The sequence below is a fragment of the Typha angustifolia genome, chromosome 11 (genome assembly GCF_048772165.1).
Source record: "Typha angustifolia cultivar Huaian chromosome 11, ASM4877216v1, whole genome shotgun sequence".
Lineage (NCBI taxonomy): Eukaryota > Viridiplantae > Streptophyta > Magnoliopsida > Poales > Typhaceae > Typha > Typha angustifolia.
This window is the reverse complement of record NC_133249.1, coordinates 6655044-6726948: the sequence shown is the minus strand read 5'-3', so window position 1 is coordinate 6726948 and position 71905 is coordinate 6655044. Positions and strand designations below refer to the sequence as shown.

Here is a 71905-nt window from a genome sequence, read left to right as displayed (position 1 = left end):
CCATGGAGATGCGAACGATACTTCTAAGCTCATTAGAATCCGCACAATGAGTATTAATTTAAGGAAGGCATGAATATGATGTTGCTTTTATTAGAATATAAAATATAAAAATTATAGTTTTCTAATGACTTAAATTTTTAGAAAAATTAGTGAGTTAATATGATATCATAACTAGAGGTCGTGAGTTGAAATCCTATCATGCTCATCTTCGCTTGAAAGCATTAAACTCCACCCATTTACTTTAAATCAATTTCTTGTGCTCATCAAAATATTTCAGCTCAAAAATAAAAAGAGTGTTCGATATTAAAATATAATAAATTATCGTTTTCTAATGACTTAAATTTTTAAAGTAATTGGTGAGTTAACGACTCTATTTCATCTCTCATTTGTTGATCTCTTATGTGATTGAAACGTATGCCTTTCTTTTCCTTTGCAGGAGAAAACAAGCTAATTCTTCGGAATGATAGAAGAAAGCTTCCTCGCAGCATTCCAGGACCTCCTAGTCCTTCTGGGCACAGCAATAGTATACCTATCCATGACTAAGCCAAGATGAAAAAGGATGAACGATGGAAGTCATATAGATTTACACATAGTTTTAAACATAATGTTATTAGTTTTAGACCTCGGCTTATTAGCTTTATTTTTATTTTTATTTTTTTCCCCTGTATTAATGTAGCAAAATGCTGCAGCATTGTACTATTTATGGTACTATAGCAGTGAATAATGACAATAAATTATTATATATTTTGGGATAATTTTCTTTTAACCCGCTAAACTATAACTCATTTCTCCAATAACCCTCTAAAATTTCTTTGTGGTACACACTAGCCTTCTAAACTATTAGAAATATCTCACTTCAGCCCTCTAACACCGTTAACATAATTAATGAATTGACCACATTGTCCCTCTACTTATAATGGTGGGATAGTTATGTGGCAAAGCTAAAATTAAATATTTTAATTTTTTTTCGGAATTCCGATATTGCCCTAATACCCGTTCTCCCAAAATTCTTCATTTCTCTCTCCTGAAAGAGTTCGATGGCCTCCCTCCTCGACGTGATCGACAAGGATCTCCTCAACCTCCATGCTTAGGTGTTTAATGGAGATAGATTCATAATCAGATCCCCTCAACGACACCTTAGCCTGTTGGCGATGGTGTTGCTTCGACATCCCTTGGTCTTCTTCCTGTCAGCGTCCAAATGCACCGTCATCGGACGCTGAGTGGTGGGAGCGAATGCTGGTGAGTAAGAGGTCTGGCAACAAGTGGCGATCGCCATGGTGGAGCAGGGGGCTAAGGGCAGTCAAAGGTCATTTGCTGGCCCTAGGCACCATAGTGGCACAGGAGTGGTCAATGGACCTTGGTGGCATGAGAACAATCAGTGGACCTTAAGGGATGTGATGCACCGTCGTTGGCCTCTTCATCTTGCCTTCTCTAGAGTTATTTACAAGAGCTATCCCTTCTCCTTCCTCCCTGAGGGGGATGCCAAGGGTGGTGTTATGATCGACCGCCGATGTGAAGTGCATGTCAGCTCCAAGAACCCCGCCAATAAGAGCTGGTCAGGTTTGGCTCGATTGGCCTCTGGTAGAGCCTAGTAGTGTCGGCCGCCACCCTCACCACCCATAGGAACGATGCCCATTGTTCTCCAACCCGCACACAATCTCTCTAATCTGCTCCTTCGTGAACACACCCAAGCTCCCAAAGTAGAGGAACACGACATTGAAGGGGAGCAGTGAGAATGGACGAGGTCACTACCGGTGTTAGCAATGAGGCGGAGGAGTTGAGGAAGGGTGTCGAGGTGGAGGGAGATAACTTGGGTTGAGTGAGTTGAGTAGAGTTGAGTTGGTTAGTTAGTTTTATCTTATTGTTTTAAAATTTAAATAAATCAAATAATCTATATGTGGATCTAATCTGCTAGAATTTTTATTTCTATAAAAAGGAGTGGTCATGTGTTAATTATATCATAATCGTTAGATTGTGTTTATTTTTTTATGAGTATATCGTAATCGTAGAAATATTTCGATCTTTCAAACCTTAGCCACCTTCCTTCACAATGAGCCACACTACTAGTCCGCCACCCTTTGACCATCGCCGTAATATTGGATATTTATTAATTTGTCTCTTTCTAATCTATATTTACTATTTTTTTTATGTTTTTATCTCGATCTTTGATTTACGTGAAACTAAAACTATTATACCTATAATTTGTATTACTAAAAAAAATTTATAATTTTTTTACGTCGAGATCTGTCCAAGTCCAATTTTAATTTATAACAATTTATCTATGATAGTAGTAACTGCAATAAAACTAAACTCTCATATGTGTACCTACTACCTCCCCACGTTAACTACTCTCTTTCCAGCCTTATGCTCAATTTCCCTATTAGACAGCTCACTCAGGATGACTTCAATTAGATTCAAAGGAAAATAGGACATCACTAGTGGAAACTTGTACGTGATTTCGCATGCAAGTCTAAAAGAAAAGAAAAATGAGACGCTTTGTGTGTCTTGAATCAACAGTTCTTATTAAACAATCGTTGCCTTTATTTTATCAATTTTCCGGTTGTCGCTAGTTCTTGTCAAACGATGCATGGACTGCATGAAAAGAAGACCAGTCACCGTTTATTATATATGGTCATTTATGACTTTGATCAAGTCTCAATCCTGGCAATAGTTTGATGAAAGGCACCTCATAGGTGTACTTGAAATAGTCAACAACCTGACTTTGATGAAAGGCACCTCATAGGTGTACTTGAAATAGTCAACAACCTGACTTTGATAAAGGCACCTCATAGGTGAACTTGAAATAGTCAAGAGCTTAACAAAAGGACATTCAAACCAAACATCTTAGAGTTTCAATCACTTTGAATTTAGCTCAAGAATTAATGGTGATCTTAGTGTGTCAGATGGACAGAGATGTTTCCTCTAGTATATATACACACAATAAGTTACAAAGACAAAAAGAACATAACAAGTTGTAAAATGGGGAAGAGAAGCAGTTTACTTGTGGTATTCCTTTTGATCCTCCTTGCTTGCAGTTGCACCGAAAAAGTTGAGTCAAGAGCTTTGCAGCGATCAGTTGTTCATGGTATGATCTCGATCCTCTTCTACCTTCTCCTCCTTGCTTCCCTTTCGTTTTCGTATCTATAAAGTTTCTAGCTTTCTTTTCGGTTAATTACATGTAGACTACCCTCTTTTTACGTAAATCCTCTCAGTTACTTTTTGATACATGTAGACCCTCTAAATGCCTCGTCCACTGATTGTTTGTCTGGTTTTTCCTATCAAGAAAAATCTCATATGGCTGTAACCTAATCAAATTTAGAAGATGTGACAGATTATTTTCTTCATATATTAGAGAGGTCAAAAAAAGAAGAATAGAGAAATCGAGAATAGAATGTTTAATTGATATCTTCCTCTAGCACTATTATTGATGGAAACTTTCAAATAGTTGAGGTGGTCGATCAAAGTGCGATAAAAAAGAAGATGTATATGAAAACATATGATAGTTTGGGAAGAAGAAGATAGAAGATGTATATGAAGATGTACATCAGAGTTAAAATTAGTGTACTGCAATTCGAGAGTAATACTTTTTTTTTACAGCTAGCGATGTTTAATGTGATGGTAAGATTTCTTCTTTGGGTCTAAGAGATCATGAGTTTAAATCTCAGAAAGTCTTCTAAAAATTGAGAATAAAACTGTTCAGTTTTTCTTTAATTCTAAGGAGATTTAAACTTAAGGAAGAAGTCATAAAGTTCTCATCTTCTTCCATTATAAAAGACAAAAAAACATGAAAAAGAAAAGGTAATAAGATTTCCAAAGAGTTAAAAGAGCAAGGACTTTCTCTTCGAAGATCACACTGCTAAAATCATAAGATGAACACAAGGGTCAAACAAAATTACATCATTTAATAGACAGTTAAGATGTATACTAGTTTTAATAGTCAGATTAGTAGAAATGTTCCTATTTTCCATATATTCCTAGCAGAGTAGAAGGAAACGTTAAGAAAGTCCACGTTGTTGTTCCCTTTTATTCTCATAATCTCCGGTCATTAAGATGTGTGGGTGCAATAAAAGCAAGCTATCGAGAGATTTGAACTCATGACCCTTAGAAAACGAGTTGCTATCCTATTAAATAACCTGCTGATATAAATGAGCTATTAGATAACAGACTAATAGTTTATATCAGATCATTAACATGCAATATTATTGTAGCTGTTGATTCAAGAGAATTGAAGCGATTATCTGGTCGTTGTATACTATTTTTCTCCCACTTATTTGGATGTAAGTTCTTTTATACTGGTCTCCTACAAATTTCCATATAATTGAGTATAGTTAAATCAGTGGTAGCTATGTGCCTTGGAGATGCGAATGATACTTCTAAGCTCATTCGAATAGGCACAATGAGTATTCTTTTAAGGAAGGTATTTATAAGATGTTGCTACTGTTAGAATATAAAATATAAAAATTATTGTTTCTAATAACTTAAAATTTTAGAGTAATTGGTGAGTTAAAATAGTATTAGAGCTAGAGGTCATGAGTTTAAATTCTATCATGTTTATCTTTGCTTGAAAATATTAAACTCTACCCATTTAAATTAGATCTACCTTTTGAGCCCATCAAAATGTTTCGGCTCAAAAATGAGGAGAGCGTTCGACATTAAAATATAAAAAAATATTATTTTCTAACAATTTAAGCTTTTAGAGTAATTGGTAAGTTAACATCTCCATTTCATCTCTCATTTGTTGATCTCTTGTGTGATTGAACCATATGCCTTTCTTTTACTTTGCAGGAGAAAATAAGCTAATTCAGAATAATGGAAGAAAGCTTTTTCGCAGCAGTCCAAATATTCCTAGTCCCTCTGGGAACACTCGTCCTCACTTCAGCCATGGCTAAACTAAGAAAAGAAAGGATGAAAGATGGAAGTCATATAGATTTACACATAGTTTTAGACCTAAGGTTATTAGCTTTATTTTATTTTTATTTTTTCCCCTGTATTAATGTAGCAAAGTGCTATAGAGCATCGAATCTACTTGTCAACCTCCTAGTGTCGTAGGATGTAATCACTAGTGTTAGATTTTATAATTGGCAAATTGGTGATTAAACAAAGTTAGTCATAATGTACTCTCTAGTTTTTATTGTATGAATTGTAGCATAGTGTCCTATGAAGTTTGGAAGATAAATGGAGCTGGTGCGACAAAGATTGAAGTTCGTTTGAAGGTTGTCCGAAGCTTGTTCGAAGTTTCTTCGAAGCTTGTTCGAACAACTTCGAACGAATCTTGCCCGAGAGCTCCAGAAGATAAAGCTGAGTATTTTGTTCAAAATTTGTTCGAACAAACTTCGATTGTCCGAAGTTGTTCGAAGTTTTTTCGAACTTGTTCGAACAAGACTTTCCTGAGAGTTCCAAAAAAATTATATCGATTTGTTTGTCCGAAGTTGTTTGAATAAACTTCAAATGTTCGAAGTTGTTCGAACAAACTTCAAACAAAGATTTGCCCGAGATCTTTATAAGACATTCAAAGCAGCTTTCAATAAGTTTGTTTGAACCTGTTCGAACATGTCGAAAAATGTTCACATTTTTAGTCCAGATTACGGTTTGAGAAGCTTATCTTTTGGGGGGCTATAAAAAGGAAAGTCTTGAAGAAAAAGAACAACTCCTAGAGCCCAAAAAATCTCCTTAGAGATCATTCAAAGAGGGAGTTGGGGAGATCAATATTTCATCTTGTTAGAGTTTCACTATATTGAAAGTTCAATTCAACATGGTCTCAAGGGTTATAAAGGCAAGCTTACAACCTTAAGGGTCATCAAGGTTGAGTACAAAGTACGAAAATCAGTGTATTGAGGGGGAGTCAAGCAAAACATCATCAAGAAAATTGTGAAAAATAACAATCGGATTATAAGTATTTTGTAAGCGTTATTTTTATAGTGCTTAGTTTGATCTCATAGAAGAGATCCGTGGTTTTTTACACTTGGTTGATAATGGGCTTTTTCACGTCAAAATTGTCTTGATTATGCCTTGTATTTCATATTTTAATTGTCTCTTATCATTCTAAGTAAAATAGATCTATTAAGAGGTAATTTAATATTTTCAACTAGGGTGTAATGGAAAGCCTAATCTAAATCAATTGTATTTATTAACAAAACTACATTGTTCTTTGGAAACTCTAAAGGAGGATAATAGAAGATAGTACAAAATTATGGATTCCACAATTTAGGATATTCTAAATAATTACATCTCGTTAAAACAACAAATTTTACTAATTAGCTAGTCTATATTAATGGTAACTGTCATCCTTTTCCATAAATTTAGGATAATAGAAGATAATACAAGATAATGCAATTATACAAAATCATGGATTCCGCCTTTAATAATTAATCTAATTACTTAAGCTAGTCTGTATTAATGGTAACTATCATGTTTATTTTTTGACCATGGGTCTATTGTAATTCTAGTAGTTATTTTTGGATGTTTTTAATCTAAATATTGTGTCTTTTTTCAATAATTATTTTATATAAACATAGTGTCTCCCTTTTATCATGGGTCTATTGCAAACGGGGGCTTAAATAATGAACAATCCTACAATAACTATACCAGGTTTAATGAACGAACTTGTGTTGAGAAGCTGCGCTAATGGAGATAGTGTCCAAGAAGTTGACCGGAGAAGAGAATTTATGCATGGAAAATCTCATAAAACACAGAATTATCCAAGTATCCAGTCAACGTTATTGAACTATTCATGGAATATAGAGTATAAGAAGAAGTTCTCTTTGTTAATCATAGATGATAAAAGATAAGTCACGTACCTTTCATTATAGTCATTTATGACTTTGATCAAGTCTCAATCCTCATTGGTGAACTTGGAATTGACAATAACTTAAAAGGGAAAAATTCAAATCAAACATCTAATAGTTTCAAGCACTTCGAGTTGAAACTCAGCTTGGTTTGTTTTACCGGGTCAGATGTACTGATCATCAAGAGTATATATATATATATATACTTTGCAAAGACTAAAAATATAGCAAGTTCTAAGATGGGAAGGACAAGCAATCTACTCGTAATATTCCTTTTGATCCTCCTTGCTTCCAGTTGCACCGAAAAAGTTGAGTCAAGAGCTTTGCGGCGATCGTCTGTTCATCGTAAGGAATTTTCCTCTTTCCTAGTTTTCCTTTTATCTTCTAGTTGGTTGTAAGCTCCATCCATAGATTGAAAGATAGTCTTTGCCATCGTCTAAATTGTTAAAAAATATTTGAATGAATGGTGTTATAATTCTCAATGACCGTTGCACAATTTCGTATATTACTCTCTATGATTATGAACCTCGTATGTTTAAATATCTAAGCTTGGTTTGTCTGCAGGTTATAACCAGCTTAAATTACAGAGGCATGGAAGAGAACTAAGAACTGGGCCACCTTTGGTGCCTTCTCCTATTGGGCATCCTTCTATTCAAAACCGAGCTCCTGGAGTTGGACAATGATATATCTCGCCTTCAGACCTGGAGGAAATTAATTTGAATTCCACTAAATTCTATCTTTTGTAATTGTCCAAAGATAATAGTATGACCATACACTGTATCATGATTGATCGCTATTTGATTATAATTTATTTTTAAGCTTCTTTGTTAGATAAATGTACTTCTAACTCGGGTAAAGGATGACAAAACTATAAGCTTAGTGTTAAAAATTGGCTCAAATTCAGTTTTCAGAAAAATTCAGCATGTATCAGTATTTCTGTGCCGCGCGTTCGAACGCGCCCTGAGGGCGTTCGAACGCGGGCTCCAGACAGAGAGCAGTTGTGATGCAGGCGTTCGAACGGCCCCAGTCGCGTTCGAACGCGAGCCAACCCGAGAGCAGACTTTCTGCAGGCGTTCGAACGGCCCCAGCTGCGTTCGAACGCGAGCCAACCCGAGAGCAGCTGTTTCTGCAGGCGTTCGAACGGCACCCTCCTACGTTCGAACGCCCCTTGAGTTTTGCTGTATTAACATTGGGTGCGTTCGAACGCGCCCCGAGGGCGTTCGAACGCGACTCTGAAAATCCCCAAATCTGAACCTGACTATAAATACTAAAGTGGGGTTTTAGGACTTAGTAGTTGAAAGAACATTAATGAGGGTTGAGCCACCATTGTATTGAGAGTGATTAGAGTTGCTAAACTCTTTATAAGTGAGGGATTTGCATAGTGAAGAAGATTGCTCCGCCCGTGGACGTAGGCACATCGCCGAACCACGTAAATCTTGTCTCTCTCTCTCTCTCTTGTCTTTGTTGGTGCTTGCATATATTAGGGTGTTAATCCGTGATTAGAACTTACTTAGGGCTTTTCTAACACCATTAACATCCTTATTGGAGTATTTTTCAAGCTTTGCATTGTGTTCTCTTTCACTATTCCCATTTGAGATATTTGGGGTGAAGGTCTTGCTTCCGCTTCCTTCACCCATTTGGTAGATTTGCACAACACTTAGTTCGTCTGCAGGCCATAACCAGCTCAGATCACAGAGGCATGGCAAAGAACTCTGGGAAATACTAGTGATTACAATCAAGTAGATCCTGCAAAAGGACAGTGATATTTCTCCCGTATACTAAGAGGAAATTTATTTATAGATGATTAATTTGTAATATTTACTACATCCGAGTTTGGTAGTGGGTCAATATAATGTAAGAAAAACACTCGCACAAAATGTTGGGGATATCATTTGATAGTTTGTACAAAATTTGAGAAATGCTATACAAGAAACATAATTTAGGTGGTGGATCAACATGTGATAGTTTGGTAAGAAGAAGAAGATGTATAAGAAAAAAAGATGTACATCAGGGTTAAAACTAATGTACTTCAATTTGAGAGTTTTACTTTTTTGTGTGTGTGATTGATCGGAATATACAGCTAACGATGTTTAATGTGATGGTAAGATTTCTTCTTGGGTCTATGAGATCATGAGTTTAAATCTCAAAAAATCTCCTAAAAAATTAATGAGAATAAAACTTTTCAGTTTTTCTTTATTTTATAGAAGACAAAAAACATGAAATAAAAAAGTAATGAGATTTACAAAGAGTTAAAAGAGCAAGGACTTTTTGTTCAAAGATCAGACTGCTAAAATCATACGATGAACACAAGGGTCAAACAAAATTACATCATTTAATAGCCAGTCAAGGTGTATACTAGTTTTAATAGTCAGATTAGTAGAAATGTTCCTGTTTTCCATATATCCCTAGCAGAGTAGAAGGAAACGTTAAGAAAGTCCACGTTGTTGTTCCTTTTTATTCTCATAATCTCCAGTATTAGATAACCAATTGATCCAAAAATTTATGTTATTAGATACTTAACCAACTATTATATATATATATATATATATATATAAGATGTGTGGGTGCAATAAAAGCGAGCTATTGACATATTTGAACTCATGACCTTCAAAAAAACAAGCTATTATCCTATTAAATCACTTATTGATATAAAAACTTAAGCTATTAAGTAATTGACTAATAACACATATGATATCATTAATATGCAATATTATTGTAGCAGTTGATACAAGAGAAGTGAAGCGATCATCTGTTAGTTGTATACTATTTTTCTCCCTCTTGTTTTGTGTCTTTTAAACTGGTCTCCTACAAACTTCCATATGATTGAGTATAGTCTAATCAATAGCGGTTATAAGACTTGGAAATACAAATGATACTTCTAAGCTCATTGGAATAGGCACAATGAGTATTCATTTAAGGAAGGCATTAATAAGTGATGCAATTCGGGTCAAATCGGATCACATCATAGAGATATTGTGCTCGATGGATTGAGTCTAGTTATTTTATTTATATTGCTTATGTAGTTTAATTAGAGTCTAAGTAGGTTAGAGTTTAATTAATTAGCTAAGTTTGTTAACTTCTGTGTAGTTTCAGAAAAATATTCTACAACTTGGAAAAGATTGAAGACGTTTTGATCTACAACTTTCGTATTCAAGGTTTTTTCAGATTAGGACTCTATCTATGACATAATGAAGAAACATTCCGAGAAGGATAAGGAAAGCCGATTTAACTAAGTCATGCTTATGTCATGTTTATCTTTAATATAAATTCGTAAGGCAAGTCTAGTTAAATCATTTAAACCACTAAAGTAAATTTAATTAAGTTATGTAAGCCCCTAAGGCAAGTTCAATTAAATTATGTAAACTTCTAAGGCAAGTTTAATTAAGTCATGTAAACCTCTAAAACAAGTCCTAGTTCAAGTCATATAAGCCTTTAGGGATAAGTCCGAATAGGACTTATTGTTCTCGACCTCTATATAGAGCGGGCCTGAGCTTCTTAGTTTAAGAATCCAAGTATCCAAGCATTAAGAATTAATTGAGTTCACATTGCGTTCAAACCGCGTTCACAGCGCGTTCACAAAGCGTTCACACAGACAATAACATCGCATTCACAAGCGCGTTCAAACGCGAGTACATGCATTCGCACAGACAGAAACACCGCATTCACAAGCGCGTTCGAATGCGGGTACATGCGTTCGCACAAACAGAAACACCGCGTTCACAAGCGCGTTCGAACGCAGGCACATGAATTCACATAGACAGAAAGTGCAGTTTCTGCGCGCGTTCGAATGCAGTCGTGGCTCGTTCGAACGCACTTGGGATTAAGCCAGGCCGTTTGAACGCACTCGGGCCGCATTCGAACGCACCAATGGAGTTTGCAATTTTTGGACTTTCGTGAGTTTGGATAAGACTGGATTTGGCTCTATCTTTGATATCATATATAAGTATTGTGATTTCCTAACTCTAGGGGGGTTGAAGAAGCAATTTTGAAGGAGACTTCTTGAGGCTCCATCGGTTCTTCAACTAACAAGGTCTTACTCTTCTACAAAGCTTAATCTTTCGTCTTAAGGGCTATCTAGACCAAAGATCAATCTCGAGGGCTACTGAGGTTGGATATCAATCACGAGAAGCAATGAATCGTGGGTTCTAGCAAATAAGACTGAGAAGAACAAAGTCGTGAGGATCAACGGTTTGTCTTGTGAGTCAATTATGTAACTGCTATTATTCTAGTGATTGGTTTTGATCCGAGTTTGGATCCGTGATTTTTTTTCGTTTGGGTTTTTCCACGTAAAATCTTAGCGTTCATCTCTGCTTTCATTTTTAATATTTCTTCTGACTTTTAATTAAGCAAATGAGTAATATCATTGCTTAGGGTTTAGATATATACGTGTATTTAGGAGTTTTTTCAAGAGGCTTAAATAATAAACAATCCTACAATAACGATACCAGGTTTAATGAACGAACTTGTGTTGAGAAGCTGCACCAACGGAGATAGTGTCCAAGAAGTTGACCGGAGAAGAGAATTTATGCATGGAAAATCTCATAAAACACAGAATTATCCAAGTATCATGGAATATAGAGTATAAGAAGATCTCTTTGTTAATCATAGATGATAAAAGACCAGTCACGTATCTTTCATTATAATCATTTATGACTTTGATCAAGTCTCAATCCTCATAGGTGAACTTGGAATTGACAAGAAATTAAAAAAGGAAATATTCAAATCAAACATCTAATAATTTCAAGCATTTTGAGTTGAAACTCATCTTGGTTTGTTTACCGGGTCAGATGTACAGATCATCAAGAGTATATATATATATACTTTGCAAAGACTAAAAATATAGCAAGTTTTAAGATGGGAAGGACAAGCAATTTACTCGTAGTATTCCTTTTGATCCTCCTTGCTTCCAGTTGTACCGAAAAAGTTGAGTCAAGAGCTTTGCGGCGATCGTCTGTTCATCGTAACGATCCCTTCCTCTTTCCTACTTTTCCTTTTATCTTCTAGTTGGTTGTAAGCTCCATCCATAGATTGAAAGATAGTCTTTGCCATCGTCTAAATTGTTAAAAAATATTTGAATGAATGGTGTTGTAATTCTCAATGACCGTTGCACAATTTCATATATTACTCTCTATGATTATGAACCTCGTATGTTTAAATATCTAAGCTTGGTTTGTCTGCAGGTTATAACCAGCTTAGATTACAGAAGCATGGAAGAGAACTAAGAACTGGGCCACCATTGGTGCCTTCTCCTATTGGGCATCCTTCTTTTCAAAACCAAGCTCCTGGAATTGGACAATGATATATCTCGCCTTCAGACATGGAGGAAATTAATTTGAATTCCACTAAATTCTATCTTTTGTAATTGTCCAAAGATAATAGTATTACCATACACTGTATCATGATTGATCGCTATTTGATTATAATTTATTTTTAAGCTTCTTTGTTAGATAAATGTACTTCTAACTCGGGTAAAGGATGACAAAACTATAAGCTTAGTTCGTCTGCAGGCCATAACCAGCTCAGATCACAGAGGCATGGCAGAGAACTCTTGGGTGACAGAAATGGTGGAAGTCTGCCTTCTCATCTTGGAAAAATACTAGTGATTACAATCAAGTAGATTCTGGAAAAGCACAGTGATATTTCTCCCATCTATTAAGAGGAAATTTACTTATAGATGATTAATTTGTATTATTTACTGATGAATGTACATCCGAGTTTGGTACTGGGTCAATACAATTTCAAAAGAAAACAAACAGACACAAAATGTTGGGGCTATCATTTGATAGTTTTACAAAATTTGATTAATACTATAAAAGAAACATAATTTAGATGTGTCTTGAGTCAACAGTTCTTATTAAACAACCGTTACCTTTTTATCAAATTTCCGGTTGTTGCTAGTTCTTGTCAGACTATGCATGGACTGCATGAAAAGAAGACCAGTCACTGTTTATTGTGGTCATTTATGACTTTGATCAAGTCTCAATGCACATCATAGGTGAACTTGAAATAGTCAAGAAGCTGACAAAAGGAAATTCAAATCAAACATCTAAGAGTTTCAATCACTTTGAATTTAACTCAGGAATGGTGGTTTTACCGGGTCAGATGGACAGAGATGTTTCCTCTAGTATATATACAATATGTCACAAAGACAAAAAGAACATAAAAGTAGTAAAATGGGGAAGAGAAGCAGTTTAGTTGTAGTATTCCTTTTGATCCTCCTTGCTTGCAGTTGCACTGAAAAAGTTGAGTCAAGACCTTGGCAGCGATCAGTTGTTCATGGTATGATCTCGATCCTCTTCTATCATTCTTGCTTTTGTTCCAGTTTTGTATCTATGAAGTTTTAAGTTTTCTTTTGGGCTAATTACATAAGGAGTACCCTCTAAACTATCATCCAATTTACATAAATCCTCTTAGTTTTTGTTGGTCAAAAAACAAGAGAGAAGTCAAATAATTGAGGTTTCACAGTGCAACAAAGAAAGATGAGATGTTTTTTGGGTTTATAGTAAATCAAAGTTGAAACTAATGTATCACAATTTGAGAGTACTTTTTTTTTTGTAATTGATGAGAACCTTAAAAAATGAGAATAAAAATGTTCACTTTTTCTTTAATTCCAGTCCCTACTCTGGAACACATTATACGGTTAGGAAGAGGTCACAAAGCTCTCGTCCTCTGTCATTATAAAAGACATAAACCATGAAAATAGGATTAAACTAATATGAATTATAAAGAGTTAAAAAAAAGGGACTAAGTTCAGATACTCAAAAGAGCAGGGAATTTTTCTTTAAGGATCAGACTGCTGAAATCATTAAATAAAATCATAAGATTTAGGTAAGGGTCAACGCAATTACATCATTTAATAGCCATACATATCAAACATCATCTTTGCTGATATTACTTCTAACAGCTACTGAGAACAAGTCTGTCAAGGTCTATACTAGTTTTGACATAGTCAGATTTGTAGAAATGTTTCTCTTTTCCACATATACCTGGCAGAGTAGAAGAAAACGTTAAGAATTAGAGTGCAGATTATAAGGAAGTCCACATTATTGTTCCATTTTATTCTCATAATCTCAGTTGATTTAAAAACTTCAGATATTAGGTAATTGACCAACAATATCATATCGTTAACATCCAATATTATTTATTATATAATCTTTTCTCCTCCTTGATTTGTGTAAGTTCTTTTAAACTAGTCTCCTACAAATTTCCTTAGGATTGAGTATAGACTAAGCAGTGGTAGGTGCCTTGGGGATATGAATGATACTTAAGCTCATCGGAATTGGCAAAATGAGTACCAATTTAAGGAAGGCATAGATAGGATGTTGCTATATTTCATGTCTTATTTGTTGATCTCTTAAATGATGGAATAGAATGTTTTCCTTTTTCTTTACAGGAGAAAACAAGCTTATAATTCAGAAGGATGGAAGAAGGCTCCTTCGCACCGGTCCAGGAAATCCTAGTCCCGCTGGGAACCCTCCTAGTGTTGTACATTGATAACTATACTCTAAATCAAGATGAAAAGGAATGAAAGATGGAAATCTAGTAGATTTTATATAGATTTGGACTCAAGGTTATTAGTTTTATTTTTATCCAATTACTGTAGCAAAATACTGCAGCAGCATATTATTTGTGGTACTGTAGCAGTGAATAGTGGTGATGAATGGATATTTTATGATTATAATTTAGGAGTTTTGGATAGTGTAAATAAGGGTTTGATTAGGTTATCTAAAGAGTCTTGTTGGAATAAAAGTTTGTTTGTCGGGGAGTAAATTAAGGTTTTAGTAGAAAAATCTTTTTGAGACTCAAACATGTAATAAACAGATGATAGATATATTATCTGTCATCTTTCTATCTATCTATCTATTTTTATGGTGCTCCAAATGATCTCATGGATTGAAAATTTTCTCTTGTTTGAACTTTCTGCATTATTTTGGTGAAATAGATTACTCCCCGTTGATTATAGTAAACACGATGTGGATCGATCTCAGTAGATAATCATGTTTGCTGTCCGTTAAACTCTTCTATTGTTTTAAAATATGGTAGACAATCTCCAAGCGACACAGGTATGCAATCTCTCCCGAACTTAGAAAAACAAAGAGCTCTTTTGAGAAAAATAGAACTTTAAATCTCTTACACATTAATCTGCCTTAAGTTCTCTATGTTAATCTGACATTTAGCATCTTTTTACAAATGTATTAGAATGTCCTTGATTGATTTTAGAAGAATCCCAAAAGAAAACAATAAGTTTGAAACAGTTTTAGATTTTCAGTTCCTGATTAGATTAGTGACTCTAATGTAACTTTTGTGCCAGGATGTGCACCTAACCTGTTAAAGCTAAACATCATATTTGTTATGTTTTGACCTAATACTAAAATTAAATTGTATATATATGAACTTGCCAATGTGATAATTTTACAAGTGAGGGTATGCCACTAAATTTCTGCATCATGCATTTTTTAGTTTAATTGATTTCGAGTAGATCTTCATGGATGATTGTATTTTTGGCTTTCCCTTGGATTAGATGCAAAGAAAACTCTCCTCCAAAATAATTTTGATGTATGTATTGAGGTTGAAGATGATGACTTGTTTTTTGCTTGTTCCTTCATATTTTAGTCTATCATGCCTAAGTGGAGTTGTTTCCAAAAGACCCAAAGACCTACTGGGGGTGAGGGGATCTTCTTCATCACCTTCTTTGCCAAAGAAATTAATTTATCACCAAGGAAGCCTTAGATTGATACAAACATCATATTTTCAAATCAACAGACGCCCATTGTGGTTGAGAGGCCTCTGATGTTACCAACTTTTGCTTCTCTTGGTATTGCACATATTTTTTACTGATTGAAGGTGGACAGAAGCATGCAGAATTAATGGGATTGCATTTGTTGAGTTAGTGAGAGGGTCTTATGCCAATGCTTCCTTCTGTACGTCAATGATCATCAATGCGTTCCAGATGGAAAGTTTTGTCCTTTTCATACATACTAATATGGCGATGCTCCTAATTTGCCTGAGATTGCCAAGACTATTCTGGGACTAAAGGAAGGAACCTTGGGATAATAACATGGCACTACATGCACGTACTTGTTTCGGTGGCTATGATGCTTAGTCTCATTTGTTTATATAATATCACTCCTACGACTCTCAACATGCATCTGCTCGTTAGGACAAAGTTACTCTGATTCATGCTATAATATCTGAGGATATACTATAAATCTTGTTGCAGTGATGTATGAGAGTACAAGTTCTTATTACTCATTTGGCCCATCAATATGGGTTGAAACTTGAAAGTCATTGGAACACGCTAATCTCTCCATGAAGGATCTCGTCTACAAAATGGATTGAAATTCTATCAAGTCAGTTCCGAACATTAGTGGGTCAAACATTAGGTATCATCGTTAAGCAAATCATACAATGAGCTAGCATAGACTAGTCTTGGACGATCAGTTAGCATTATAAAGCAAATCATCATACAACAGTGAAAGCTGTACGTGCGTACTGATTATAAGTTGTAATATATTTCAGAGTGAGAACTTTAAACAGACATATGATATGTTTGTCAGATTGTGAATACTTGTAAGAAAAACGTAAAACTCTATATAGATTTCTGTAATGAAACTTTGCATGATATATATTAAAACGAATACTGTAGCTATGGTAATAATAACTACAATCTCAATATGAAACTAAACTCTCATATGGGTACTTCCCCACGTTAACTACTCTTCCTCTTTCCAGTGTTATGCTCGATTTCTCTTTCGGACACCTCACCCAAGATATGACTTCAATTAGATTCAAGGAAAATATAACATCATTAGCAAGTTGAAACTTCTCCGTAGTTTCATATGCAATGTTTCTAAAAGAAAAGAAGAAAAATGTGACGCTTTGTGTGTCTTGAGTCAACAGTTCTTATTAAACAATCGTCACCTTTTTATCAATTTTCCGGTTGTTGCTAGTTCTTGCTAGACTATGCATGGCCTGCATGAAAAGAAGACCAATCAACGTTTATTATATATGGTCATTTATGACTTTGATCAAGTCTCAATCCTAGCAGTACTTTGATGAAAGGCACATCATAGATGAACTTGAAATAGTCAAAGAACCTGACAAAAGGAATTTTAAATCAAACATCTCAGAGTTTCAATCACTTTGAATTTAACTCAGGAATGGTGGTTTTACCGGGTCAGATGGACAGAGATGTTTCCTCTAGTATATATACAATATGTTCCAAAGACTAAAAGAACATAACAAGTTGTAAAATGGGGAAGAGAAGCAGTTTAGTTGTAGTATTCCTTTTGATCCTCCTTGCTTGCAGTTGCGCTGAAAAGGTTGAGTCAAGACCTTTGCAGCGATCAGTTCTTCATGGTATGATCCCGATCCTCTTCTATCCTTCTTGCTTTCGTTCCAGTTTTGTATCCATAAAGTTTTTAGTTTTCTTTTGGGCTAATTAAATAAGGAGTACCCTCTAAACTATCATCCAATTTACATACATCCTCTTAGTTTTTGTTGGCAAAAAAACAAGAGAGAAGTCAAATAATTGAGGTTTCACAGTGCAACAAAGAAAGATGAGATGTTTTTTTGGGTTTATAGTAAATCAAAGTTGAAACTAATGTATCACAATTTGAGAGTACTTTTTTTTTTGTGATTGATGAGAACCTTAAAAAATGAGAATAAAACTGTTAACTTTTCCTTTAATTCCAGTCCCTACTCTGGAACAAATTATACGGTTTGGAAGAGGTCACAAAGCTCTCATCCTCTGTCATTATAGAAGACAAAAACCATGAAAAAAGGATTAAAGTAATATGAATTATAAGGAGTTAAAAAAAGGGACTAATTCCAGATACTCAAAAGAGCAGGGAATGTTTCTTCAAGGATCAGACTGCTAAAATCATTAAAATCATAAGATTTAGGACATCATTTAATAGCCATGCCATACATATCAAACTTCATCTTTGCTGATATTACTTCTAACAGCTACCAAGAACAAGTCAGTCAATGTCTGTACTAAGTTTGGCAGTCAGATTTGTAGAAATGTTTCTCTTTTCCATATATACCTTAGCAGAGTAGAAGAAAAAGTTAATCACTTGTGTGACTGAACAGTATGCCTTCCTTTTCTTTTTGTAGGAGAAAACAAGCTAATAATTCAGAAGGATGGAAGAAAGCTCCTTCGCAGCAGTCCGGGAGTTCCTAGTCCCTCTGGGCACCCTCCTCCTGGCAGTATTATACATCCATAACTATAAACCAAGATGAAAAGGGATGAAAGATGGAAATCATATAAATTTTCATATAATTTTAGACCTAAGGTTATTAATGTTATTTTTATTTTTTTTCCTTGTATTAATGTAGCAAAATGGTACAGCGTTGTACTAATTTATACGATGAATGAATTTCTTTTTTATACTTTTTGAAGGAGTCTTGGATAGTGTAAATTAGGGTTTAATTGGATTATGTAAAGAGTCTTATTGGACTAAAATTTGTTTCTTGGGAAGTGGGTTAAGGTTTTACTAGAAAAATCTTTTTGAGACTCAAACATGTAATATAAGGAAGAAAGGTAATTAAAGAAGTATTATCTTCTTTCCTAAGTTTTCTTTGTTATCTTTCTTTCTTTCTATCTATTTTTATTGTGCCCGAAATGATCTTATAGATTGAAATCCTTCTCTTGCTCAAATTTTTGACATCGGTGAACTACTTTGGTGAAATAGATTGCTCATCGTTGATTGTATTAAACTCAACATGAATCAATCTAAGTAGATGATAGACATGTCTGTTGTTCTTTAAGCTCCTTCGCTGTTTTAAAACATGGTAGACGATATATAAGCAATCGACATATGAAATCTCTGCTTAACTCAGTTAGAAAAGAAGCTCCTTCAAGAAAATAGAACTCTACATTTGTTACACTTTGATCTTCCTTGAATTCTCTATGTTAAAATGACTTCTGGCATCCAGTTATAAATGTATTAAAATGCCCTTGATTTGTTCTAGAAGAATCCCAAAAGAAATAAGTTTAAAACAGTGTTAGACTTTTAACTTCTAACTAGATTGTCAAGGCGTGCACCCGACTTATTTAGTGCACACCAACTCTGAACTACATAGTGACTCCAATGTATAGTGACTCCAGTGTAATTTCCATGCTAGAGTGCACACCTAGCCCTATTGAAATTAAACATTTCATTTGTTAATTTTGACTTGATTTTACTTTTGTTCTCCGATCTTCTTCGCCGAGTTATTTTTCACAAGTCATGCATTTTGACCTAATATTAAAACTAATTTTATATCTTATTTTTAAGTGTTTTGGGAAAAAAAAATCTAGGGTTAACCCTAATATAAACGAGATGACTTTTTACATGAAGACCTAATAGTAAAAGATAACTATAAAATATTAAGCAATGCAAATTGCCAGATTTATATGAAAAACCCCCAAACCTAAGTAAAATTTAGGGATCCTTTTCACTAGCAAATACAAAAACTACTTACAAATTATCAGCTGAATCTCACAACTATATCTAAAGTTTTTTTATTCGCTAGATCCCATGACAAGTTGTTTCAGATATGTTCAAATGCCTTGGACAACTTGGGTACGCCAAATTAGCCTGTTCAAACGCTTACAAAGGCTTTGAATGCCTAATAGCTTCTTTTGCTCCTCGGGCAAATGTGTTTGAATGCCATAAGAGGTCATTCGAATGCCTTAGCAATGCGACTGTATCTCAGGAAAGCGTTAGAAAGAAAAAGAGGGTTGTTCGAGCACTACAAACTTCCACTGTCCCTTGGGTAGAGATACATTCGAACACCCATGCGGGTCCTTTGAACACCACATGTCGCATGAAAGCTTTTGTGCCTCGGACAAGAGGGTTCGAACTCTCCTTTTGCGGTTCGAATGCCCACTTGAAATCTTGTAGAATTCAATATGTAAATCTTCATATCATGCTCTTTAATTATTATTCTAATACATTTAATATGTGGTTTTGCTCAATCTTCTCCATTAATAATTTAGTAGCAAAAAACCTATAACCTAATATAAGTGTCTAAAAATACAAAAGTTAAATGTATTTTACCCTCCTATACTTACGCACAAAATTACTTTATCCACGCAAACTAGTCTCTATACTTATAACTAAAGTAAAACTATTAGTTTTTTTATTCAACTTAACTAAATGACATCAAAACGGCCAAAATACTGATGTCGTGTTTGTTAGAAAAGACATACAAATTTTGATATAATACAGTGAAATTACAAAAATAGCCATGGTAATCGATTAAATTTAATAAAAAAAAACTAACAGTCTCACTTTATTTATAAGTACAAGACTATTTAGAATTTTTTAAAGTATGAAGGAGTAAAATAATTATGAGCATAAATACAAGGCGATAAAATGTATTTAACCCAATATACAAACTATCTATAGAGCATGATATAATAGATTTAAAATATTTCAATAGACATGTAATAGTCAAAAAAAAAAAAAAAAACTCAATACCAGGTAAAACGGATGCAGGTAAAAACAATATAATAAACCAGAAAAAGATGCACTTAATAAGATGCAGATAATAATCATTGTCCACCAAAAAAGAATTAGTACTTTAAAGAATAACATCCTTAAAAGAATTTATTTACTGTATCTGGGCAAACATCTCCATTGAGAAAGAATCAAACTTCTCTTGAAGATGAGCAAGCCTAGCATAAACAGTAGTAACTGCATCATCGGACCCTTTAGAATCACTCTCAGCAGTGTGTGGGCTTCTTCATTATTCAATGAGCCGTGAGTAAGACGAGAAGAGTATACTTTGCTCCTGATTTTGATGGATCCACTGTCGCTCTATAAAGTGTACACAATTGAGAGATGAAAATACCGAAAGGTAATCCCTCCACTGGTGCCAAAGAAGAGACAATAACCTCAATACATCTTACCATCATACCAGGTAGATTTATATCAGAACACCAATACCAGTTGCATTAATCAGATATGCTCGTTCCTTGTCTAACTGTGTTTTACGTCCCTTAGGACATATTTGGAAAAACAGATAAGGTATAAATTTTGATTTTTTTTTTCTTCTTCTTCTAATAATAGAGCATGACTAATCATATTTCTATCTCACATATAGGGATAGCAAATGATAATTCGACACGATAATTCGGCTCTTAATCGGGTTTGAGTTTGGTCTAATCGGATTCGGGTCATAAACGGGTCAACACATCTAACCCGAATATAATTAGGTCGTATTTGAGTTTATACTAGTGACCCGTTTAACCTATTTAAGCATACAAGTCAAGTCGGATCGTGTCAACTCGCCAATCCATTAGTATATATAAACTAAGTTTCTAACCTAACCTACCATACCTCACTCTCTCATTTCTCACTTCTCACTCAGCCGCCTCTTTAGCTCTTTCCCAAATCACTATCTCCACTCTCATCTCCCCCATGAGCGACATGAAAATCTTGCTCCCCAATGGCAAGGAAGTGCTAATCATCAACGGCGCACCAACGGAGACAGCCAGGTTGGAGCTCGGTAAGAATTCATCCATCGTGCTAGTAATCTATCATAATGAAAATCACTCAAGAGCACGCTTCGACATGCAAGCATGGTGGCAACTCCTTAGCTTTACCACTCTTTAGTGGTGTTGCTTTGCGACATCTATGTGCTCATCAACGAAAGCAACTCTCATGTGTACTACAACTCCTCCAGCGTCAAGTACCCAACGGAGTTTAGCCTCGAGGCATTCTCGCCTCGCTGCCATGAGAGCCAGATATGGGAATCCGTCGCCATGGAGGTCCACTCCCAGAGCCTCGCTGTCGCCGACATCTTGATCTCCGCCACCGCTTCGCTAACTCCGACAACACCACCACCAAAAGCTAGTGTAGATTTATTACTAAATATTGTCCAATAATTCTGCTAGATTTGTGTTATGTGTTATATAATTTTTGTTAGTTTGATTAGAATATGATGTATATATTCTAAATTTTATTGTATTAGGTTTTTATAGTAATCTTGTAAATGGGTTAATCTTGTTTTGTAAATGGGTTAATCGGGTCTTGTAAACCGGTTAATCGTGTCATGTAAACGGGTTGACTATGTTGTATAAAGAATGCAACCCATTTATTAAACGGGTCGTATTCGTGTTTGTACTATTCGACTCGAACCCGACTAACCCGACACGATTGTCACCCCTACTCACACTGTATTAGGCTCCATAATCTCCTTTCCTACAATTTGAATATCACGAATAGCAATAGGCTCACACGGAAAACCACCAGATGGACGCTGGGAGACTAAATACCCTCCACAGTCAACACATGTAGACTAGGGTTGTTAAGCTTGACGAGCGGCTCGGGCTTGGCTTGGGCTCGGGTTCGACTCTGTCAAAGCTAAGCCGAGCCCGAGCCATTGAAACCGGCTCGAAATTAATATCTAGCTAAGCCTGAACTAGAGCTGGCTCGCTCATGCTCAACTTGATAGGCTTGATAGCCCGACTAACTACAACTAGAGACACGTGGTATAAAAAATAATTGATACGTGTCCCTCACCCACCCCACCCTCACTCATCACCCATCACCCTCTCCCTCTAAAAATCATATGCAACCACAATCTCAACTTGTCTCTAGCCATTGGCGCCTTCTCCCTCCTCCCTTTTTCTATCACCCAAGTCTTTGGTCACCCTCTTCCAGCTTCTAACCCTCCCTCTTCTATAACTTCTTCCCCTTTACACCAAAAAGTAAACCTAGCATTTATCTAGCCATTGGAAGGCTATCAAGCTAGGATCTAATTGACCTTTGGCTACTGTTTGATCAATATCTTGAGATCTAACCATTCAAATCCTATGATCTTAGATTTATTAGAAAGCTCTCTCTAGGAAAAACAACATATCCAAAATTCAGGAGGATCCGTCGATTAGATTGTTCGCAGATCTCTTCGAAAGTTACGAGCTTCATCTAGTCCAGTACCGTTGCGGATCGGATTAGGCCAGTTCATAACAACTGGTATCAGAGCCATCGTTCCTCGGATAGTCGTGGCTACCACAAGACCAAAGGTAGCGAAGCAAGTAAGCAATCAAGGCTTGGAGATGGACCACATGGCTACGTCAATATCTCCATCCCCTCAGAGTTCACGAGGACAGACAGAGGGCCTTCTTGATCTCACACAAACCTTGGCGCTCATGGCGCAAACATTGTTGGAGATCAAGGCCACTCTTGCTAACAAAAACCATTATCCTCCAAGGCGTACCCCTGAGCGTCATCGAAGACATGAAGAATGCCCCTTACCTAGAGAGGGGAGCTGATGAGAATCGATCCTGGAGACACCATGGCAACAGCACGACAAACTGCACAGGCGCTGCACCGACTTACCTCCCTTGCACCTGAGGGAACCTATGACCCCACATCCAGAGGAGGAGCCTTGGGATGAGTTGGAGGAGCCCCCACATAACCAAGGGTCCAATAAAAAGAGCCTCTTCACCGAGGACGTGAGAACGGACGCGACCAAATGCTACAACCCCGCACTGTTCGAGTCGATTTTCTTAAATTCAGCAGTGGTGACCCGTTGGATTGGATTTATAGGGTGGAGCAATTCTTCACTTATCAAGGGACACCTAATCACCAAAAGGTGCTTCTGGCCTCATTCCACCTTGAAGACGTAGTAGTGAGATAATTTCAAGCAGCGCATCGTCGCGTGCACCTTCGCCACTTGGGAGGAGTTTGCTGACGTGCTTTGTGTGCATTTCGGACCCTCTAACTATAAGGACTTCGAAGCCACCTTGATGAAGCTAACCCAAAAGACCTATAAGATCCTATCAAGAGGAGTTCGAAAGAATTAGCAATCGAGTCCATGGGTGATCGGACTTAGCTCTCAAAAGCACTTTCGTCTTCGGGCTTCATCGTGATATCCAAGTGAAAGTCAAAGCTACTCGTCCTACCACCTTGCTAGAGGCCTTCTCAGCAGCACAAATGATGGAGGAAAGGATCGAGAGTTGAAGGTAATACACCAACCAAAATGGACCACATTGGAGTCAACAACCATGGATCAAACATCAGTGAGCAACCTAAGACCGCCAACCTCGGGTGTGCCATATTTGGAACAGGCTCGGCCAAATCCAAGCGGGCCAGCCCCACCTTGAATTGGGCCAGACCCTAAGGACTAGTCGAGGTTAAGAGGTCAATGCCTCCTACTAGCGGGCATTGAAGATCGGCGCTCAAAGGGCCTATGCTTCTATTGTGACAAACGCTTCATACCGAGCCCTAAATGTGCCAAATAGCCCACTGCCATTATGCTCATGGAGAAGATGATCAAGGATGATCCAGATGGCGACATGGAGGAGCAATAGCAGGAAGAGCATGGACAAACCGAAAAGGATGCACACTCGACAAAGCAACTATATAAGGCTTGGGAACCACCATAGACACCTTAAGGACAAGGTGGTCGGAAGCATGGTGGAATGATACGACTCAGTTAGATTGGATCCACTTGCCGCATTGGGTTTATTAGGATGAGCTTATTTATCTAGTTTGTGTTTGTTTAAGAGAATAAGGCCTTTTGCCATGGGGACGTTTGAACGCTATAGAATTGCGTTCGAATGGGGCCGTTCGAAAGCCTACACGCATTCGCAACTACAGAGAACGCAAATTGCGCGCTCGAGCACGTTTAAACGCACCGCGGCAAAAATTATTGGTTGTTAGGATTTTAACTTAGTTGTTGGTTCGTTAGTGTTTATTAGAGTTGTTTAACTTAGTTAATGAGTCCCTAGGGTGAGCCTCTTTAATTATGTGGAGAAAACCTTAATTGGAATTGATTTTGGATAATTGAATTAGTTTTGGCCTTTATCTTTCTCTCAACTTGTCTTTAGTCATTGGTGCTCTCTCCCTCCTCCCTTCTTTCACTGCCCAAGTCTTTAGTCGGCCTCTTCTAACTTCTAACCCCCCTCTTCTACAATAACTTCTCCTCATTCACACCAAGGAGTAAACCTAGCATTTATCTAGCCATTAGAGGGCTATCAACCTAGGATCTAATTGACCTTCGGCCATTATTTGATCGATATCTTGAGATCTAATCATCCAAATCCTGTAGCCTTAGATTCGTTGAAAAGCTCTCTCCAAGAAAGACAACATATCTAAAATTCAAGAGTGTCTATCGGTTAGATTGTTCGCAGATCCTTTCAAAAGTTACAAACTTCATCGAGTCTAGAACCGTTGCGGATCAGATTAGACTGGTTCTTAACAAAATCATAAACATCATAAATTACATTCGATAAATTTGAAACTACAAACAAAAAAATAAAGTAATGAGAGGCAAGATGTATATATATCCAAAAAAAAAATTGTACTCAAGAATTAGAACTCATCCCAAATCCATATATGAGGTCAAAATCTAAACATATGCACAAGTACAATCAAGGTAAGACATAAATAAAAGTTACCCTATAAACTCTAAAATTAGTTAACAATTTTTTTCTAAATGATCAATAGTGGCTTTCATTCTCCGTGAGAGTTAGCTCTTTAGATGAGTATGTTTGGAGAAATTGATAAACAAGACAACTTTCAGACTCATAACTAGAGTCTTTTCTATTGAAATATATTGTCAAACTAGATAATGTATGAATTTAAGTGTTTGCTAAAAGAGTACCATCTCGTAGAAAAAATAGATAAATAAATAGAGTGACCGTGCAAGGCACATGAGCTGCCTTCTTCTCCTCCTCTCTATCTTTTCTTCTCTTTTTCTCTAATAGATCTAATAGCATGGTGTTTTCTATACATATTTACCAAATTATAAAACTTGATTTGTAAAATAGTAAGTAAGGTGTAAGCTATAATTTTGTTAAAAGACAAAATATTATATACAAATTTTTATAAGAATAGAAGAAGAAAATTGCGACGTTTTGTGTGTCATGAATCAACAGTTCTTATTAAACAATCATTACCTTTTTTTATCAATTTTCTGGTTGTCGCTGGTTCTTGTCAGACTGCATGGACTGCATGAAAAGAAGACCAGTCACCGTTTAATATATATATGGTTATTTATGACTTTGATCAAGTCTCAATCCTGGCAGTAGTCTGATGAAAGGCACCTCACAGGTGAACTTGAAATAGTCAACAACCTGACAAAAGGAATTTTAAATCAAACATCTAAGAGTTTCAATCACCTTGAATTTAACTCAGGAATTAACGGTGGTCTTACCGTGTCAGATGGACAGAGATGTTTCCTCCAGTATATATACATACAATACGTTGCAAAGACTAAAAATACAGCAAGGTTTAAGATGGGAAGGACAAGCAGTTTGATTGTAGTATTCCTTTTGATCCTCCTTGCATGCAGTTGCATTGAAAAAGTTGAGTCAAGAGCTTTACAGCGATCAGTTGTTCATAGGGGTGTAAACGAGCCGAGCCTGAGCGAGCCGGCTCTGGCTCAGGCTCGGCTCGAAATTAGTTTCGAGCCTCATGATGTTGCTCAGGCTCGGCTCAGCTCAACCCGAGCCGAGCTCGAGCTGAGCCTAACCGAGCCCGAGCAAAGCTCGGGCTCGATTAGAGGATGAGGCGGTGGCGACGTGGGCGGTGACGACGTGGGCGGTGGCGACGTGGGCGGTGGCGACAAGGACAGCGGCTTGCCGAAGGAGTCCGAGACGGATGGAGGAGGCCGACGGAGGAGGAGGTCGACGGCGGAGGAGGAGGCCGACGGAGGAGGAGGAGGCCGACGGAGGAGAAAGCCGACTGCGGAGGAGGAGGAGGAGGAGGAAGAGGCCGACGGAGAGGAAGGCGTGGCGCCGTGGTGGTGGCTTGCCGTCGTTGCCGATGGAGGCGAGGAAGAGGCCGACGGAGGAGGAGGCCGACGGGGAGGGAAGAGGTGGCGGCGTGTGGGGTGAGGTTTGGAGTGGTGATCGGGTGGATGAGGGTGAGAGTGAAGGTGAGGGTGGGGTGGGGAAAATGAGGATGGGGAAGGTGATGTGATGTGATGGGAAAGGTGAAGTAATTAATGAGGGTGGGGTAGGTGAGGGTGATGAATGTTGTGTTAGGGGTGAGAATAAGTTAGTGAGGGACACGTGGCAATATTTCTTTATGCCACGTGTCCTTAGTCATAGGGAGTCAGGCTATTGAGCCTATCGAGCCGAGCCTGAGCGAGCCAGCTCCAGCTCAGGCTCGGCTCGATATTAATTTCAAGCCTATTATGATGGCTCAGGCTCGGCTCAGCTCTGATCGAGCCGAGCCGAACTCGAGCTTCACCCGAGTCGAGTCCGAGCCGAGCTCAAGCTGCTCGTCAAGCCTGACAGCCCTAATTGTTCATGGTATGATCTCGATCCTTTTTCCTATCTTTTCCTCCTTGCTTTCCTTTCGTTTTTGGTATCTATAAAGTTTCTAGCTTTCTTCGGGCCAATATATATATATATAAAACTATCGTTCGTTTTTATATAAATCCTCTTAACTTTTTCTTCATCAAAAAAATTCTAGAGGAAGAAACAAGAGATAAATCAGATAATTGAGGTTTCAAAGTGCAACAAAGAAAGATGAGAGGTTTCTTTAAAACTAATATACTACAATTTGAGGGTACTTCTTTTTGTGATTGATAGGAACCTTAAAAATGAGAATAAAACTGTTCACTTTTTCTTTAATTCCAGACCCTACTCTCGAACATATTATACGATTAGAAAGAGGTCATAAAGCTCTCATCCTCTGCCATTATAAAAGGCAAAAACCATGAAAAAAAAGGATTATTAAAGTAATATGAATTATAAAGAGTTTAAAACAGGGATTAATTCCAGATACTCAAAGAGCAAGGACTTTTTCTTCAAGGATCAGACTGCTAAAATGATTAAATAAAATCATAAGATTTACGAAGGGTCAACGCAATTACATCATTTAATAGCCATACATTATCAACTTCATCTTTGCTGATATTACTTCTAATACTTACAAAGGACAAGTCAGTCAATGTCTATCCTAGTTTGGGCAGTCAGATTTGTAGAAATGTTTCTCTTTTCCATATATACCTTAGCAGATAAGGAAATCCACGTTATTCTTCTTTTTAATTTATTCTCGTAATCTCCAATATTACAAAACCAGTTGATATATATATAAAAGATGTGTGACCCACTATATTGTAATAAAAGCAAAAGGAGCTTGTGATATTGTTAACATCTAATATTTGTATAGCAATTGATTCAAGGGAAGTGAAGCGATCATCTGTTCATTGTATAATATTTTTCTCCTTCTTGCTTTGTGTAACTTCTTTTAAACTGGTCTCCTACAAACTTCATAATTAGGAGGGTATATAGACTAAGTAGTCCTAGCTATGTGCCTTGAAGATATGAATGATACTTTTAAGTCAAGGAACGCATAGATAAGATGTTGCTCTATTTCACCTCTCATTTGTTGATCACTTGTGTGATTGAACAGCATGCCTTCCTTTTCCTTTGTAGGAGAAAATAAGCTAATGATTCAAAAGTATGGAAGAAAGCTCCTTCGCAGCAGTCTAGGAATTCCCAGTCCTTTTCCAAACACTCCTCCTGTCAGTATTAGACAATACTCTTCCTCCTTCCATCCTTATCGATTTCTCTTTCGGACACCTCACCCAAGATATGACTTCAATTAAATTCAAGGGAAAAAGGACATCTTTAGTGGAAACTTCTCCGTAGTTTCATACGCACTTGTCTAAAAGAAAAGAAGAAGCATGTGGCAATTTCTTTGAGTCGAGTCAACTGCTCTTATTAAACAATCGTCACCTTTTTATCAATTTTCCGGTTGTTGCTCGTTCTTGTAAGACTGTGCATGGACTGCAAGAAAAGAAGACCAGCCACCGTTTATTATATATGGTCATTTATGACTTTGATGAAAGGCACCCCATAGGTGAACTTGAAATAGTCAAGAACTTGACAAAAGGAAATTCAAATCAAACATCTAAGAGTTTCAATCACTTTGAATTTAACTCAGGAATTAATGGTGGTCTTACCGTGTCAGATGGACAGAGATGTTTTCTCTAGTATATATACATACAATACGTTGCAAAGACTAAAAATATAGCAAGTTTTAAGATGGGAAGGACAAGCAATTCACTCGTAGTATTCCTTTTGATCCTCCTTGCTTGCAGTTGCACTGAAAAAGTTGAGTCAAGAGCTTTGCAGCGATCAGATATTCATGGTATGATCTCGATCCTCGTTCCTACCTTTTCTTCTACTTGGTTGGAAGCTCCATAGATTGAAGATAGTAGTGTCATCATCTAAAATATTATTAAGAAATATTTAAATGATAGCGTTAACAGTGTTGTGATTTTTAAAAATTGTTGTACAATTTTATATATTTGTTAGAATATAAACTATAAAAATTATTGTTCTCTAATAGCTTATGTTTTTAGAACAGTTGTCGAGTTAACAATTTTAATTTCAATGACTATGAATCTCGCATATTTAAATATCTAAGCTTGGTTTGTCTGCAGGCTATAACCAGCTTAGATTACAGAGGTCTGGAAGAGAACTCAGAAGTGGGCCATCAACAGTGCCTTCCTCTCCTACTGCAAACCCAGATCCTGGAGTTGGACATTGATACAATCTCGCCTTCAGACCTGGAGGAAATTAATTTGAATTCCACCGAATTCTATCTTTCGTAATTGTCCGAAGATAATAGTATTACCATACACTGTCTCATGATCGACTGGTATTTTATAATTTAGTTTTAAGCTTCTTTGTTAGATAAATGTACTTCCAACTCTGGGTAAAGGATGCCAAAACTATAAAGCAGAGGAAATACTTCAATATACCTCTTTCTAATTCCTAATGTAATACACATTAATATATATTATGAAGTATGCATCAGTATTAGATCTTTATTTCAATGGCTCACTATCTATGTAATAGACTCAGGCTCATTTAGGACTTAAATTGAGTTTGGTAGTTATATATACACACTCCTCTCTCTCTCTCTCTCTCTCTCTCTCTCTCAGTGTCCAAAATAACAGAGTTCTTTATTATTAGCCTTCTCTACATCTTTGTTAATCGGTTTAGGAGGTAATTAGTGTATAATCTCCTTTCACTTCAAAATATATTGTATAATTAATAGGAAACTTAAGCTAAATTAAAAATTAATTATTTGAGAGTTCTACTTTAATCAAGTCCCAATCCTAAAAATACTCTGATTGAAGACACCTCATAGGTGAACTTGGAATTGTCAAGATCTTAAAAAGGGAAAATTTCAAATCAAACATCTAGGATGAGTGATTTAATACCAACAACTAATTTCTCTCTCCTAATCTAATGGTTAAAATTGTATAATTATTTAAAGGATTAACAAGAAATACTGGTTAATATGACCTAAAATGCTGATCACCCTTTTAGTTTGTAAAGGTAAATTATTCCTTTTTTTCTCAATTTCTCTCTCCAAGATGACCTACTTTTATGAAAAATAATAAATAATATATATATATATATATATTTTACTCAATTCAGAGGTTAGTTGAAGTAGATTTAATTGAACACCTCCTTCTCAACCATTTAAGATTTACACTCTCTATAACTTTAGCCCTATAATTTGCAAATATTTAAACACAGAGCTTAATTTGTAAATATTGAAACAAATCAAATCAAAAGGAAATTCCTCATATATTTAAGATAAAAACATAACACTATATATTTTACTGATCATATCATTAATTCAATCAAATAATATAACTTAATACAAGAGAAGAAAAGAAAATTTGAGTAAGAACTCTAAAAACAAGTCCCTCACTTTACTATATTACAAACCATACAATAATAATAATAAATATCAAGCATCAAGAATAAGCACTCAGTCATAATAAGAAAAGATAAAAGCATTAAAACGCGAAGCTCTCAACACAAGAGCAAGCCTAGATGGGGAGAAATACTGGAACATTGGTGATGGCGATTTATTGAACCACATGAGGACTCCATTTGAGTGGCCTATTAAACCAAAAGCAGAACTAAGAAAGAAAAAACAATAAAGAAATAGATAGAAAGAAGTAAGATGAGAGTGCTAGAACTACCAGTTACATCCACAAAACTGAGAATCCAGTTCTCCAAAAGCTTAGATGAAAAATCTAAAGGACCGGAACGACGATGACAAAGCAGACCGAGGTGGGGCGGAGGCAAGTCAGGCTAGAGCGGCTGCAACTTACGTCGGTGGATTGTGACCATGGCAGGCGAGATCCACATCAAGAAACAACCGGCGCAAACAACAACAATATAGAAACAGGGAAGGCGAGATCCTAGCAACCAACGCAAAACAACAACAGGGTGGTAGGGACCGAGGCACAAACAACGAGGACACAAAAAGTAGAGGGGACGGCGTCAAGATGGACGATGATGACACCAATGATAGTGGAAAGGCGAGGCGGACAGTGATGGGGAGAAAGAGGACCAAAGAGGGGGAAGAAGAAAGGAAAGCGAGAAGACAAAATAAACTACCGAAGGCGACGAGAAAACCTTCGTAAGAAGGGGAAAAAACTCTAAACTCTAGCATAGCACTACTAGCGCCAGTGGAAAAGCTCCTAGAGGAAGGGGAAAGACAAAAGCACTAGTGACCGCCTGCAGAGGAAAATCTCCTCCCCTCCGCCTAGCCTTAAGGTGGAGTAATATAAGTTTGTATATTACTCTCCATGATTATGAACCTCGTATATTTAAATATCTAAGGTTATTTGTCTGCAAGCCATAACCAGCACAGATCACAGAGGCACGCCAGAGAACTCTTGGGTGGACAGAAATGGTGGAAGCCTGCCTTCTCCTCTTGGAAATGCTAGTGATTATAATCAAGTAGATCCTGGAAATTTATAGATGATTAATTTGTACTATTTATTGATGAAAGTACTTCCCAGTTTGGTAATGGGTCAATACAGTTTTTCTATAAAAAAAATAAAATTTAATTTCTTCTCTTCATCCGAGGCATATTAGATCTAGCCTCAGGCACGATCTTGATCAAGAGTTTGAAATTTTAATGCTAACACAGTTTCTCTGTACCAAAATGCAATCTGAAATCAAACTAAGTAGATTCTGCACAGCAACCTTCTTCTTTTTTTTAATAGATATATTCATCTATGTAAATGATCCACAATCAAATGATAGTAAGAGAAACAACTATGCAGAACATGAATATTAAAAGAAGCAAAAAAAAAAAGACACACCAGTGGATCAAAAGCAAACCAAACTATGTTGTCCATGAGTTGAAACTGAAGCAATAGCTGAGAAGTAGCAGTAGAAACATCTTAACCTCATGCCTTGTGCAAATGCTTAGCCCATCTCCGAGCCATGAAGGGGTCAAGGTAGTCCCACCGTTCGGCACAGCTACTTCTGCCTCCAATGCTTAGGTCCCTCCCTCCAGGCACACATCCACCGTCGTCGTTGTTTCTCTCACTCTTCTCACTGAATCCGACAACCATTTCCCCGGTCCTTTGCCACTCTTCTCTTCCTTCTTCGACGTAGCTATAACTGACAGTTATGAAGCTGTCATCGCCAGTTAAATCCAATGGAATTCTCCTCTCCTCTCCACCCCTCAGCTCCCCCAACCTCACCGAGCCCCCCTGATCGCCAATCCTCAATTGGGTGTCTCTGATAAGGCCTCCGAGAACTCTTGCCAAGTACTCCTCGAACTCATGCATCACAAATCCATTTGACATTCCGAATCCAAAACCGATGTGAAACTGGTGAATTGGAAAGGGCAGCTCTGAGTCTCGACCGACACGGGCTCGAGTTGGACTGTCTGACAAGTTGAGTATGCATGAGAGAGGATTCCGGTGAGTCCGGTCTTCTAGTATTTTAACTCCCTTCTGTAGCCCTTCCATTGGGTCAGCTCCACCAACGTAACAGAGGCGATCAATGATTTGTAGAGCCATCCGCTTACCATTCGTTGACATGCGCTTCAAGGGGAAGGCACGGGTAGCAGTGGAGGAGCAGGTAACAATGGCCAACCGGTCGATTGCCCGCAATGAGAAGACTACAAGTGCCATGGATTGCTTGAGGAGCCTCAAGTGTGGACCATTGGGGCTTGCAACAAGGACAAGATCTGTGGCTTGTTGAGGTGCTAGTCTTACTGAGAGGTAGGCTCTCTTCCAAGAATTTGGTGAAGCACATTGCTGTGGAACTAACGTATCAGCAGATGGCGAACGTCCATGTAATCGACTGAGAGCTGCTACTGGTGCAGGAATAAGCATGAACTGGAGACTAGGGTGCAAAGACTCAATGATGGTAGGATCAATCGGGTCATCATCATTGTACCGGGTGGAACGGAGGAAGGAGCGCCGGTTGACACGGGAAGTTGCAATGGAGTCATCGAGAATGCGAAGGATGGGATCAGCATGGTGCTGAGAGCTAGGTGCAGTGAGATCTCGCGGAAGCTGAGACCACTGAGCTCGGCAGATCGGGCATGTGGTGTTGCCATGTCGAACATTTGAAGCGATGCAAAGGAAGTGGAAGGAGTGTGAGCATTGGGCTGTAAAAATCGCACGGTTGCTCTCACAATCGCCGCCACTACCACTGCTACCACCATCAGTGGCACCACAGCTGAGAGACTCGAGGCAAATTGCACAAATGTTCTGCAAATAGTTTGCACAAAACATGCATTACAAGAATAGGACTATCAAGTTCTAACATAGAAAATTTCAATTCGAAAGCCAAAAGATGTATGCAAAACAAGGAAGTATAAAGCATATCTAAAGTTATTGTTTCTCGATACTTAATCTTTAGACAAACGATTCAATACTTACCTCTAATTTTGGTCTCTTAATCCAAAGACAAGTTCTACGATACTCTATAAAAATGGTCGAAAGTGTCAATTACTATAACCAGGAGTACCGAATACCCCTTAACTTTTAAGGGTCAAATAATGTGTTTATGTTCTTCTCCTTTGGATGGTTCTACAAATCAAAACAAAATTCCTCAAATAAATCTCCAACCAGATCGTTAAATTCTTAAGGAGATACTCAACGAATCTGCTGCTTAAATTCTATAACAACTAACCTATCGGTCGAGCATTGCAAGTAAAATAATAAAATATCAGTTTTAGCCACTTGATGGATCAAAGAGATAGAATCTAGTAGATGTTATCCACTTTTTGATGGCAAATACTGAGTTTTTGACCAAACTAGCCTTGGTCTAAAACTTTTTTTATCGTAATGGACTACCTTTAAACTTATTTACTAAATGAGATCTAATTTACTATAGCTCAGACAAAAATGCTGAACTATGCAGCATTTTCAGTGTTCTTGTCTGATCCTAAAACGCTTTCCAATATTTTATGTATATAAATCGTTTTAACTTAATCATTCAGCAATTTAAAAACAAAATTGTCCGGCAATAAAAACACTGAACTAATCAGTTCAGCGTTGTTGTTATAGCTACAGTAAATTAGATCTCATTTAGTAAATAAATTTAAGAGTAATCTATTTCAATAAAAAAATTTAAATATAAGTCTATTTTAGTCGAAAACTCCCAAATACTTAGAGCAGCTTAGGGTACAAATTTTTGAACTTTGTGATGGTCCACAATTCAGCTAAGGAAAAGGTAGTCTTGTCTGAATTATTTGCTGCGGTGTATCAGAGCTGTACACCAAATCCGGCCGTCAAAAGTGGGGACCGTTGGAAATGGAAGGTCAAGATGGGCTAAAACCAAGGAAGGGGCCCACGTAGAAGGAACCCTTTTGACCGGGATGGTGCTGGACGAGCACCGAGACAGGATGATTGCGAAACAGCAGGGCCGGTCAGGGTGGGACCCATCCAACCATAAGCCGAGCTTGGTGGGTTTCGAGGTGGGCCCACCACCTCGGTTTTTATGGGGCTGTCGGCTATACACGGCTCCTCCCTGCCTGTGGAGGACTCACACACACAGCCAGCCTTGGGTGTTCTCCCCTCCCCTCCCCTCCCCTCTTTTGTTGCACTAATACTCGAAAATCCAAGTGCCTATTTGCATATCTGCCCAACTAAAATTAATCCCTAATTATTTTTCTCTGTTGCTAAACTAGATAACAACAAGAGGATGATGACATTAGCTTAATTAAAATTTAATACATTTTGCAAAATTACTTTACCTGAATTGACCAAATGACTTAATATGAACATGCTTCCTAAGATTGAAAGACACACACAGTTTAAACTCTTTCAATTTTGACAGCAGTAAAAATATAACTCAGGAAATTAAAATGATATTAGATCATCTTGCTTCTTATAATGCCTCCCTTTGACCTATAGATTTGGCAAATGAACACTTATAATGCCTCCCTTTGACCCATAAGAATCTATTGATTATGCCTAAGAACATCACTCTTTGGATAATGAACTAGCTTTCTTGCATAACTATAGGAGAAAAAGAAGAGGAGGATCAAATAAAGGGGGGAAAAAGAAAAGGAAAAAGGAGTTTAAAAAGGAAAAAGGAATACCTTGTCAGTTAAAATAGTGGTTTCTTTCTTTTCCTGGTTTCCCTCAGTGTTGTCTGCAGATATATTCACCGCGGAGCACGAGATCTGCAAATAATAACACCCAAGCCATTGGCATTAGATTAGAATTAAAAAGAAGAAGAAAAGGAAATTTAGACAAGACTAAGAAATATTTGGAGATCGATTCTTGTGAGAAATTAAAGAAGTAAATTGTTATAGATAATGCATTTTTAAATTAGGATGGCGAGAGAAGAGGAAAATGGGGGAGGTAATGCTATCAAATCATTACAAAGAAGAGAAACAAACCCCAAAGAAGATAACTTGAAGTACTTGGGGATATGCATTAGGATTAGACACAAAGACAAGCGATTTAAGAAGGACCCAAATCGAAAAACTTCATCTGTTGAAAGGATTATCATCAAAATCCTACTGAATGCCGTTCAAACAGGCAGAAAAACAAGTAATTTGAAGCAAATGGAGGAGAAAAAGAGAGAGAGAGAGAGAGAGACTACTATTTTAGGTGGGTGAGAGGGAGAAGTCTCATTGAAGCAGGAAGCACAAAGGAAGCCAATCCTTTTCGCTGCTCTCCTCCATCTCGATTCTTCTCCCCCCATTCCAATCCTCCTTCTTCTTGCTCTCCTTCTTCTTGCTCTTCTTCTTGCTCTCCTTCTTCTTGCTCTCCTTCTTCTTGCTCTTCTTCTTCTTTCTCTTCTTCTTGTTCTTCTTCTTCTTGTTCTTCTTCTTCTTGCTCTTCTTCTTGTTCTTCTTCTTGTTCTTCTTCTTCTTGCTCTTCTTCTTCTTCTTCTTCTTCTTCTTCTACCTTCTCTTTAGTGGGTTGCCCACAAATGGGTTGCTCTCTCTCTCTCTCTCTCTCTCTCCTAATTATGTTTATTTGCCTTTGTTCTGCTGTTTCGAGAACAGAGTCCCCACTTTTTAAAAAAGATAATTTTGGATTTGTTTAGGAGATAATTGGTACCATGCAAATAAAAAATTATGTACTTTGAGTGACTCCACCACCCAGCTCAGGCCTGGAGTGAATGTCTCGTTTGGTTATCGAACAAAAATAAACTATTTTGTATAAAAGAGAGTTAATTTCACTCTGTAATCATATCTACAGACAGAGATTTGAACTATTCATTGAAATGGAAGAAGTACGTAAATGTGTCATTTTAACCCATGAAAAATACTAATGAATGATAATATGAAGCAAAGAAGTTGGACTAGTTGTAGCTAATATGGAATTTAGAGTTCCAATGATGTAAAGGGAGATAGATATGGTAAGACTGGTAGTTTGGACTTTAGAGGAAGGTATTGAAGTGTTCCCTAAGCAAAGTTATGCTATTGAAACAGTTCTTTTGCTGGAGGTTTTCTAATTTAACTGCATTTTATTTTTTAATTTAGCGTATAATTATTTAATACATATATTTTTTATATTCGATACATATTTTATTATAATAAAATACATATAATTTATATATGAAATCTATCATTACAAATTAAAAAAATTAATTAAATTAAATTGCAAAAACCTCTTACTTGTTAGTAAACTGGAAGTTATTTAATTACATTTTGACCCCTTTAACTATCACTTTATCACTTGGTATCACTTTCATCTCATCGAAAAAAATATATAATTATCTAAATATATACATTTCTTAAATTATCTAATTTTATCATTAAACTATACTGTCAATATTTTAATAAAAATTTTGGTAGAAATAATCGTAAAATTTTAACTAATTTAATAAATAGATAAAAATGCTCTTGCTTTTCTCTAATTATTTCAAAATCTATTTATAACATGGAGGAAACAAGGGTATTTTTGTCTTTTCTAAAAAATCTAACGGAACTTCTACCCGAGAGAATTTAGTGATACAATTAAATAATTCAAGAGATGTATGTGTAGGAGGTGAAAATAATATCGAGTGATAGTTAAGAGGGTAAAAATATAATTAACTCTTGTAAGTTTTAAAAGTAAAAAATAAAAAATATAATATCATAAGGTCCATAACTCATTGTCACATGTTAAGGTACAAAAGAAGACAACTTCTAAGCGACAAGGCTAAACTCAATCAACACTCAATCATGTATTAAAAAACTCTAAACATGACCCAAGATTGGTTTAAGTAGCTTTACAAGGAGATCATCTCAGGATTGCTTAAGGGATAAGCTCATTTAAGTTGATAAAAACTTAGTTTATCTAGCTAAATGTTAATACCTGAATAATGGAGGACATATTATTTATTAACTATATATTTCTTTTCAAGAACATATATATATATATAGAGAGAGAGAGAGAGAGAGAGAGAGAGAGAGAGAGAGAGAGAGAGAGAGAGAGAGTGCATTGGCACTATATAAGAGAAAAAGATTAGCTAATGATGAAGTAGTTGGTACATTAGACAATTGACCATCTGATGTCACTCTCTCTATCTTTCTATGATGGGGGGATATCCAATGGCACTCATGTGAAAGAGGTGGTGTAGTTTCTTTATGTCTTGATCTGGTTCAATCTTCAAAGTATTTTTGACCAAACTAGCTTTGACTCATGTGAGAGATATGATACAGTACACTTCAAATGTAACTCCAGCAAACTGATTTTTAAATATAGAGATTTTTATAAATCACCCCCCCTTACACTTTATCTATTATTTTTTTTATGATTTTATAACTCAATCTTTTTTTTATAATTCTTATTTAATACTCTGATATTATATAACAAAGTTACCTAAATACCTTTATTATTTTTTCTTATTTTCGATAATTCTTCACCATCATTGTCGTCATTGCAGCCACCACCACCTTTCCTCATCTTCCTTCTCCCCCTCATCTTCCTCCTCACGAATCTAGTAAACTTTTGTTAAAGAGAAATAGAATTTTATAGATTAACTCCGCTGTTGTAAAAACCTTGACTAGAATTGAAAACCAAAATTTGCTCAAGATTAAAAGGAAACTACAATCCAAAATCTAAGCTTGTTCTTTTGTTAGCAAGTCGATCAGCAACTTGATCAACTTTAAATATAAGTAACTTTATAATTACTAAAATTACTAATTAATTTTTTTTATGTCATCTATAATGAAATCAATAGACAGCTTCAGACTCCCCTCAAATGGTGACCAAGGTGGAATAGTATTCTAGTTATCCAAATTGATTGATCAATAACTGTTACATTATCTCTCCTCATAGGTAATAGGCCATGAGACAATTGCTTGGCTTTAACAAATCAGTAGGACCCAATTGTTGGTCTTTTTAAGATTAAAAAAAATTACTGGATAATCTAATGAAACGTAATTACTATATTCTAGCTTCATTTGGAACATTAAACTCTCACATCTTGAATATAAAACTTTTAATAATTTATTTATGAAAAGAGGGTAATTAAGAGAGCTTATATGCAGGAGGAAGCAGTGGACTAAATAGAAAAGGCAATTCAATCATTTTTACATATTTATTCTTTTGTTCTATAATTTTTCTTTCTTTTTTCCCTCTTTTTTCTTTATACATGTATTAGTTGGGGACCATTTAAAGGCAGCTCATATATTTGTTTCATAACTCATCCAGGGCCCATCTTGTAACTCTAATCTAGTATGTGCTTCTGATGGTTGGCATTCTTTTTACCAAGGCATTATGTACAATTTATTGCAAGTCTTGTGTTGGTGTACTTGACTGTCCCAAATTTATAGTTTTGAAGTATCCAACCGATTGGTGATTTGATATGACTATTTTGCACAAAAGTAAAGTTAGTTAGTGAAGGAATATTTTACTGTAGATTGACAAGAAAAACTAATTTAGAAGAGAATCAGCTGCCATGAAATGAAAGTTTGAGATCAACGTTGCATCATGGATATGATGTTTTTCCCATCACTTGGTTTTGAGATGGAAAAAAAAAAAGAAGTGACTGTCTTATAAGTATTGGTCGAATGATTAAGTGATCAAATTGATTGCATCTTCTCATGAGCTTTCACTCTTCTTCCCCTCTCTCTTCTTCTCACCTCTAGAGATCTTCTTGGTCATCATTCGCCGCAGCCTTCCCTTCACCGGTAGTCACCCTCCCCCATCTCACCACCCATTCCACCTTGCTCCCTTTTTCTCTTCGCTGTAGTCTTCTCTTCTTGTCTCTTCCCTTTTTCTGCTCGTCGTTGACCTATCATCGACTTATCTTCCTCATGCCTGGTCCCCACCCTATGAGGCTCCCTCATTTTGAAGTGTTGGCTTTGGCAAGCTACTCAAGTCCTCTCCCACCTCCCCAACTTTGGTTTCGACTGCCAACTCTGCCTGGACCCTGTCGTAATCTAATCCTCACAATTGCTTTAGCATTGTTTGTAGAGAGTTGTGGATGCCTCTATTTTTGTCAAGGCTTACTTTGTCATTGAGGTTTTCTGCCCAGAGTTACTATGGCCACGACTATATCTCCCCCTCTTTGATTTTATTTCTTTTAGGATTTTGTTTATGTTGCAGATTTATATTTGTCAAGTCTACTGAGCTAATGCGCTTTTGCTTGCGTTCCTTGAGCTAGCTTCATGATGCTACCATTCATGGTGTGGCCATGGTTGGCCAAGTGGAAGGCTTGTCTCCATCGGTATTGTCCTACTCCCTCCATTTTTTTGCTCAAGAGCTTGAGATTCGTATTGCTTTTTAACTGTACCTGACTTATCTATTTGGTCGATCTATATATCAGCTAAGTAAAGGATTTGTTCAAGGGCTCTTAACTATAGCTGTACCTAATTACTATGCTTAATAAATCGTTAATCTATAAATTTTTCATTAAAAAAAAAAAGAAAAAAGTGATCAAATTAAGTGGGTTCAATTTTATAAATCACTAGCCAAAGTAATATTCTAGCTCGAATGTCAATAGGATTATAGTTAAAAGACCTTGTGTTGTACTGAGTATTATCATATTTGAATCCTAGCAACAATTCTAATGGTTTAATTGGAACACCAAAAATTTCCTCCTTCTCCTGTAAGAAATATTATAACTTGAATGAATATGAATGTAAATTTGTTAATCTTAGCACTATCGGCTTATCTTAAAAAAACTAATCACTTTTTAGATAAAGAACTATATGAACGAGACACTCCACAGGCAAAAAGGGTAAAACAGAACACACAAATAATACAAAATTTAACATAAAAAATCCTTATAAACTAAGAGTGCATATCTTCTATAAAGTAAAATCAAGCACTATGAAATTAATGGTTACAATTATATATATAAACCGATTGTTATTGCACACAATCGGTTTGATAGTATTTTGCTTGATTCCTCCTCAATGCATAACCTCATTTGCTTGTCTCCTAATCTTATTGATTAAAATTGTAGTTCAACCTCAGTTACCTTTGAGGCGATCACCGATCTCTCCTTCTATTTTGGACTAAATGAGTATAAACTAAATCAAATGTCTTCAAACTTCTAGCATCTTCAAGGCATCCTCTTTCTTCTCCAAATTATCACACTTATCACCTCTTATGAGTTAATCCTCTCCTTTTCAAGTTGCCATTTAATATTATCTGAAAGATAGCCACTAGAAAAATTTAATATAATCCAATATAGCCCATTCGAACCAAATCTAGAGTGTTCAAACGGGTTTGCATTTTGAGTGTACCATGTTCCAATAGCTTTGGAACATTGAAAATAAGTTGTTCTCCAGAAAAATCTGTTTGAATGATTTTTCCCACCTTCAAAGTAACTTTCTCTTTGTTAACTTCTGCCTGAACGAGTTTTCCTCATTGGAAATATATTGCTCTACGATTTCCGTTTGAATGCTCTTCCCACGTTGGAAACATTTTGCTCTCAGAAGATTTTCGTTCGAATGCTCTTCTCACATTAGAAGCATTTTACTTTCTAGAGATTTTTGTTCAAACGACCTTCTTACGTTGGAAACATTTTGCTCTCTGGAGATTTCGGTTCAAACATCTTTCCCACAATAGAAACTGCTTTGCTATCTGTTGACACATTCCTTCTAACTGTGTGTGCCACCTTCTGTTTGAACAGATTTCCAACCCTTCAGTAAATCAAATTTCACAAAAAAGAAACAAACTCGACTAACCAATCTTTTCGAACAAAATATCTTCTCGCTTGGGTTTTATTTGTCACAAATTTGCCAATTATAAATACCAACGTATCTCCTTATTTCCCAGCATTGTTGTGATACATTTTCCCAATTTTTTCACCTAACTGCAAATAAAATTTTTTGTACCCATTTTGTATAGTTGAAGCAGTTGCTATTAAACTTCAGGGATTGAAGAACCAATGCAACTGCTACAAGAGCATAATTTCTGCGAGTTATCCCTGCTCAACTATCGCAATGAAAAAGGTTTGTCGAAAAATTAACGACAGTTGACATAAAGCTGGATAGAACAAGCCACAGTAAATTGCTACTGGTCTCAATAGTTCCAATATGGATTTTCTAGCAGTAAAATACTCTCACAGAAGATCTGAGAAAGTTATCATGCAAGCTGGACAACCATCCTACTCAAAGAACTGAGTCAGGCAATTGCAATTTCTCTTCTTTTTTTTTCTTCCACAGCATCATCTCCAGGTAACTGCGAAATAGAAACTTGTTGACCATCGCAACTATCAAACTACAATTTGGGAGTCCATAGTTCTTAGCACACTTATTTCTTGTTTAATCTACTAGTGACACGCTCAAATACACTAAGCATCAGCATACAATTTTGACTGGCATTTCTTCAGACTGTTTCAATTTACAAGGCAAGAAAAAAAGCATCAACAAAGTAAAACATACAAGTTCGTCCAGTGGCCTTGGGTTTTAGAAGGCTTCCTAATTTTCCTAATCAGCATTACCAATCAGCAAATATGTACTTGTTAAGTCCCATTGACGTACCACACACGAGGATGATGAGAGAGAGAGAGTGCCTCAAAAGATCCATCAAATATTTCCTTTAGGAAATCAGTCTTGCAAAACTGAGTTATTCTACAAAGGGTTCATTTTGTCACGAAGATAGATGCCTTCTGTGCTTGGATCTCCCTAGAATGCAGACCCGCAGACGCTGGCTGAGTTTCTGGCCCTTCTCCAGCTTCTCGCATTTCATTTTCTTCCATATGGATATTCGCTTCTTCTGCCCCTTCTGCTTAGGAGATGGCTTCCTCCTACATCTCAGCGGTGTTGCAAATGCCCTTATCGCCATCTGATGGAAACAGAAGCATATAAGTATTGGACAAAGAAAAAAAAAACTGCCAGCAATGTATTGACAACACTCGTAGTTGCTTTGATACTATGAACAAAAGTAGGAAAACATTGTTCCCATATCCTTTCCTCCACTCATTCCATGTCTATATAAAATTTTGGATGCTTGGTCATTGTAGCATGCTCCTAAACTATCGACCAAATAAAAAAGCTCTCTCTGCACAACAAACAAAGACAGATTTCAAGGTACACATTCTTTCATCGAAACTTCCTTTGCTAAGAAATCAGCATGAATCCCTGCAAGTTTGACATTGAGTTGAACACTAGCCAACCATATATTGTCAGGAAAAGATTACATGACGACGATGAGGAGGAAACAACAGTATGTTAAGGATTCCTAACTCAATTCAAAACAAAATGATAATCACCTCTTGAGTTGTAAAAAGCTAAGATAGAAATAAGTGTAAAACAAGGATGAAAAGCTGTGGCAGAATGAAAATAAATGGAGAGGTTTGAGAAATAAGTTGTTTCCTATTCATTGTCATCTGAATAAGTTAAACCAGCTAATCTCCAACCCCCATGATGAGCGAGGCAAGCAGAGCCACAAGCGAAGCAAATCACAGAAAGCCCACAATAGTCCAGTGGAAGTCTGCGGTTGAGTTAGCCTACCTCGCATAAGGGATGACCCAACAGAAATCGCAAGTGCTGATGATGGAATTTTGGCCCTCAGCAATAGCTCGAGTCCTGAGAGGTGCAATTTCTAATTCACACACGGAGATGAGAAAGCTTATGTGCACTCTTAGGCACCGGTAGGGATTAGTGCATGAGACCACAATCCTTAAAGTGATGCATGGAAATCACCCTTGAAAAGAGTGGTTCAGCCAAACATGAAATGTTAAATGGCTATTTGCTCAATCCCAAACAAAATGGAAGATTGGCTCCGAACAGAAGAAAAAGCAAGGGGATTAGTCTATCCTTGACCTTAAATAATGAGCTTGACTCCTTTTATGAACCTCAGTCATCTGAGGCCCCATACTTTCCAGGAGGTGAAACTAAGCTGGTGGACCAGCCTTCATCCATTAGTGAATACTTCCAGAACTGCAACAGAACTCAGAAAACGGCACTGAGATCTGTTAACTATAGCATGAAAGGGAGTTTGCTTATAGAAACACAATAGGCTGGTTGAAAGTCTAGTGGATCCAACAGAGATAAGAATCCAGCCAGGATCATCTACATAGCTTCTCTACTCATGTGTAAATAACAGGCAGCCGCATTCAGTAGGTACTATTACCCGACATTTGTTATTGAAGGTCCCAGTGCATTCGCCTGAGGATGACCCCTTACTTACTTCCCCCAGTGAAGAACATCTCCCCCAGCTTTCTTTGTTGGAGCTCAAATAGGAGCAGCATTCTTCATTTTTGCTGTTCGACTTGTCCTAACAAGCAGAGTAAATCAGTCAGAGAGGTCACACAAATTAAGCAAAATAGTTATTTTAAGACACAAAACTCTGTATTGAGACATCTGTACTATGATTTTCATAGCCAAAGGATTTTAATACTGATAAGAAGTGATAAAGATGATTTACAATGCAAGTCACTGAATGCGCTCAGGCAAAACAAAACATAATAGGAAATGGATTATGAAAAAGATGATTACATGCAAAAGTTGGACAGATATCCAAAAAAAAGAACTTGCACACCCATGCTCTCGATATCAGCACCAGGGTTCAAGATATTACATATCCATTATGATCGTGAAGAAACAGAGGATAAGTTTTGCAAAGAAGCCTATAAAAACATAATAAAATTCCATGTATCTATTTGTCTAAATAATGGACTACTGAAACTGGACTCAGTTACAGATTTATCCATCTTCTCCACATTGATTTCTCAATAATAGTTAACTGTACAATGAGTCAAAATTAGTATCTTCCTCATCACAACATCATTACCAGATCACGGGCATTAATTACTACATTCCAATTTACAAGCCACCATATATATAAAGAACAAAATATGAGCACGGAACAGGAAGTAATTAAAAACTAAAATCTGTTGTGCAGCAAGGACGAAGTGCCAACAGTTTGATGTTCATTCCCAGTAGTTATTGGGAGTAAAAATGCTAAAATAGATTTTTCACCCGCAAATGTACTAATTCAGCACTTACTCCCATCCATTTCAGTAAGGCTATTGTCTCGACCAAGAAAAAAACCCTGCAATATCAACAACATATTTGTAACCTTATAACCGTTTTAGGAACAAAGGTCCACCATCGTACTCTTACCAGATTATTAGCATTATTCAGAGCCATATGAGATATGCTTTCCGATAGCAATTGAACAACTGATTTTACAGATGAACCTGTCAATGCAACCAGCAAGTTAGTGAAAGACCTATGCGAAATACCAAACAATGAAGATATCACCGCACCCTTTGGAATGCTAGGTGGAGCTGATGATGAACTGGATGCATCAGTACTTGCCCTATGCACACCTGAGATGATATCATACAACAACTTCTGCAACCAGAAACACAGTCAATATATCAACACACACCCTTTTGCAATTATCATGCCACTCGACTATAAAAGTGGCAACATAGAGAACCCCCATTAAAGTTATAGGAAATTACAAACCTAATTCACCAACAACTAGTCTATTTGCCAATTGTATTTCATTTGCAACCCTTTCTTTCATCTTAGTCTTTCCAACATTCAAGCAATACCAATATCAGCAAAGGAGAATAGAAAATCACCTCATGGGCACCAGTAGCAGCCTTCAAATGCCCCATATCAGAGTACTTCTCCATCTTACTTGAACATATAGAAGAGATTTGTGGGGGCTGGAGAACATTGTAAAAGAATAACCAAACAGAATCATAGTAAAATTGTGGTCTTCGTGAATTGTGATTGCCTTCAAATTTAATAATATTTTTATCACCCTGCAAAATAACCAAAACCAGGATGTGGTTAGTATTATGTCTTGAGATGCAACATCCATCACCATCAAGTATAATATGATTGTAGCACATAATGTTCTTACCGCATATGCCTGATAAATATGATCAGAATGATGCGGTTGAATAAATCTATCCTCAGAAGCATGTCCAAATAATGCTGGAATATAAGTCTTGGGTGCAAACTGTGGACAGAAAATAGCACAAACAATATATTTTCTGTTGGATTTTAATTCCACAAAGGGATCATAAAAGCATGTTCTGTAGAAATTCTGATGTTCCATACTTTACAAGAGACAAGTTGTCTAGGATGTTCATGCTTAAAAAGAATTACCTATCCATCTCTTGTGGACATAGTGAATTGTAACTTCCAACATAAATACCATGAGTTATGTTGACCAGCTAAATCTCAATGTGTCAGAGAAGACTTTAGGACTTTTTTTTTTTTTGGACTTTAAAATCTTTTATGTGCAAGATTCTTCTGCCATGACCTAATTAGCAATATCCCATCCAAGTAAATATCTTACTTCAACCAGTGGGATGAAATAATGTCAGCAACATGTGATCAGCTGGACAGCAAGGAGCTAGAAAGAATAAAGAAGCCATTGTAGAACTGTAGTCTCAAAAGTGAAACGTATATGGTTCTTGGCTTCATTCCATTTCCTCTTTTGAAATGTGTAACTAACAACAGTAACTAAACTGATTTAGGATGGAACAAAGAGCTTAATTAAAGCAAACCTGTATGGCATTTAGACCCATAATGTCAAACTTCGCCCTCTTCTGAATAACGCGCCGCATGTACTGAATAGCCAGTTTGACCTGATGGGACAATAACAGCAAACGTATCATCTAAAAATTAAAAAGCATCCGCATAATAACTATATATGCACATATGCTTCAATAATGTCAAATATGTGTCAACATTATCTTAGTGTAATAAACTTTTCTGACATGGTAAATATGATAAAGGTGCTCATCAAGTTATCCCTTGTAGGACAACAATGATGTTTAATAAGGTTCAGTATATTTGTTGGAAAAAACTTAAGTTACAAAGTACTGGTGGCACTGATAATCCATCATACACCAATTCACAATTTCGAATTTTTGACCTCTTGCCCCTTTATTTCTGAGATGTCATCTTCTTTACAATCATGTCATAGCAATGGATAGACGTGATGCATTTTTTTTATCAAGGCCTAATCTCATGACCTACTACATCTTAAGATTCTTGCATCAACATTTGTAGATAACTGACCTACTCATTGGCAAAGTATTTAAAGTTCATATGAAAATATTAAATAGCAGCATTCAGTGAACAAGATATCAAAATATGAGCATTATCTAAATCATAAGCTGATACAATTATATTAACTTACATGCACTATCAACTTGTGGCAATTGTTAAGAGTACTGTAATAAGATCATGTTCAACAAGATATTTACAGGCTTGACTGGGAGTTATTTCCCCATAAGTTCAGAAAACCAGTACCCTCCGCTAAACTCATGCTATCTGATAGAACATGGTGGAGAAGAACGAAAATAGTTCTTCTATTTTAGCCAAAAAAAAAAAAAGTAACACCTCAGTTATACTGAAAAGCATCCAAGAAGCCAAGTCATAAGGTGCTTGATGATTTTATAAGAAATTAATCTCAAAATGAAGTGAAATAAGCACTGGTACAATGTGCAAACTAAAGGGAAAACAAAATATAAATATAGAGAGAAATTAACATTTCATATGCAACAGATGCAAAATACTAGTGGATAACAGCTACCTTTTGATCTACTTACAGAAGTTTGCAGTCAACAAATCATTTGGTCAATAAAACAATGGAAATACCTAACTGATATACAAAAGTAATGCATATATTCAAACAATACTCCCGCAAGTCACTGATCAATTTTGATTGACATCATGTCAGACTAAATATGATGCTAGCTAATGAATATCTCAGTTGACTCAAAATAACAGATCAAAGAAATTAAATTCTTAATAACAAAAGGCTCACCATAAACTTAGGGAGCTGGATCTTATAAACATCCACTAGCTCCACCATAAGATCAAATAAGTTAGAAAAGGCACTATCCAACACCATGCCAGCAATAGAGGGGTCTTCTGCTCCATATAAAAGACTGTTGCACTGAAATGCATCATGACAAGTACAGAACTGAAAACACTATCATCTCAGAAAATCTTCCCATCCAACATTAGAATACACATGATAAACTATAGAAAGGCACTCCTAGATGTTGTACACTGAAGCAGGATATTTATATATGGAGGACACAGTGAGGAGTGTAATTAGATAATTACAGTGAGGAGTGTAATTCGTCTTAAATTGCCATAAGAAATATCCTTTCACAATTTCTCTACAACTCTTCATAATTCAAATATCAATAAATGCCCAAATTACTACAGTATGTTTCTTCACAACACAGAATAAGATGATCTACTCCAAGGAAAAGAGAATAATGAAACAAAGCATATTCATTAGGACATAATTTCAGCAAAGATCAGCTGAAGTTGCAGGCTATTGATTCTGTACAGAATTACCTCGTCACAGCACCCATGGATCGTCCCCATAGCCCTATACATGATACCTTCTTATTGCTCCGTAGATAAGAGATCACAATCCTGAGATCCTCTTTCTGTCATCAAGTTATTGACATCATAAACATCCTATTTCATAACTTTAAACAGGGCAATGAAAAGAACAATATACCTCATGCCAACCAAGGCTTACATAATCTCCGCCTGATAATCCTGAGCCTGAAAAGTCAAGAGTGAAGACGGTGATATTTGAAGGAAGAAGGACCATTGCAGCTTCATTTGCATCTGCTCTACATCCACTGCATTCACAAATGACAAGCAAGCACATGTTCTTATTTTTGAAGGATCAAAAGGAATATATGGTAGCAGGCAAAAGGAGTTAAACTGCAAAGAGTCCATTACCCAATAGTCTCTGACAAACCCCATAATAATTACCTTCAGAAAAGACAACAAATAAAACTAGGAGGACAATTTTTCACCTCAGATTTTTCGTATCAGCAAGGAATGGCTTAAAATCTATTAAAGTTGAAACTTGGAACCATGCCCCAAATATTCTGTCTATTACTTAGGGCCTAGGCAACAAAGATTAATATATCCCAAAATGTAAGCGCTCTATGATTTTTATATTGCTGAAGTTAATATCAGTATAAAGTCAAGAGAAAATCAGTATCAACCACCAAAGATCAACATTTCATGCGTATAATTATGCAGTTTCCACCAGAGTTGAGATAATACTAATGTCCCATCTCAGTATTGGCTACCCATCAGAGAACCCAAGGTATCAAGCTAACAGGACTTGGATATGCCAACAATAAAGTTTGGATTGCTTTTAGTTTTGGAAGTTAAGAAAATATTGCTTGAATCACTGCAGCCCTTCTAATCTGAAAAAGACCACATGAGAAAAAAATGACATAAAAGGACCAGTTTCCCAAAATAAACAAAAGAACCTAGAAATGTCAATACCATGCTAAAGAAGGTAACTTTAGTACAAGCCAAAGTTATAAACATGAGATATGATACTAGAAATGCAGATTGGTCAGAACAATACTTTACCTATTTCCATGGCAGTAAATGACACAGGGAAGAGCAGTATTCTCAGGGATAACAAAGGGAACATAGTGGCTGCACTGCAAGGTATCACCTCTTCCATTTGAAAGCTGTCAGATTTAAGCACAAGCCAAGGTTAAGAAATATCTGAGCAATAATAATTATGGAACTGCAGAAAGACAGGAGAAACCTTGGTAACTGATCTCCTTACTTGCCTCCAAGTCTAGTCGTTTGAACTTCCTTCCTGCAAGAGTGAATTCTGATTCCCATAAATACTGGTCCGGATTATATTCTGCCCTGTATGTCCACCATATAAACACAATATGAATATTTAACATAGTAATATTATTTGATACCGATAAAAGTAAAACCAACACTAATATTTAAATTTGGTTTTGATTATCTAAAGTTTCGATTGCAATGAGCAAAATTTATCCATAAAGCATCTAAATAGTAATGTCATAATATGGCAAGATTATTACCATAAAAGAAGCAAAGATTTCACATTGAATAAGTGTGCATTAGATGAAGCCTATAAGGAAAAGAAACATAAAGATGAAATAATAGATTAGTGCGAAAACCTATGAATATTGAATGATAAATGGGGACTCAACTTGCTCTTATAAATAATAAGTTAAATTTAACCATCCGACATAACCAGCAAAGAGGTTCTCAAGTGGATCTTAGTTATTATTATATAAGTTAATTCATCAATTATTCTAAAAACTTAAGCTGATAGAGGATAATAGTTTAAAACCAAACTATTATAAATGGATGGAGGTTTCATGTTTTTAATTGCAAATAGCCTAGTAGATTCGAACTCAAGACCTCCTTCTCTAATACCATGATAATTCATCGTGTTAATCTAAAAGCCTAATCTTTAGAGTTAAAGCTTTTAGAGTAAAGATGCTAGGACCCAAATTCTAAAAAATGCTCGACCAGATGTGGCATAGGGAAGAATGACAATGACGATTTGACACAAGGCCAAAAGCCAATATAGGAGGCTTACGTGGTGGAGCCTCAAAGGAGAGCTTAGCAAGCTTAAGGAAGGTACAAAGTAAGGTTCTGAAACTCAGTAGAAATTGAGATCGACCATTAGAAAAAACAATACATATCATCCATATTGGTTGTATTGGTTGTATCAGCCGCCTGTAATGAATCGGATTACTTTTAATCTCGTAAAATTCTTAGTATTATTTAAAATACAAGAAAATTTCTAAAAATGTATAAAAAATAACAAAAAAATAAAAAATAAAAATTCACAAATGAATCTTAAAAACTAAAGAAAAGAATTATAATGAATTTCAACTTGAATTTGATAAATTTTATGCTCAAAATTTACTACTACAGAACAACAGTGAAAAGAAAGACAAAAAAAATGAGTAAGAAAAAATAAGATCTCTTTACTGTTGTTCTATAGCAATAAGAAAAAAATGAGTTAAAAAATAGATGAAAAAGAGGGAAATAAAAAATGGGAAAAAAAAACTCATCCAAGTTCATCAAAATGTGAAGTAGCAAGAGGGGCTCACTGGATCGGCTACAGAATGAGCTTATAAAGGGTAAAAAGTTAAAAATTTGATAGAATTCAATTAAGGACATTAATTACTAATGTCTCTTAGGTTAGTTACATTTTAAATTTAACTTGAATCTTAAAATTATTTCATTTTGGCCGATGCTGCTGAGTTTTGGCCAATCCCACTCGAGATTCACCGATTTTGGGATCCATAGTACTAAGATAATCGGTTCGATGCCATAAATTGAAATACTACACAAATTGAAATAAATTCGGTGGCAAAGAAGGGCATTTACCCTCAAAGAGAATGTTGAGATCAACTTGGCTTGATGAGTGTACGACGATGCTCCAAAAACTAGATCCAACAATGATGGCTTCGATAAAGAAGGAAGAAGAAAGAGAGGAAGAAAAAGTTGACATGAGGAGAAAAGAAGGGTGGAGGGATAAATTAAGGGTTTTTATGTGATGTTGGCCAAAATCCCGCACCCACCTCCCTCGTAACGTAATGGCTGAGAGGGAGGGGAGAGAAATAATGTGCACTGCACGTCACACTCTTTTTTGTGTTATTACAAATATTTCTAATAAAAAGAAATTTTGTTCTCAAAATTAAAATTGACCTATTAGGAAGCTAAGAGTAATACTATAAAATTCATAATTGAAGAAAATTAGTTTATTATAACATACCACTTAAAAGTCACTACTAAACATGTACCCATAAATTCATGTGTGGAATATATAAAAAGAATACCTTGCGCTATAGAAGTTGAAAACTCAGCCTTTTCTGAGACAATGCGTACACACTCTTATTTGCTCTCTGGCTTTGACCCTTGTGCTCCATTATACACTGGTTGTCTCTGACCAGATTCTCCATTATAAGATGCCTAGTGGTAAGGGTGCGTGGATAGTACTTCTCGTAGAAAATATTTAGAAAGTTGTCCCAAGTCAATTCTTCTTCTTTTCCTTTGTACTAGCACTTAATCATGCACTATCAATGGTCTTCTCAGTCTTCGAACATATAAGTGGTCAGTGCAACCTTCTAATCATTCGGTCAATTAAAAACTTCAAGGATCTTCTCAGTCCAAAGCAGTCTTCTCAATTGGATCAATCATCCTCTTAAAGGAGGGTGGGGAAGCCTTAAGGAACTTATCAAATATTGTGCCCTTATCTAGACTAAATGACCTAGTCTCTGATGCAGCCTGAGACTGTAATATCTGCCCACTAATAACCTGGACCAAAGTCTAAAATACTGTGAGAATTGGATCAGTGGTAGGGGCAAGATTTGTCACTAGCTCAAAAGTAAAAACTAGAATTGGTGTGGGAATTGGCATAGGGTAGGAGCCAACCCTTGTCTCCTATATAAGAGTCATCCTCTGCGCAGTGGCTACTTGTCGACGAGATACATATTGGCCTTTCCAAATTTTGACATAAAAGTAAGCATGAAATTATAACTTAGGATAAGAATAACTCTTGGTGAACTCGAATACGTGCAATTGAAGCTCCAATTGACTCTAAAAGATGAGTTAGACTTAGCTCTAATACAAAATTTGTCATAGCCAAATTTAGAATCAAGATTGGTTGGAGATGGTGCTGGAACGAATTAAGGTTTTGAGTATCGAGACTAGGATTAGGCTTCCAAAAAAAATGACACATCTTAATAGTATCAGCTATATCAGCCAATACGATTTCGAGCTATTTTTTAATTAAGTAAAATTCTAAAAATTATTTTTAAATGAAAGGAAAATTTCTAGAAATGACAAAAAGAATAAGAAAATAAAAATTACTCACATATAAAGCTAATAAACTAAAAAATACTCATTTACTTATAATCGTGATGAATTTTGAGTCAAGTCTAATAATTTTTTACGATTGTAAATTTACTGTCGCAGAAGTGAGATAAAGAAAGATATTATTGTTGTTCTTTAGCCATAAAAGGAAGAGGAGGAAAGGGGAGTTTGAGAAGGGGAGAGAAAGAAAGAAATTATGGAAGAAACAAAAAACAAAAAACAAAATACCAAAATAGAGAAAAAAATACCCACTTGTGTTCACTGAAGTTCAAAAATCGCCAAGTCGACCATCGAATGAACTTAGTAAAGTGTGAGAAGTGAGACAAGAGAAGAGTGTGAGAGAAAGAGTGAGAGAGAGTAAAAGGTGAAAACTTAAAAAGAAGACCACTGGGGACATCAATTATTGATCCCAATTTAGTCAGTTTGGCTAATGCCGCCAATCTTACTCCGAAATCAACTGCTTGGCTGGGTTTCGAGCAGGATTGGGATTGGCTAAAACTAACATCCATGGGAAGAATGACAATGGTGCCTTGAAACAAAAGCAAAATCTAACGAAGGAGGTTCACATGGTGGAGCATCAAAGGAGAACTTAGAAACCTTAACAAATGTACCAAGATGACGAGGGCAACAAGACAAACCTCATTGGTCGATGTGAGGTCAATTAGAGCTCACCAGCTGATGAAGGAAAAAAAAACGTAATTTCAATGTCGTAAGCCGAAATATTACACAAAACTGAAATTGATTTGGTGGTAAAGAAGGGTATTTACCATCGAAGAGAATCCCGAGGTCAGCAAGGGTTGGCGAGGCTACAGTGAAGCTCAGTGGACAGATATAACGACAACAATGGTGGCTTTGGTAATGAACGGAAGAAGGAGAGTTGTAAGAAGAAGAAGAAGTTGGCTTGAGGAGAAGAGGAAAGTGGAGGGGTTTAATAAAGGTAATTTTTAGGATTTCTTTACTATTTTGGAAAGACAACAATTTCGCCAAAATCCCACCCCCACCTCCCTTGTTGCATAAGGGCTGAGAGATAGGGGGAAGAAAGTGGCACTTTTTTTGGTTATTATAGAAGGTTTTAGAGAAGATAGTGAATGATCATGGTACTAGAGTAGGAGGTCCAGAGTTTTGAACCCTGTGGATCTCAAGTGAAAACATAAATCTCCACCCATTTAATCTAAAGCTCATGTCTTGGGCCTATTAAAATGTCTCAAAGAATTTGGAACATAAATGATTCAAACCACAATGAAACTATGGAGTCATACTTCAAAATTGGAAATCACTTGAAGGAGATGATCAGAGTTCAATATAAAGTACATTTAGATATCTCAGCTGATTCGACTAACATGTAACCTGAAGAGCACAATAACCTATTTTAAGGTTTGATGTTGTTCTATTTGCTGCATCATTCCTTTATAGATCAAAATTACATATTTAACATTTGCATCTTTGCACCATGAAATAAGCTTGCAAGCATTCTACGCGAGCACTACTACAACTATGGCCACAATCTTCAATGATAAAAGGGGGATGAAACTAAAAATTGCAGCAAATTAACTATAGAAAACCAAGTACAAAAGCTCATGGATGTACCTAGGAGGTCGGATCACAAAACTGATGAATTGTTCAATCATTTCAGTTTCCTATATTCCTCTGAGCAACTCCAGGTCGATCGTTCACAGAAAATAAGATTCTCCCTGAGATCATCGATATCTAAAAGCTCTACAAATTGCGAGACCTTCCCAAACCTCCATTTCAGGAAAGCAAATCAAACCTCTGTTATCCAACCCTCTTCAAGATCCACTTCTCCGATCCGCAACACAATTTCCGCGATTTCGTCACTGTCCGGGATCCACTGATTCCACCCAAATAAAGCCTGGAACTCTCAAGGAAAAGCCAAGCTTGGGGCACTCGTGGCGTTCTAGACCGAAACTTTCGCCGTTCCCCGAGATCCGGGGTTCGAATCGCTCCTCGAGTCGCACGGAATCGAGCGAAAGGAACGAGAAGCCCAGAAATCGATGAAGAGAGCAAGTATTCGAGAATTCGAAGAGGGGGGACGACTCGGGAGGCGAGCGAGAGCGAGAGGGGTAGTAAAAGCCAAAAGCTACGGGATATATGAGCGTGGGAAATGCGAACGTAAAAAGCGAGGGGGCAAGTTTTAACAACCTCATGACAATTGTTAACTCGACGATCATTATCGAAGAAGGCCTTGGGATGGTGGAGCCCGCTCAAAGGACGAAATCTCATTCGTTTGGTAAAACCGTTCAGAGCTAAGTAGGTAAAACTGTCCTGAATACTGTTGTCGTCGTGCCGTCCAACTTATTAGAATTAAAATACATTTAAACATCCGTTTATTTAATCTTTTGCGGTGGGTGTGGAGAGTGGGACGCGGGATGGTGTGTTCCAACCTAGCACAATATTAAATAATGAAAAATATTTGATCTGAGAATAATGTAGCAGTATAAGTGGGATTATGTTTAGGACTTAGTAGGAGAACTATACTTCCACAGTTTGGAGAAAGTATCAAGGGGTGTTGACTGTCATAGGATAGGATCTTGAATCACGCGGTAACCTTTTTAAGCTACTTAATGCTTCACTTTGTGACGCCGCTGATTAAGTGAGAAGCTTGTTTTCAGTTTTATTATCCTATTACCTTAATTTCTTCGTAAGATAACTTATATTATGATTGACTTGGTACTATATTTTTTTGTGATTATCCCAATAAAGTTTATAAAATTTAGCATGATAACTATGTAAACTAGAAGATTTCCTAGTTAGCATAGACCACAAGAACTTCCTTACCTCTACCTTAGAGATATTCTTGATGAATCATCATAGTAAGGCGCATTCAAACAAGCAACCAGAGGCTAGTAATCTGAGGAAATGTATCCCTCGACTTTCTTACCGCACAGTTCCTTATAAAAAAAATTAATTCATGCTCAATTAAATGGGAATCCTAAATGCAATCACCCCTAGAGTTGTTCAGATTGTCAACATGATTCCTTAATTTAAGAGACACAAGATTTACCATGCTAATTGACTAGTGCACTCATAGAGAGAGGATAATTTGCTCTTGGCTCTCCAAAGCAGCAATCTCAGACTAAATAGAGGATAGAAGGGATTCGAGAAAACCAACATAATTATAGTTTCAATTCAGTAGATAAAGATGAAGAACATATAGGTTATCAGGAAGAAAGGGAAATGTTACTTACTAGCATGCTTTAGAAAACATAATGTCACAGCCTTGGTGAAACACCTACATCGAAAAATCATAATGATCTTCACGTGAAAAAATCAATGTGGCTCTTACATGATCTATCAGTGTAATATTCTTACAAAATATCTAAGATAAATTTAAAATATTATAACAATCTAAGTAAATAATCTAGAATTACAAATATCACAGGCCTCAATAAGCCTTCAGGAATACATGTTCATATACAAATTTAAAATATAAAAATCTTCACAGGGGCTAAAGTCAAATTATAAAGAAAAAAATAAGCAACACTAATAAGAAAATAAATCCACTACTCCGTGATATCCACAACTTCCAAGATGCATGATTTCGATAGACTAGTTAGCCACTTATCATGTTAGCATTAACTATTATAATAAGAAAGTTATTTTTACAGCTTAGTGATGGCATAAAGTGTCAATTATTTAAATATCGATAGGTAAACCACTCGTAGTTGGTGGCAATCATATCCGATGAGTCTAGTGGGGCCCAAGCCTTAACTAGCTTGCTGGTAGTTTGGGAGTTTTTGAATGTTTTTCCTAAGGACATCCGAGGACTTCCTCTAGATAAGGGAGTCAAAGGGAGTCAAGTTTATTATTGACTTAATTCTAGGAGCAGGACCAGTCTCCAAGACATTTTATCGCATAGCTTCGAAGGAAATGGAGAAACTTAAAGAACAAATTGATTATTTGCTTGATAGAAGTTTCATCATGTCTAGCTTATCACCTTGGGAAGCTCTAGTCCTCCTTGTTAAGAAGAAAGGCAGCACCCTTCATCTTTGTATTGATTATCAAAAACTGAACTAGCTAACTGTAGAGAATAAATATCCCTTACCTTGTATTGAGGATCTTTTTGATTAGTTGTGTGGAGCTCGAATCTTCTTGAAGATTGATCTGAGGTCTGGTAATCATCAGTTGAGGATTAAAGAAGGATATGTCTCCAAAACCGCTTTCCGCACTCATTATGATTTGCATGAGTTTTTGGTTATGCATTTTGGTTTAACTAATACTCAAACTATTTTCATGGACCTAATGAATCAAGTCTTTCGTCTATTCTTGGATTGATTCATTATGGTTTTCATTGTTGATATTTTGATATATTTAGCCTCAGAATAGGAGCATGATGGGCATCTCTGATTGGTACTACAAACCTTAAAGAGAGAAAAAGTGTTTGCTAAGTTTTTAAAATGTGAGTTTTGGCTAAACAAGGTGATGTTCCTAAGGCATGTGGTGTTAAGAGAGGAGATTCGAGTTGACCAATCTAAGATCACAGCAATCTTGAGTTGGAAACAATTGAGCATCGTGATAGAGGTGCCTAATTTTCTTGGACTAGTTGGATATTGTTGAGGCTTTATGGAGGGGTTTTCAAAAATCTCAAGCCCTCTTGCTAGGCTGACTCAAAATAATCAGCATTTTGTGGATCGATAATTATAAGGAAAGCTTTTAAGAACTGAAGATGAGACTTACTTCTACACATATTCTTATAATGTCTCATAGTGGAGTGGGCTACCATATTTATTATGATGCCTCCCACTTAGACCTAGGCTGTGTTTTGATGTAGAATGGCGGAGTTATCACTTATGCTTCACGGCAACTCAAAGATTATGAGCATAAAAGTCCTATTCACGACTTAGAGCTAGCAATAGTGGTCTTTGCATTAAAAATTTGGAAGTAATACCTTTACAGGAGAAGTGTGAGATTATCACTTATCACAAAAGCTTGAAATACTTTTTCACCTAGAAGGAGCTGAACTTGAGGAACAAAGATGACTTGAGTTAGTAAATGATTATGACTGTACTATTAGCTATCATCTAGAAAAGACGAATGTGGTAGCTAACGCCTTGAGTCAGAAGTCTTTGGGCAACTTGGTTTGTATGATCACCCAGCAATACGACATCTTAAAAGATTTGCAGAGAATTGATATTCTTATTATTTCTAGTATTACGAGCTTAGAACTTTTTGCTCATTTGGTTGTGAGACTGACTTTAGCTAAGAGGATCAGAATTGCACGGGCGAATGATCCACACTTCCTACAAATATTACAGCAAGTCCAAAATTTGGATAAAAATGATTTTATATTGATGATATGTAAATTGAGATTTGTAAATAGATTCTACATGACCATATATTGGCAATCTTCGAAAGGAAATTTTAGAAAAAGCCCATCAAACCTCTTACAATGTTCTCTTGGGAAGACGAAGATGTATCATGATGTCTGCAAATCTTTCTGGTGGCCATGATTGAAGAAGAGTATTATAGAGTTTGTATCCAGGTGCCCGACTTATTAGCGAGTAAAGATTGAGCACTAAAGACCTACGGGGACCCTTAGACCTGTACCCATTCTTAAATGGAAGTGGGAGCATATCACTATGGATTTTGTGGTTGAGTTGTCAAAGATTGTAAAGAAGAAAGATTCCATATGGATAGTTATAGATCGATTGATTAAGTCTGCTTATTTTCTTTTAGTTAGCACCATAGATTCCATAAAATAGCATTTTATTAGTCATGGATCGATTGACCAAGTTTGCTCGTCATGGGGTGCCGGTCTCTATCACCTCAGGTTGGAACCCCAAATTTATATCTAGATTATGGCAGCATCTTATTAGATCTCTAGGTATCAAATTATATTTTAACACTAATTATCATCCTCAAACTAATGGTCAATTAGAGCAAATGATACAGACATTGGAGGACATGCTACGTACTTTAGTTACTAATTTGGGACTTAGCTGGGATCAACACCTTCCTTTAATTAAATTTGCTTATAATAACAGTCATAACTCCAGTATTGGGATGGCCCCCTATGAAGCTTTATATGGTCAGAGATGCCGGATACCTATTAGTTGGGATGAATTAGGAGAGCAGAAGATAAAGAGCTTAAAGTTGACAAGAGACTATTAATAAGGTCTAAAAAGCTCGTGAGCATTTGCAAGCTACCCAGAGTTGACAAAAGAGCTATAGAGCTATGCTCAAGGCCTAAAATTCTAAGTTGGGGATAGAGTTTTCCTTAAGGTCTCGCCTTGGAAAGGACTAGTCTGATTTGAGGGACGGAGCAAATTGAGCCCTTGAAACATTAGTCCTTATAAGATACTCTAGCGGATAGGATGAGTTGCATATTGTGTGGATCTGTTTTTAGAGTTATCTCATATTCACAATATTTTTCAAGTGTTAGTATTGAGAAAATATTTGCATAATACCTCCCATGTGTTAAAAGAGGAATCTATTCAGCTAAAAAAGGACTTGTCCTATGAGAAGCAGCCAATTTACATGCGTGAAGATGCTTCGGAGGAGGAGTGTACCATTGGTCAAAGTTCTTTGATGGAATCATGGTTTAAATGAAGCTACTTGGGAGCTTGAGGAAGAGATTTAGTTTACTTATCCATAATTATTTAATAACTCAGATATATAATTTTGAGGACAATTTTATTTTGTTGGGAGTAATTATAACACCCCTGTTAAAAAAATTAAATGAAATTTAGTGCACGTGCTAGGTAACAAAGTAATAAGGTTGTTACCATGATGACTACATTTAAAGTAAATATATGATAAATTCTTGTAGGCAACACGTTGAAATTTTACTTACTGACCAATCCCACCAGCATCTACGACTTCAAGGGACTAATAAGGTCGATCTCAATGCAAACTCTAGCAAAATTCCCTATAAACCGAGCGAGTGAATAAGCATCCACCTTGAGTGGCCATCTAATATCCGAGGCAACCTCCAAAAGAATATTACGAGACTAATACTCAGTAAGCAAGCCTATAAATTGCACCCGCACTAGCAATAAATTAATCTCCTCTGCTAATGGCTAGAAGTTTGGACGCAAAGAGGAAAGATTGAGCACAATTTTATAGAAGGTCCACAATCCCTTGGTAAGAACATTTATCATGTCCATCTAAAAAGAAATATTAAATGTAAAGGAATTGGTCATTATATCAATAACTTAGAATTGGCATGCCAATTTCCACCTCTAAATAGTTTCTTTAATAAGGTAGGCCAAGGGAGGGTGCCCACCTAGAATTTTTTAATTATGCAAAATCGCCATTCTGCATAGCTTTCTTTAGGGTGCTCCAAATCCAGGTCAATTGAATGTAAGGAAGAGCTTTAAAAATGTTATAGTATGGAACTATAAGAAGCTAAGGAAGATAAGGCCAATAAGTGAAGTTAGATCCTTTGAAGAACTGTGCTCACAAGGTGAGGTTGAATTTCTTTTCGACCTCAAAATTGGTGGCTAAAATAATTTCAGTAGTCCCTATAGAGAACCTTAGCTACAGTAGCAAGAGCACACACCCACCTCTTTAGTAGGGCAACCTTTTACTCAGTTAGGAGGCTTAGAGGATCGTGCGACTTCTTATGCAAAACAGGAAAACTTATTGCTAGTTCTCATTGGATTTCCTTTGCCCTATTTTAAAGTTATAGAGATAATGCATATAGGGAGTGAGCTTTACTCCCACCTTCAAATAGTATAAAGGAAAGTAGAAAGTAGAAAGTAGAAACTAAAACAAACTAAAATGTCACTAGGGGTATGAGTCCTGATTTATTTAAATTGAGGTGATTTTACCTTTAGAAGATAAGTTTTTTGTGATTTATCTTAATCATGTTAATTTATTTTATATAAAAATTGAATCTCTAATAAGATTTGGGTTATTTGTATTGAAAAATCTACTGAGTTTTCCATTTGGCGAGATAGAGTCATTTTTTATTTTCTTTGCACTTAAGGTTTTTTCTTTCTTTTCTTCCGGTCTTTTTGTTATTTAGTGCCTTATTAAATATTGACGAGACACTATAAGAGAGAGAGAAATGACCCGTACTAATCTTCTTCTTCATCTTCTACTTCATATGTTGTTGTGGTAATTATTATTTTTCTTCTCTTTTTCTTCATCTTCTTCATCATCTTCTTTTTATACCGCTCATTTTTTATCTCTTAATCCTTTTTTATACAAGTTTCTAATCGCTCTCTTATCTCTAATCTCTAATCTTCTTTTTATACAAGTCTCTATTCTTTTTCTACTTTACCACTGAAATTGTTAAAAAAAAATGAATTGTATATGAAAAAAAAAATGAAAGTTATTAAAAGATAACGAAATATGAATTATCACAACTATCTCTAATTAATCTCTTACTTTATTAATTAAATAGCGATTATAGAGACTCATAATATAAAAAGAGAGAATGATTAATAGAGACTTGTATAATGATTAATAGAGACTTGTATAGAAAGCGTATAGAAAAAACAATGAAAGTTGTTATTATATTTGAGAAAGTTGTATTATATTTACAAAAGTTGTTAATATATTTTTTCTTTTTCTTATTTTTTGTTATTGCTCATTCTTCTTAATCTAATTCACCACTGAAGAAATAACAATAACAGAAAATAAGGAAAAAAAGAAACATATTAACCTACTTTCATAAATGTAGTAAAAACTTTCACAAATATAATAACAACTTTCGTTGTTTTTTCTATACGCTTTCTATACAAGTCTCTATTAATCATTTTCTTTTTTTTTCTATACAAATCTCTATAATCGCTCTTTAATTATTAATATAAATGATTAATTAGAGATAGTGGTGAGAATTTATATTTCGTTGTCTTTTAACAACTTTTTTTTTATACACATTTCTTTATCTTTTAACAACTTTAGTGATAAAGTAGAAAAATGATTAAAGACTTATAGAAGATTAGAGATTAGAGAGCGATTAGAAATTTAATAAAAAAGATTAAGAGATTAAAAAAAGGAGCAGTAGAAGAAGAAGATGGCGAAGAAAAAAAAAGGAAGATGAAGAATAGTAATTAAAAAGAAAAAAAGTATAGGTCATTTCTCTCTTTCTCTTATAATGTCCTGTTAATATTTAATGAGATACTAAATGACAAAAGGAGCAAAGTTGAAATAAAAGTAAGAAAAAAGCCTCAAATGCAAGAAAAACTAAAACTGACCCTAGGCGACCAAATCGAAAACCAAGTGGATTTTCCATGCAAATAACCCATAGGATTTTCATTATCGATATAGACCCAAAACTATTTAAAAATAAAATGAAATGAAAGCTTAACTAATTTATAGAAAATATTAAAAAGAGAATATCGTCACGTAATTGCTCTAGCTAACGAGACTGAGTTTCTTGCACCAAAAAGCCACTTGGTGTTTGTTTTTGTGAGATAGACTTATTTTTAATTTTCTTTCTTCCAAACTTGCCTTTCTATCGTTTAGTGCTCATTAATACTAATGAGATAATATAAGTGAAATCATTTGTACCATCTTTTTCTTCTTCTCCTTCGTATGCTATGTCTTCTTCTTCTTTATTATTATTTCATTATAGAAAATATTTTGTCGCCACTATTTTTCTTTTATCTTTTAATCTTTTTTTATATATATCTCTCTAATTGCTCTTTAATTAATATAATAAAAAAATAACTAGAAATAGTTTAAATAAATAAAAGCTCTAATCATTGTTTAAAAAGAGAACTTAATTTATATTGCAAATAATAATTATAATTAGTTTAATAACTAAAATTACTACATGATTATTATCTTTTGTATGTAAATTATAATTACAAAATATGTAAATTCTATAGTGTATAAAAAATAAAAGTTATTATTATATTTGCTAATATATACATATATATATATTCTTTTTTTTTGCTACTACTGTCTCTTCTTCTTTATATTTGGAATCTCTAGTAATCTTCTTTTGCTACCGTAAATTACAGTGAGAAATTTTATAATTAAACTATAAAATTTTTATTTAAATTAGGAATTTTTTATTCCATCATAAATTGAGTCCGAATATAAAGAAATACAAAAGTCATTAATCATGACATCATTGATCTTATCCGATTAATTTTATATTATTTAAACGTCAAATAAATATTTTTTCAAATCTATAAAGAATTAAAATTTTTTAGTTTAAGTATAAATTAAACTAAGAAATTTCTATACAATTTAAAAAAAATTAAAAAAATAATCATGTGAAGTTAAAAAAGTATGAAACTAATTGAATAAAAATTTACGATATCTTGCAAAAAATTTATAGTTCGGATACGAAATTTATAGTTCAACTATGAAATTTTAACACTAATTCAGAATTTTTTAAATAGATACTGTAATTTATTTATAACATAGATTAAATTCTATTTTAAAATATTAATTAAATAATTTTTTTATTTAAACTATATTAATTAAAAAATAATAGCAACAAAAGAAGGAAAAGAAACAATTATAAAGAAGACTAAGAGAAGAAGCAGGGCAGAAGAAGAGGATTAAAAAAAATAAAAGTATACTCTTACGTTGTCCCATCTATATTTAATAAGCATTTAATGTCTGAAAAGTAAATTTGGAAGATAGAAGAAAAGGAAAAGCATCAAGTTTGCAAAGGAAACTAAAAAAACTAATTAAAATTTTGATGCAAATAATCCTGACTAAATAAACTTAAGCTTGTTTTAATTTATTGACATGTGGTTTTACTCAAAACCAGGCAGTGTTAAATAAGACTAATTTCGTTTACACTCTTTTCCTAGCTTTCCGTAACTTTGGCTAATCTAATATTTTAAAAGATATTTAATATTTGTATTTTCTGCTGTTGGATAGCTAATAATATGTTTGAGGGTATTAGCGATAATTAAGTCAAAACAAGGGGTGGTTTCTAATAATTATTTATTTATTTTTAATTTCTTCGTTCGAAAAGGTAAAAAAAGAAAAAAGAAAAGAAAAAGGAAGCATCAATTCAACGCGGCGCATCTTTCCCATCACAGTCACCTCAAACTTTGGACGTGTAACGCGCTGCTTGGCTCCAGCGCCGCGCGTGACCCTGACGCAATTTTCCCATTGATCGGTCCCTCCGACGGCTGAGATCACCTCATCGCCCCATGTTGGTTTTTGCCTCTCTCTCTACCTCTCGAGATTTATTTTATCGAAGCTCGAGCGCGTACTTTGAGATAGACGACGGTAGAGCGGAGCTGTAGCTTCACAGGCCCCCCTTCTTCTCGATCGCCTGTGTGCGTGCGTCTCTCCCTCTGATCGGTCTCGTGCGATTCTTTGTTTTGTATTCTTCGATTCGGTTGATTTTCTCTCGCCTTTTCTCCGTTGTTTCTTTTGCGATTTCTAGGGTTTTGATGCGACGATGCTTCTGTGTTAGGGTTTTCTTTGTTTTTTTATGCGTCGAGTGGAATACGATTGATTGCTGAATAGTTTTGATGATTGGAACAACGATGTGTGTGTTTGTAGTGCGTCTGTTAGGGTTTCGGGGTTTGCGTAGTTGCCGATGGCGTCGAAGAGGATTTTGAAGGAGTTGAAGGACTTGCAGAAGGATCCTCCGACGTCATGCAGCGCCGGTATGTTCTATTCTGATGCGTGTTGTGAATTTATTTTTTACCACTTCGAAGGCAGGATGCAACCTTGATTTGTTGGTAGCCTTGATGATTTTTCGAAGTAGTTTTATTTATTTTTATATTTTCCTTCGCCTTTCTTTTTTTGTATGCTGTGTGATTGGTTGAAGTGAAATTTCAGGTCTCGGTTAGCCGAGATTTTATATCTCGGCACATCTCGTAATAATCTACTCCTGTTATGAGTGGGTGAGGGCAGTTTGCCTTTTTTGGATGAGATTTTCTTTTTCCTAGATGCATGAACAGAATCCAGAAAGGGAGTAATTCTTAGTATGTTGATTCAAGATTTTTGTGGACCTTCCGAGGCATAGAATTCCCTACCATATCGTGGTTTTCTCTTTTTCACATCATGCATTGCTTGTATTAAATTCTATATGTTTGAAACGATCCAAGCATGATCAATTGAGTCGGGCATGAATTTAATTTAAAGCTGAGCTTAAGCACAAGCCGGCTCGATAAGGCTTGTTTTATATATAAATAATAATAAGAAATAATATATAACTATATATATAATAGATAAGATTTAATTTGATTACATGTTTGATTTGGTTTTATAAAATGTAGGCCACCCAAGATTTAATTCAAGCTTGGTTCGAGCTTGATCCAATTCAAGCTTTTGTTCGAACCTCAGTCAATTTTGATTTAAAATAGGCTTGAATTAATCAATCCAAGCTTTATCCTTTAGCTTAGGCTTGAAATTAATTTCAAGCAAATCTTGAACGGACCTTAGTGCCTTTAAATATATTAAACAAAGTATTCGTTATATATTGACATGGGTATATTTCATTTGTGCTTTTAATATTCTAAAAGGATAACTTTTTGTGGATATAATATAGCCTTAGATTCTTTGGTCGATAGATGTATCGGCCTTTTGTAGTTTTTTTAAATTAGTTGAAGGGTAGTTAGGTTTCTAATTTTTTACCTCATTGATAGATGCTGTGCTAAGTAAATTGGACCATCCATGTTGTCAGTTTCCCATTTGGTGCCTGGTGCAATTATTGAAGACATGCTCTGCCACTGAGTTAGGTTGTTGATTGATTTGGCTACAGGTTTCATTGTCTATGCTAATGATGTACTGACAAATTTCTGATAACGACCTGATCCTTTCTGCTCCACTAATCAACTAACTTGAGTACTTCCTAATGTACTGAGTCTAATTACAGAAATCTCTCTCACTGTGTGAAGTGACAAGTGGGTGCAATGATTCATTCAATTATTAAAGACCAGTCATACGACATCATATTTAAATTTCATGGTCATAATTATTGACCTTTAATTGATCTCCTATTTATGAATTTGGTGAGGAAGACTTGATGTTGCATTCATTGGTTGCTTCTTAGGTGGCTTTCTTTTCTAATTGTTAGTTTGTTTCACTTATAATGGCTGCACAACCTGTCGTGTTGTGCTGGTTGAGCAATTTGATTGGGTTAACTGCTGAGATCAATCATTTCACTACTGCTTTTCGATTTTGTTTGTGGGATGAGCCATTATTGAAGTCCCATCTGATTTACCTCATTTTTTAGGGCACATACACAAGGTTAAAGTTGTTTATTTTTGAAATTAGATTTTGCAATTATGTCCAGCTTCATAGAATGTAGTGGTTTGACATATGTTCCTTATACTAGATTTTAGGTATTGTGCCTGTATGCTTGCCATTCTAGACGACGCTAATGCATATACTCAAGGGCCATATTTAAATGTGATGAGGTATCTTATATATGTGTGATGTTGTTTCTACTTGCAATCATGTATATTGTTGTTATGTTGTGTGCTAAAGCAAACTTCTGAACTATGCCCAGCACATTTATAAGTTGCCTACTCTTTTGAGATTTTTTTTTCTGAAGTTTTATTTTATTTCTTTTCGAAAGCAATGCAAGGTATATGCCTTATTTCATGGTACCTTATTCACTCATTTGATGTGGATTTGTTCTCCTACATAAATATTAAAAAAAGAGAAATTTTAGTTGATTGCACTTTCCATATCTCATGGATCTTTAAGTGAGATCATTGCTAATTTCAAGATCTTATTTTAAATCTAAACCTAGCAACTCACTGCCAAAAGGAAAAAAAAAACATATGATGAGCTGTTGTATGTTTAACAAAGAAAATCGGTTGGATTAAATCCGACCAAGCCGGCTTCCTTATCTAGATTGGTCCGGGTACATATGAAAATTTGCAAAGCGTCTCGAATTCAGATTTGGATACAAATAATAGTTATAGAAAATGTTCGAATACAGATCTGAAAATGGTTATATGAATATTTGTTGGATCTAAGTATCGCATATCTGTTGACCTGCACAATATTTATAACAGTTGGTAAGTTAGTAACCTGATTTCTTGTCTACCGCATCCTATCTCAATCTGACTCATTAACAGTTTAACACTATGCCCGCCCTAACAATCTCCATATCCATCTCTTTCCCTCAATCCCTCTTCATCCGCTGCCTCCATCACTAAGCAAGAAATGATAATCCTTAGTAGTTCTTTATTTCCATCTTCTATTCTACCATTCTCACTCTTCACTGTTGGCCGTTCTTGTGTGGCTATGCCCACTTCAGCAGCGACCTCTCCTCCTAGGCCACCCTCGATCTAAATTGACTGCAACCCAGCTCGAACATCCTCCATTCCTTGTACTATTGTGATATCAGGGCAAGGTGCTTTGGAGTTGCATGTAACATTCTGTATTTCAGAAAATTTCTGCCTCAAATCCTGCATTTCTCTATTTGCAAATATGTCCTTGGTTTTTGGTTTCTTTTGAAGTAACTTGTAATAACCAGAAGAAAGTTAGAACCCTTTTCTTTTTCCTTCAGAGTGCTACAGATCAGTCACAATATGGTTCTAGCCTTTTAGGGCCTGCTATTTCAGTGGAGTTTTGAATAATGTTGAGAAAACAATTGACTCAAAATCTTATCCCCCACTCATTTGAATCAGAATTCCAAGTGCTTAAGGTGTTGAAACTGGTTTAGTTTTGGAAACCTTATTTCAACAAATAGTTTGAATTTTATGCATGTCATAAACTTAGTTTTTGAAATTGGAAACATGGTAGAAGTGTAATTTCTTATTTACTATCAAATATTTCACACTGTAGAAATTGGACATATAGTTAATACCTGCAACCTTCCTTCCAGTTTTTCTGGTTTTTTTTTCTTGAATATGTTGTTTCAGAGGCTTGATATTTTTTCTGGTGATATTTTTGTTGCATGTTGGTGAGATAATCAGATCTGCTGGTTGTATGTTTGTTAATAGGGCCATATGTTGGAACTTGCTAAGGTTGTAATTCTCTAAGATAGGGACTTTGGTTTTTACCTTGTTTGGCAGACTTTTGAACTTGTCTGGCCGTTTAAGCCTCTTATTTATGACTTGTAAATATAATTAAAGTATAAAAATCAGGAAAAGAGAAGAAATGATCAAGCAAATATAATCCGATTTTGCATATTTTATTCAGTATTCCTGCAGTGAATTGAGTAGGCAATTCAAATATGTATTTGGTCTCTTATCGTTAATAGTGGATTACGCATGAACTATAGATAGGAAGAATTGAGTAGAACTTTGCCCATAATATCTGCAAAAAGTATATTTGTGTATATTCATCATTTCATAGAAGCATATAAAATTATTTGTATATGTGCAAGTTTATTTATACTCCTATTCCTAAAAGGCAAGCTTCGTATCTACTAAGCATTTGTATATGTGATACCGCAAGCATACCTCTACCGAGCATTTGTATATGTCATACCGCATGCATACCTCTTTGCTCTCTTTTATTTTTCCTCTGTTGTTAAATTATATTATAGCCTCTTTGGTCTATTAGATTGTTAATATTCTAAAACATATTTCTCTATTAATGTAGTTTTATTACGGTGGAAGAAAAATGAATACGAAAATATAGAGACTAGTCAAAATACTGCATCTTCTTGGATAATAATGCTTATTTGTGGAAATTGGGCGAATGTGGAGACACTCATAATTTTAGATGCAACTATTATCAATAAGTCTACAAATGATCACATTATAGAGTAAATGCTCATTTGTCGAAAAATAAGTGAGTATAAATTATAGGTTGTTCAAAAGTGAGTAGTGAACATATTATGGAAATAAAAAGGGTTGTCAATATGGCCGAGTTGAGAATTAGAAATTTGATGCCCAAATAAATTCTTTTGTCAAAATTTGTGCAAGTGGCATTTTCCAATAGCTCAATTGGAGGTGTAGGTTTTGGTAAGTGAGAGACATCAAGAAAAAGGAGAGCAACGGGAATGATACCTATTGAGAAATCATTAAATTTTGATACTCGCAATCAATCATATCGTGAGATTGCAAGAATGTTTTATTCAGCTGAGGCTTGTATCTCGGTTACTTAGACATGTTTTGCATTTTTGGGGTTTATAATAATAATTTGATGTCTTTGTAGGATTGTACATTTTTGATTGTCTTTTAATCTTTTTATGTATCTAAATTAGTTATTATAGCTTGATTTATATACTTTTTAGCTCTTATAGCTTAATGTACATTTCTTAGTTCTTTGAATGATATTTCTTAGTTTTTATAACTTGATGTATGTGCATTTTATACTATTAGATTACAAACTTTTATTTTAGATGTATCAATAATTATATGTCTTTTATTTATTTATTTATTTTGTCATGTCCAATTCTCTGTCTGGGTCCTATTTTTTCAAAATTTGTCGTGTCATAGTGTCCAACTGTGTCCATGTCTTAGCTACATGGTTGTCACATAACTTGTCAGCAAACTTTCCATATAGTAGGAGAGATAAAAGCCATTTTTACCAAATAAACCAAACAAGGAAAGCCTATTTATATCCACTGGCAACTATACTAATTTTTTTTTTCTGAGTTCAACTTTGTAATATGAAAGCCATAAGTTTAAAGCCTGCCACTGTCTAAAATTCGGGCCATATAGACTTGTCATAATTCTCAAATAGCGACATTCTTGATACGTTATGCTTCTTACTGTTGTTTGTAAATGCTTCTGTGGCTTCTCATGATTTCAATTCCCTATTTGGTGGTAGGCCCTGTGGGGGAGGATATGTTCCATTGGCAAGCAACTATTATGGGACCTGCGGACAGCCCGTTTGCTGGTGGAATATTTTTGGTCACCATTCATTTTCCACCAGACTATCCTTTCAAGCCACCAAAGGTAACTCACTCAGTTTGTCTGAGTAGTATAGGAGTTTACATGTGCATCAATCTAGTAATGTGATGTTTGAAGAATCAACCAGTCAGTTCCTGACCTTTGTATAAGTTTTGTGACTGCTGATTTAACCATCATTACTGTAGCAATCATCAGATTTTATGCTAATCATTGAACTGGACTGATGAACTCTTAAGTTGGCTATTAGATAAGTGGGGTAACTCTGCTTTTGCAGTCTGGAAACATGTGCATCCTAAAACCTTGAAAGTAGTCTCCTTTTAGGGCAATACATGGTCTCAATATATATTGTTTTTTTCCTGGGATGCGTATTATGTGAATCATAAACGGAAAACTTTTTGTTGGTCAATTTAGGTCTCCTTCCGCACGAAGGTTTTTCATCCGAATATCAACAGCAATGGTAGCATTTGCCTCGACATACTCAAGGAGCAGTGGAGCCCTGCTCTGACTATATCGAAGGTAATTCTAAGTATTACACAATTCTTGTTTATTGGAAGATTTTTTTTAGATAATTTTTTTTTGCTTATGGATGTCTTTCTAGAATGCTTTTCCTTCCTCAATATTTTTTGACTAGTTCTCTTTTAGATTATAATATTTTATCTCTCAGTTTATTATTATTATTATTATGATCATCATCATCATCATCAGCATTCTTATTATTATTATTGTTATTGTTATTGTTATTGTATGTTGAAACACTTATCGTGAGCACTGAGCTTGATGTTAGTCAATAATGCAGAGCCTTTTTCTTCTAGATACATCGAAACTTTAGTGCTTCCAGTAGTATCAACTTGTTATGTGAAACTGAGGTCCATGATTCCTGTTCCAGGTGCTTCTATCTATTTGTTCACTGCTTACGGATCCCAACCCTGATGACCCACTGGTGCCAGAGATTGCTCACATGTACAAGACCGACAGAGCCAAGTATGAGTCCACTGCTCGTTCCTGGACCCAGAAGTATGCCATGGGTTAGGGCATCTGATGAATATTGATCCAAATCTTAACGCCTTCAAATTTCTCGTCCAATGAACAAATGGAACTTCCTTTGGTCCTACAAAGTTGTCTTTTGATCACCTTAATGGTTGGGTATATTATCTAAAGATCTGGTAGTTTATAATTTCCCTCCTTGACTCTGCTACTATTATGAAAGTATGGTTTCTTTTTCTACTTAAGCAGTAAAATAGTTATTATTACGTGGTCACTATGATCCAAGCAATACAGAAGCCTGCCGAGAAATAGTATCTCTATACATTCTTCAGCTGCTGGATCTTTGGATCATTCGAAAGTAACAGTACAATATTGTCGAGAAATCTTTGAGCTTTTTATTACAAGCTGAAAACGTTATACATTAACACACTGCTTTAGTTTCCCTGGAGGACTTTACATGGAAGTCAACGAGAATGTAATCCAGTCAGTCTTAGCCCGGTGTAATAAATAAACCATTTATTAAGCTTGATCTAGTTTTAACTTTGTAGGCCTTACCAACAAAGAATGGGTGGATTATTGTGGGATGATCGACTTAAGGGTCATCCTGCGTACATCTCATTAAGACTGGAGTCCCGTTGAGAACTTGTGCAGTCGAACAATGTCCTTTCCTTTCGTATTTATTTAGATGCTGCATCCGATTTATAAATGAGAGACTACATAATTTAAGTGCACATTTAGATATTGCATACGGCATATGAGCTTGACTTAGGCACTTCTAATTACGGTATTTCTAAAATTAAAATAAATTTCAGGCTATATTATGGTATTATAAAATAAAAATCGTCAAAACCAAACGAGGTGTATGGATATAGTTTCCTCAGATATATAGAACCAAACTGCCCAAAACCAAACTTTTAAAGTTAACATTAGATTTCTAGAATCGTACAAAGGTCACTAAGTCAAACAATTAATTTTTATCCCGATCGACTAGCGACTTAGGTCTCCTCTCCTTGAAGAGTTTTTCTTCTGCCTTCTCTATTTCATCTCTCGAGCTACTGTGAATATTCTTTGAATTTCTCAATGACAATTCTATGGAGGAAAACATTCTTCTTATTAATGACAACATAGTTCCTAATAAAAACTTTTCCTTTCGTCTTATGGGCAAGCTTATTTCATACAAGTCTTTCAACTCCTCTAGCTTTAAATCTGCTACCAAAGCTTGGAGCTTGGAAAGCCCTACAGAGTTTCGAGATGCGGCCATGAGCATCTTTCTCACCTCTTTCGAAAACTCCGATGACAAGTGGTGTCTGGTTTAACTCTCCTAAACCCTTTGATAAAGATTTTTTTCACCATAGCTCCATTTCAACCGAACAACTCCATGGAAAGCTGGAACTTCAACAGTTGTGAGTTCTCGGTAGTTCAATTGAAAATATTGGTTTAGGCTAAGCTAATGTCGATAAACTTTGAACTAAGGTGAAAGTTGTTGAAAAAGAGATCTTGGAATTATAGTTCACACCCATGCAAACCATATTTAGATTTCAAAAGAAAATGTTTTCATGAGCCAGCATGATGACCTCCTCAGGAGGAACTCTACTTGCACCAATGTAACATAAAAAAAGGCGTGCATGTGGCCGATACATGTGCCCTTTTCCTCCCTTTCCCATCTCTATTTCTTCTTTTATATATATATATATATATATATATATATATATATATATATATATATATATATATATATATATATATATATATATATATATCTCTCTCTCTCTCTCTCTCTCTCTCTCCTTTCTTCTCTTTTTTTTTTCTTTCCTTCTTGTGCGCAGCTCTTTTTCCCTCTTTCTTTTTCTAGCTACACTGAAGCACCGCCGGAACCGCCGTCGGAATCGTCGACTCTGTGGATCGAAGCGTCGGAGCTCCCTCATTCTCCATATAAGTTTAATTTACAATTCTTAAATTAATTTGAGTTTTTCCTCCGGTGTTTCCTTCTCTTGGTCTCACCGTTATTCGACTGGCCAGTGGCTTTGTGCCTTTTCGTGCTAGTCTAATGAGCTTCCTCTCTTCGCGAGGATGCCCTCGATGGCATCCT

General features: G+C 35.8%; 3 protein-coding genes and 2 long non-coding RNA genes across 14 annotated transcripts; 2 read left to right on the top strand and 3 right to left on the bottom strand.

Moving 5' to 3' along the window:
* Positions 1 to 20426: 20426 nt before the first annotated feature.
* Positions 20427 to 26675, bottom strand: LOC140771070 (uncharacterized). Its single transcript, XR_012106097.1, has 3 exons — positions 25941 to 26675; positions 25684 to 25860; positions 20427 to 20645 (listed from the first exon to the last, which is right to left on the bottom strand). It is a non-coding gene; the product is annotated as an uncharacterized lncRNA (long non-coding RNA).
* A 2080-nt stretch (positions 26676 to 28755) lies between these two features.
* On the top strand, positions 28756 to 29582 carry LOC140771073 (uncharacterized). The gene is made up of 2 exons (XR_012106100.1): positions 28756 to 28891; positions 29187 to 29582. It is a non-coding gene; the product is annotated as an uncharacterized lncRNA (long non-coding RNA).
* Positions 29583 to 30441: 859 nt separating this feature from the next.
* LOC140769506 (E3 ubiquitin-protein ligase WAV3-like) lies at positions 30442 to 35979 on the bottom strand. Of its 3 annotated transcripts, XR_012105918.1 has the most exons (4): positions 35635 to 35979; positions 35129 to 35212; positions 30750 to 33290; positions 30442 to 30666 (listed from the first exon to the last, which is right to left on the bottom strand). XR_012105918.1 is itself a non-coding variant. In XM_073110210.1 (3 exons), exons 1-3 carry the CDS (start codon positions 35737 to 35739, stop codon positions 31971 to 31973), a joined length of 1509 nt encoding a protein of 502 aa, XP_072966311.1. In that variant the 5' UTR covers positions 35740 to 35979; the 3' UTR covers positions 30442 to 31970. The 3 variants fall into 3 exon arrangements, 2 of the variants coding, with proteins under 2 accessions (XP_072966311.1, XP_072966313.1); XM_073110210.1 differs by having other exon boundaries at positions 30442 to 33290; XM_073110212.1 differs by having other exon boundaries at positions 30443 to 33290; positions 35638 to 35979.
* A 5806-nt stretch (positions 35980 to 41785) lies between these two features.
* LOC140771222 (uncharacterized) lies at positions 41786 to 54232 on the bottom strand. 7 transcript variants are annotated; one of them, XM_073112669.1, is made up of 14 exons: positions 53705 to 54227; positions 51082 to 51559; positions 49032 to 49117; positions 48827 to 48930; positions 47946 to 48072; positions 47777 to 47871; positions 47232 to 47355; positions 45964 to 46044; positions 45312 to 45410; positions 45025 to 45210; positions 44701 to 44788; positions 44555 to 44631; positions 43563 to 43706; positions 41786 to 42272 (listed from the first exon to the last, which is right to left on the bottom strand). In XM_073112669.1, the coding sequence occupies exons 5-14, from the start codon at positions 48039 to 48041 to the stop codon at positions 42078 to 42080; spliced, it is 1185 nt and encodes a 394-aa protein (XP_072968770.1). In that variant the 5' UTR covers positions 48042 to 48072; positions 48827 to 48930; positions 49032 to 49117; positions 51082 to 51559; positions 53705 to 54227; the 3' UTR covers positions 41786 to 42077. The 7 variants fall into 7 exon arrangements, 6 of the variants coding, with proteins under 6 accessions (XP_072968770.1, XP_072968769.1, XP_072968773.1 ...); XR_012106127.1 differs by lacking the exon at positions 51082 to 51559 and adding an exon at positions 44438 to 44483 and having other exon boundaries at positions 42132 to 42272; positions 49036 to 49117; positions 53705 to 54232; XM_073112668.1 differs by lacking the exon at positions 51082 to 51559 and having other exon boundaries at positions 49036 to 49117; positions 53705 to 54229.
* Positions 54233 to 63179: 8947 nt separating this feature from the next.
* LOC140769930 (ubiquitin-conjugating enzyme E2 28-like) lies at positions 63180 to 70056 on the top strand. 2 transcript variants are annotated; one of them, XM_073110840.1, is made up of 5 exons: positions 63180 to 63336; positions 63566 to 63672; positions 68750 to 68877; positions 69244 to 69348; positions 69719 to 70056. In XM_073110840.1, the coding sequence occupies exons 2-5, from the start codon at positions 63603 to 63605 to the stop codon at positions 69860 to 69862; spliced, it is 447 nt and encodes a 148-aa protein (XP_072966941.1). In that variant the 5' UTR covers positions 63180 to 63336; positions 63566 to 63602; the 3' UTR covers positions 69863 to 70056. The 2 variants fall into 2 exon arrangements, with proteins under 2 accessions (XP_072966941.1, XP_072966942.1); XM_073110841.1 differs by having other exon boundaries at positions 63188 to 63340.
* The last annotated feature ends 1849 nt before the right edge of the window (positions 70057 to 71905 follow it).

Coding starts and splice junctions, on each gene's coding strand:
- LOC140769506 (XM_073110210.1), bottom strand. CDS start 35,739: ATGGGGGGAGAAGAATCGAGATGGAGGAGAGCAGCGAAAAGGATTGGC. Junction 35,213..35,634: donor CTCACCCACCTAAAATAGTA/GTCTCTCTCTCT, acceptor TATTATTTGCAG/ATCTCGTGCTCCGCGGTGAA. Junction 33,291..35,128: donor CCACTATTTTAACTGACAAG/GTATTCCTTTTT, acceptor AACTATTTGCAG/AACATTTGTGCAATTTGCCT.
- LOC140771222 (XM_073112668.1), bottom strand. CDS start 53,745: ATGATTGAACAATTCATCAGTTTTGTGATCCGACCTCCTAG. Junction 43,707..44,554: donor TGAATAATGCTAATAATCTG/GTAAGAGTACGA, acceptor TCTGCTTGTTAG/GACAAGTCGAACAGCAAAAA. Junction 42,273..43,562: donor CCTTCAATAACAAATGTCGG/GTAATAGTACCT, acceptor TGTTTCCATCAG/ATGGCGATAAGGGCATTTGC.
- LOC140769930 (XM_073110840.1), top strand. CDS start 63,603: ATGGCGTCGAAGAGGATTTTGAAGGAGTTGAAGGACTTGCAGAAGGAT. Junction 63,673..68,749: donor TCCGACGTCATGCAGCGCCG/GTATGTTCTATT, acceptor ATTTGGTGGTAG/GCCCTGTGGGGGAGGATATG. Junction 68,878..69,243: donor ATCCTTTCAAGCCACCAAAG/GTAACTCACTCA, acceptor TGGTCAATTTAG/GTCTCCTTCCGCACGAAGGT.